Raw genomic sequence first — 70,280 nt, forward strand, 5'->3', positions numbered from 1 at the left:
TGGGAAACTCTTAGCAGCTATACAAGCTCCTCAGGGTGAAAGTCCTAAATGGTCTTTTCTCTCCTCCACAAGTGCTTGGAGACCTCTGACTGCTAGAAGCTGGGACTGGATGATGGGATTGCTCACTGAAAAAAAAAAAAAAATTGTCCTATTTGCTCACTCACTCAGAAGCATCTGGAACCAGCCATTGTCACAAGATGGGATACTGGGCTTGATAGACCATTGGTCTGACTCTGTAGAGCCATTCTTAGATAAGGGCCATACAAACACCAGAAGTTGGAACAGCCCATTATTCTAGTGGCTGCTGTGCTCTACAGCTCACTGTTTCACACATTTGAAAATAGTCTTGTCGTTCAAAAAAAGCTATTCTACTCTAGCAAGCTGGGGAAGCTACTCTTTATAAGCAACAAAAAGAAAATCCCAGTTGGGAACTCACAAAAGTAGCTATAACTCAGGTGTAGCACATTACAGGTCTAGCTGAAGTCAGCAAACAGCTGTCAAACATCTTCAGCAACCCACAGTATTTTATTTACATAATTTATCCATGTTTGCATGGAAACCACAGTCTCAGCTCATCCACAGCCTCATTCGCTTTAGACAGAACCACGGGAGAAGAGACTAGATCACTAAAACCTTGATCAATGGGGTCATTTCCTGGGAGGAGGGATGTAGCTACTGTGCAGCACTAGACCAACAGCCCAGCCACAAATGGGAATATCATGTCCAATCTCCTGATGACATGTAGGGATACTGAAGAGCATCCTTGAAGCATAGTTCATCTGTGTCCTGGACAGCAGTGATACTCCCATCCCATTGAGCAGGGAAAGAGAAATTTCCTAGTTCAGCTCCATAACTAGGGGTGGGGGAAGGGAGCCCCACAGATGTGGACTGACCTTCCAGCGAGTCAGAGCTGCCCTGCACAGGCGAAGAGCAGATAGATTCTAAGGACAAGTTTCCATGGAGGTTCTGGATATGCGAGGATGCTCACAAGGCCACCCTCAGCAAGCCTGAACATAGCAAATTGCTGAGTCAACTTGCAAAGGCATCTGGGCATTGTGTAGGACCTGGCAAGTGTGAATTCCTTCAAGATCGCAAATTAACTCTGCACTAAGGCCTAGGTCATTGCAAGGGAATCTGCCTTACTGCAAAAGTAGGAGCTCTGCTTTGACCAGTGGGCTTGCTACCATAATACAAACACATTAAAACAGACCCACTCTTCATGCTACTTAACCTGAGAGGGCTAACAGATGGTAATCTGCCCTATGCCTTTAAAACGTGTCCACTCCCTACAAACGGAGATGCTGTACCAAGTCATAAGATTGATGGGGCAAGGTTAATCTCAGTGCAGCAGGATGTGGCCAGCCTTCAGCCCGATCAGCACTGCCCAAATCCTCACAGAATCATGGCCTGGCAGCACATCCCATGGCTGGAACCCCAGTGCATCCCATGGCTGGAAACAATCCACATAGCAGGAAACAGGTCCAGTGAGTCAAGCTGTTGTGCACAGAAGGGCTCTAGGACTCCACCCTTTTTCTGATTTCCTCAACAAGATTTTCCCTAGGGATAACGACCTGCACAACAAACAGGAAGGAACTGGTCACAACAATAAAACTGGTTTCAGAGTAGCAGCCGTGTTAGTCTGTATTCGCAAAAAGAAAAGGAGTACTTGTGGCACCTTAGAGACTAACAAATTTATTTGAGCATAAGCTTTCGTGAGCTACAGCTCACTTCATCGGATGCATTTCCGATGAAGTGAGCTGTAGCTCACGAAAGCTTATGCTCTAATAAATTTGTTAGTCTCTAAGGTGCCACAAGTACTCCTTTTCTTTTAACAATAAAACTGTCTCATGGGAAGTGCCCTGAGCTCCCAACAATATCAGGATGCCTACTTACCTGTCTTCTGCCATCCCTCAAACCTTATTATCCATGAACTGCCACTGGAAGCACCACCCCATAAAAATTCATCCCCTGACCACCAAGGAGAGACTTGTGGAAGGAGTGAAGATTAGGAATTTCCTGTTCCATACCCCTGAGGGACAGGATTAGACTGCTCAGCAGAGAGATTTAGTGATCTGTAACTCTGAGGAAGGTTTGCCATGGACTTAGACCAGTTTGTAAAGAGGATTCAATCTGTACTGGAGCCTGGTTAACTCTAGCGATCTGCAAGCTTGCAAAGAGGCCCTACTAGCCAGGGAGAATGTTGTCTAGAACCTTTCAATGGGTTTTGGAGGCAGCCTTTGGACCCCTTAGCCCATCCCCAATATCAAAGGACATCCTCACCTCTTCCCTGCTAGCTACGACTCGTAGCTTGACGATTCCATTCTTCAGCTCCTGCTCTCCTATGATGGCTGCGAGAGGGATTCCCATGTCTTCACAATATTGCAGCTGGTTCAGCAGCTTGGGGTTCTTCTTATACAGCATCTCTGCCTAGAGGGGCAGGCAATGTGGTTGTGTTCAAGAGGTTACACAGAATATGAAGTGACAAACCCTACCCAGTTCTAACTCATTGCTAGGACGGGCTGGAAATTTGCTGATGGTTTTCTGGTGGAGAATGCAGATTAGTTGAAATCTAAACATTTTGCGGAGGTGGTTTGATTTCGACTAAGCTCCAGTGGAACCCAGGCAAGTTTTGAAACCCATCTGCTAGGCAGGTTTTCCTACCAGCTGGCCTGCCTTGTGGGCTACTAGCTCTTCTGCAGCCTACCTAGCAAGCTGATAGGGCCAAGGCCCTGAGAGCACCAGCTCCCAAGCTCTGAGGCTCCTGGCTCAGCTGGAGCTCCCAGTTTGCCTTCAACCTGCTGGGTGGAATTTCATCTGGAAATTATCAAAATTGTGATTTTTTTTTTGGCTTCTGTTTTTGTGGGTTTTGAAATTTGTGGGTTTTGTTCCAAATAGGAACTTAACCAAATTTTGAAATTCCAAATGCCTCCATGAAACAGAATTACCATTCTCCTCACAGCTCTGGCCATTAGCACAGAGTCCCCTGGGGCAGATGGTTCCAACAGGCTCAGTACCAGCAGCTGCCTTTCTCAGTCAGAGCGAAACAACTAAGAGGTTGGCAAGTTTGGTCTTGCTGTGCCACATCTCCCCAGAGACACTCACTCTCCCCCCATTCTAAGGCCTGGCTTTGAGAAGCACAACTAGGCCAGTCCAATTGCCAAGTCTTACCTTGATCCCAGAATCCCAGAGCTCAGAGATGAGTTTCAATCTTACATCAAGGAAGTTCTTCTGCGGGGTTGCCACCAGCACCTGCGTCTCAGTCGTCCGGATCTTCTCCTTAGAAGCCTGGGAGCAGAAATAGAGTTGTGAATGAAACGTAGAAAAACATCCTATTGCTCGTGAAGACATTCTGCAAGGCACATGTCAGTTGCTCCTCACCCACCCCTTGTGCCTATTACTGGAGAATGCCACCATTTTCCTAACACAAGCTATATAGGGGAGGATTACATAAACAACAAAAACCCACCAACTGTATTCAAAGAACGTTATTTTGCAATGTCAAACTTGTGCAACCTTAATTTATCTCCCTTGGGCACATGCATCATGACTCTGGATTTCATTATGTACTATTTTTTCCATAGGATCCCTGCCTCATTCTGAATACACACTGGACCTGTCCTGGGAACGAGGCAGCTGTTCAATAATTTTTTTGAGCCTCAGCAGACAATGAATTGCCTCTGTCTTATTTACAACACATCACCCCAACCCTAAACTAAATAGAGAATTACTGATTTCCTCATGGGTTTTTCCACCATCTATCATAGTAGTATGACGTTCACAATCATTAAGTTAATTATCTTCATAATGCCCTAGGAGACCAGTATTTTACAGATGGAAAACCAAAGCACAGGGAGATTAAGGCCAAAATGAGGATGCCAATTTACAGACAGGGAAATTGACAGAAAAGCAACTTGGTCCAAGCTTCAGCTAAGGAGTGGAAGAGCCCGGAATAGAACTCTAAGACCTCCTAAGTCCCAGCACTACCTTAGTGAAAAATTCTAATTCAAGTGATATGCTGAGGAAACATGTAGCAGAGGACTCAGATCTCCTGCATTTCATTCAACCACAAACCCATCCTTTCTTTTACTACAGTCCCATGCCTCATCTGCTACAGATCTTCCAATTTCTGCAACAAACGTGTCAGGTATCCTACAGAAAGTGGCCTCCTTACCTGCATCCCCTGGCTGGTCCCCACAGTGGTGGGCCATTCTGTGTACTTCTGAGTGGCACTCACCTCCACCTCTTGCTCTATGATGGAGAAGATCCGCTCGATTCCGATGCTGACTCCCACACAGGGCACCTTCCACCCCTTGGGGTCGAACATCCCCACCAGCCCATCGTAGCGGCCACCTCCAGCCACACTGCCCACGCTGACCGGCTCCTCCTTGTGGGCGTTCTGAGGCTGCAGCAGGATGGCCTCATAGATCACCCCAGTGTAATAATCCAGACCCCGCGCCAGGCTCAGGTCGAAGGAGATCTGCAGAACAGGAGGGGAATCCCATTACCAGGCACAACAAATGACCCAGTCAGGCCTGCTCAGTGTCCCTCCACCACTCACCTTATCTGCAATGCCAAACAGGGTCAGGTACTCAAACAGCAGCTTCATGTCTCCCAGCCCCTCCTGGGCCAGCTTGTTCTGGGACAGCTTAGTGTCCTGGAGAAGCTGCTCAATCAGACCCAGCCCACCTGCAATATACCAGGGAGGGAGACATGGTGTGGCCAAGCTCCTATGGACTCACTCCACCCAGCCTGGGTTACACCCACCTGCTCACTCCTTCAGCCTTGTGCATCTCTATCTCCCTCCCAGGGGATACTGACCATGCATCCCACCCGGGACACCCAGGTTGCAAGTCAGCTCGGCCTGGGCAAGAGCAGCTAAACGTCTGGGGAACCCTGACACGCCCCATGCAGAGATCAAGGAAGCTGGAATAGCTGTTGGGAAGGTGAAGTGACCCACATGGACTCTCAGCTGGCCTGGGTGAGGCTGGACAGGGAACCAGGTCTCACAGCTCCAGAGAACTCACCCTGCAGTTGAATGTATTCCCCAATGCGATCCACAGCCTCGGGTGAGAGACCTTTCTCTCCAACCATCTCGCTCTTCACATCCTCCCATGTTGCCTGGGGTGGAGGAGATGAGAACATTAATCACAGCTTTCCTGGTTGAATCTGCTGCTCCTGGGAATGCAAAACCCCTTCCCCAGCTTCCCCATCCACACTAATACTACCCCATGGGTTCAGAACACACCCTGCAGGAAAGGGGAGACCACTGTCTGGTGCTAATCCAATTAGAGATCTCCCATTTCTAACCTTCCCAGAAGAATGAACAATAGACTTCACTCTCATTTGGTGCCTTCAGTCTAAGCTCTCAAAGTTATTAATAAGTTAGGCCCAGATCCTCAAAAGGTTTTTGAGAGTTAGGGGCCTACTTATTTCACTGGAAGTTAGCAGACCATTGAGGATCTGAGCCCTAATCCCTCCAAATCCCTGGAGAGGCAGGAAGTCTTATCCCCATTTTACAGACGGGAAAGCACAGGCACAGAGAGCAGATGCGACTTGCTCAAGGACAGAATCCAAACTTCTTGGCACTTGGGAGAGCCACAGAGAATGTCAGCTCTGAAAGTCCTGCTTCAGATGCATGTTTCCATCCTACACATTTGGAGATGGATCACAGTCCTCCCACCAGAGCATGCACAGCTGAGAGCTAGGGCAGGCTAGACAGCAGTCAGTGTCTGCCAGCCAGGGCTGGGAAATCCGCAGAGCATTACCTTGTTCAGTTTGTCCACAGTAGAGCAAGTGCTACGGAACAGGCTGTCTGGAATGCCACATACTGCAAAAACGCCATTCAAAATGCGCCTGTCATTGACCTGGCGGTGGGAAGCAGAGTCACTCTGAATCGGAACCCAATGGAGCCTCCCAGTAAGATTGAATTACTTCCACTTGATTTCTATATGGCTCCAGAGGGCTGTGAAGCAACTGTAGTCAAAATCCCCCCATCCCTTCCTTCAGAGGCTCTCTCGTATGTAGGGCACACTAGAGTAGGGGACGGATGGGAGGGCAGGCTCATTCTGGCCTGGGAAGACATGTAACTTTATTAAACCAATGGGCTATGGTTTTACCTTAATGAGGAAGTCTCCAAGCTGCAACATGTTCAGGATCTCATGCACGATCTTCAGACACTCAGCATCAGGAATCATAGGGTCAAATTGGCCGGCGATGTCAAAATCCTGGGACAGAGGAGAATGAGAATCCAGGCAGTGTAACCCAGCTGAGATTCCCCAGAGGCAATCATAGAATATCAGGGTTGGAAGGGACCTCAGGAGGTCATCTAGTCCAACTCCCTGCTCAAAGCAGGGCCAATCCCCAACTAAATCATCCCAGCCAGGGCTTTGTCAAGCCTGACCTTAAAAACTTTTAAGGAAGAAGATTCCACCACCTCCCTAGGTAAATCAGGGTCCCCAGACACACAGCTCCCTGTGCTGCATCCCATTCCCTGTACCCAAAGGGGAGCCCAGGCCTGTTATGCAGAGGCCTGTACTCTAAGCTGTTCAAGGTAACAGAAATCCAACTCAGCCTGTTACCGAAAGCCATTGTTTATGAAAGTTAGCACAAGTTGGAGGCAACCAGATTAAGATAAACTGGACTGTTTAAGTTAAACCACTGTGCTAAGGGAACTGTAAAGCTCCTGGTAAAGAGAGGGATGGAATGGAACACGTCGACTGTAAATTGTGAGCTTTACCATCATGGTTGCCACCTCCACCATCTCCTGGGATCCACCAGGACACCACTGGGCCTTCGTAAACCTGATGCTGAGACAGGGCCTGATCAGACTGGGCCAGAGAGAGGGAACTGATGACATCGCTGTCTCCACCCGGCATGTGAGATTTGCATTCATGCTGTCACACTCCCTTCTCACCTTATTTCTTCTCTCTCCTTTCCCTTTCCTTTTTCTGTCTAAAGGGTCTGATTTAGCCTGCCAAGACAACACCATCTTTTGCAACACTGCTTTGAGCCTGTGACCAAAGAAGCAAGCTAAAAGCAATGCCTTCAACAGCCCAATGCGGGTACAAGTTTGCCAGGACTCTGAGCATGCTGGGTCTGATTTTCACCAGCAGTGAGGTTGCAAATGAGAGTCAGAAGCCAGGACAGAAGCAGCATTTTTGACCTCTGCACTTCTGTTTTCTCCCCTTGGGTGTTTGTCTTTTCTCTTAAACAGGAGTGGACTTCAACAACAGTTCCAACCCATCTTAACTAACTTTTTCTCTTTTTCCCCAAAAGGGTGGTTAGTAACATATTTCATTTAATCTAAAAGTCTGTCAAATAGGGGGTTTCCCCTGTTCAGACTCTACAGCTAAAGGGAATAAGGCAGTGGCTCTCAAACTTTATTACTGGTGACCGCTTTCATATAACAAGTTGCTGAGTGCGACCCCCCCTTCTAAATTAAAAACACTTTTTTATATATTTAACACCATTATAAATGTGGGAGGCAAAGCCGGGTTTGGGGTGGAGGTTGACAGCTCGTGACCCCCCCATGTAATAACCTCACGACCCACAGTTTGAGAACCCCTGGAATAAGGGATATTGTTAAGCCTGACTTAATACTTTGCATTTCAAATGCATTAACTGTTTTTCCTTCTTTTCCTGTATTTTTAAAAAAAGGTTAAAAAGACTATTAATGGTGGTTGTTAAAATGGGAGTCACAAAACCTTGGACCACACTTAACTGTTTGATATTGTAACAGTAAAAAGGGTTTCACTGCATCTTATCCATGAGAAACCCCCCTTTTTAGCACAACAGGCCTCAGACCCACGTGGAGCCCTCTTCCTCCCTGTCCCGTTCCCCATGCTTTGTGGGGAGCCAGAACCCAAGACCCCACACAAGGAACTCTGGGCCCAGAAACAGCTCCCTGCTGCATGGAGAACACTCAGGCTACTGGTACTCACACACTGGTAGAACTCCCTGTAGCGGCCCCTCATCATGGCTGGATTATCCCGTCTGTAAACTTTGGCAATGTGGTAGCGCTTAATGTTGGTGATTTTGTTCATTGCCAGATAACGAGCAAAGGGCACCTGAGCACAAAGGATTAAGGATGGAACCTAGAGATAATCTCCTGTGGCCTGGAGAGTTCAGGGCCAGGCATTCAGCCCCATTATCACTCTACAGACAGCTGCTGGGCCAGTACAACACAACCCCACAGCAAAGCCCATGCTAAAGGTTACCTGCAAACTGTGGCCACCTATCCTAATGGACAGTAAAATCTCAGTCCCTATGAGTGCATCTTCTTAGTAATCACACCATGTCAACAGCAAGAACAAACAGCCCCACTGGTGGGTCATTTGAACAGATGTTGCAGTCTTTTGTTGCTATGATACAAACTGAGATTGCATACATAATACAGTGACAGATTAAGGGCCAGAGATAAGGGAGCAAAAATGCTTGCAGGTGAAATTTTGACAGAGCTGCAGTCAGTAAAGCACGGTCCTGGATGGATGACCCATTTGCAACAGTAACAAAGGCTCTTTCACTGAGAATAGGGAGGTTGTGTGAAGAATCAGAAAGGAGGCTAGCCCAGATGAGCACATGGGGAAGGGAGTAGAGAGAGGAGATTCAATGTCCGGGGAGTACACTGGATCAAGCCCATGGGTGGTTTCTATGTACAGACCCTGAGGTCACCCGGGACCTAGTTTTGGGGATGGGGTGATTTAGTCACCATTCTGTGTGTCTAGTGGTGAGTAGTAATTCTTCGGGTGCTGGAGTTGGAAAGGCTGGGACTTGAGCTTATCCTAGAGACAGGAGCTAGGTGGGAGGGATGGAAGTTTGGATGAGGATGAGTCGAGACAGAGGTGTCCATTGGCAATGGCATGGAGGCAGTTACAGGTAGGCTTAGAAACAAGGGAAACACCGGGGAGGAATGGGATGAATGTATACAAAGTGGCATTAGCATGCACGTTCCTCCCTAGCTAGGAGGAGATGACAGAGATTTCAGCATGTCCTCACCTCCACCCCATGTACTCTTGCCTAAGAAACACCAGCAACCCCCTGAATGAGATGGTACTTCCCAAGACCCGGGACTCTAGCAGGATACAGTCAGGTCATAGCGAAGAGACAGCAGCTCTCCTCCCTGGTCTTTCAGGTCATAGATGAGCTTTGAGTCCTCCCCGTACTTCCCTGTCAGAGTTTCCTACAGAAAAGCAAGACAACTGTGTCAGGCAAGAGAGGATGAGTTCCAGAAGCAGAAAGTAGGAGCAAGAAGCTCCTAGAAAGAAAGCAGGGAGAATCCTTGAGCCTGATTTTAGAGGTGATCAGTTGGATCTAACCCCGGTCAGATGATCTAACCCCCCCTCCAGCTTTACCACAGAAGCTCACTTGCCACAGGAGCTGTTCACAGCTGAGTTCTTAGGGCATCTGCCCTTCAGGTCACAATTAAAGCAGCTACTGCCATTTAAAATGTACCCAATAATTTCAAGGGGCATAAAGCCACAAACCTATGGATCACATCTGACTTAGGGATCAGTGCCTCCAGCAGCACAACTTCCTCCTCCCAGATGTCACGTCACAGCCCCTACCCTCACCTTCAGCTCAAACACAGGGGTGTCGATGACCTCAGCCCCATGGCGCTTGAAGCAGCTGATGATGGTGTTCAAGACTTTCTCCCGGATGGCTGTTTGCTTGGGGCTGTAGTCCCTGGTGCCCTGAGAGCCCAAACCAAAGGGAAGTGGGTGAGAAATGTTAAAAGTGAAGAATTATAACCACCAACCTGCAACAGTAAAACCATCCAATTTCTAAACTGTTCCCAGCTCCTGCAGCTGCTCAAAGCTCTGAGCCCAAAAGTTTGGTGCTATAACAAGGGTCAGCTAGGCCTAGAATAATGAAGTTGATGATTCATTAGACCTACTGCTGTTTGAAACACTAGGGAACTTTTAGTGCACAGGGTCCACATGAACAATTGGCATGCTGGAGCACTGTAGATTTATGCCCCATTTGCTATGCACTAATTCCTCGTTTAGATTTGCCCTTAAGCATAAAAGAGTCAATTGGGAAGAGGGAATAGAATGGGAAATGAAGAAAGAGCCTTAGGCTTGAGAGGCAGGAGTTGAGGAAAAACTGTGCACCCTACCATAAAGTGCAGGATAACAAGCAGGAAAGGGGCAGTTTGTTTCAGTGGTGAAAGCACCTAAGCCATATGCCAGTAGAGATGGGGTGGGGTAACCAGGAGAGAAAGCAACCCATGAGAGACCCAACTCCCTGAAGGAGGTGGGGAGTTACCTTGGGGGTTTTCAGAATGAAGTTTTTTTTCCCCTCATCAGTTCCCAGCTGTGGCTTTGGCTGCTGGAGCTTTACCACACCCTCTGCCACCTGGGGATAGAGAAAAGGCGTTTGATTAACAGAATAAGACACTGACTCCTGAGTGTCTGTCTGATGTCAATTCAACTGGTGGACCTACAAGGCTTGTAGGAGGTTTACTTAGTTACTAACAGCTCCACTATAAGGCGGTGGCAGATACCTTTGGGGTTTTGAGAATGAAGTTCTTTTCCCCTTATCAGTTCCCAATCTGATTTCCTTCCCCAGACCCGAAGAAGAGCTCTCCGAAACTTGAATGCTTGTACCCTCCAATAACTGAGGTTGATCCAATAAAATATATTATCTCACCCACCTTGTCTCTCTCATATCCTGGGACCAACACAGCTACAACAATACTGCAAATAACAGCTCCACTGTAATTCAAGTCCTTGCTTGTCCTAATTTTTCTTGCATTTGACATTTTAAGTTAACAGGACAGCCAATGATTCTTAGCAGCCCACATTAGAGTGCACAGGAATCTGGGAACCATTGACACCCACTGACTACAGAGTAGAAAATATAGTTAGTTGTTTTGGCTAGGTAAACTAGAAGGCTCCCAAATCTGGATGATCACCACTTTCTATCCAGCCTGAATAATCCCTGCCAGAACTCCTGGGGGACTCCAAACTTTGCCCACCAGAGGGCTGCACTGGCAATTTGCCTGGGATCTGCTGCCTTCATCTAACCCAGTCCTTTAATTGGGATCAAGATAGAGCATCACACACTGGAACCTCTAGTCCGTGCACTCAGGGCATACCCTGGTAATAACACTTGGTGCTCACATAGCACTTAACAACCTGAAAGTCAGTTGGACACATTAATTCCCTCGGCATAGAGTCCTGTGGCACCTTATAGACTAAAAGACATATTGGAGCATGAGCTTTCGTAGGTGAATACCCACTTCGTTGGATGCATGTCATTAATTACCTCATTAACACTCACAACACTCCGGGAGATGCTTTCGCCATCAATAAAGATGGAAATAGGAGTGACACCGAGAGAGTGTCCAGCTACCCAGAACCAGACAGTGTCAGCATCAGAATCATAGAATATCAGGGTTGGAAGGGACCTCAGGAGTCATTTAGTCCAACCCCCTGCTCAAAGCAGGACCAATCCCCAACTAAATCATCCCAGCCAGGGCTTGTCAAGCCTGACCTTAAAATCTTCTAAGGAAGGAGATTCCACCACCTCCCTAGGTAACCCATTCCAGGGTTTCACCACCCTTCTAGTGAAAAAGTTTTTCCTAATATCCAACTTAGACCTCCCCCACTGCAACTTGAGACCATTACTCCTTGTTCTGTCATCTGCTACCACTGAGAACAGTCTAGATCCATCCTCCTTGGAACCCCCTTTCAGGTAGTTGAAAGCAGCTATCAAATAACTTGGGTTAGGATCCAAGTGCCAGCCCCTGCTTCTCTACAGCTTCGCGGGCTCTGCCTGGCTTAGGCTCCGACCTCCCACGTCTCCTCCCGGGAATCAGAGCCCCTCTGAAAGACAAAGCCTTGTCCGCTGGGAGCGGACGGACCCTCGGGGCTGGAGCAGGACCCGCCACCCGGAGCGAGACGCACCTGGTTTTGGGGGTGGGCAGCAAAGGCCCGCAGGGCGTAGGACGGTGCCAGGTGCTGGCCCCCGAAGGGCAGCCGGCAGCCCCCCGCGGCGAGGGGGCGCAGCCAGTTCATGACTCAGGAGGTAGGTAGATCCCGCCTAGAACTCGCCCCGGCCCTGCGCTGGGTGCGGAGAGACCCGAGGCTACGCAGCCGGGAGCAGGGAAGAGACACGCGTGAGGGGCTAGCGCGGGCACCTCAGCTCCCCGGACCCAGCGATCTCCGCAGGGCTACAGGCTGACCGGGAGCCCCCGGGGGAGGCAGAAGCAGCGCTAGAGCCCGGGACGCTTTTCTGCCCTGACACCCTGCCCCGGAGGACTCAGCCTCACTGCCGCCATAGAGTAGAGATCGGCTACGGATAGAAAGTTCACCCTCTCTAACCATAGAGCCTCAGGACCGCCAGTGCGTTTCCGCAGAACTAGAGCGTCCCGGAGCCAACCGGACAGAGCTGTTCCGGGTCAGCACCGGGGAAGACTATCTGGAACCATGGAGTCTCAGGAGACTTTCTAGAGAGGCACAAAAAATAAGTTCAAAAGTTACTCATACTCCAACCGCAAGCACCTGGCCTCCGCAACCCTGAATGTCCGCTTCCGGCAGTCACTTGCTGTCTCATCTCAGAGAACGATGTTACGCTCTAGCTACCGCAGCCGCCGCTCCATGGTACTCGGGAGGACTGGCTCACTTTACGACGCTTGCTGCCGGAGTACGGCACTTTCTGGTTCCTTATTCACTTCACATTCAACATGGCGTCGGGCAGCGGGGTAGGTGTTAAGAAGGGGGCGCGAGGGGAAGCCCAGGGTTGTTTCCCTCTCCCGGCCCGGGCCCCTAGCCCAGGTGGCGATCCCCGACTCCGAGCCCGGAGACGCTTGGCGGGATGCTCCGTGCCGCCGTCCGCCTGGGGCCGCTCCCGGGTCCTGGTTCGGGGACAGGCTCTGTCTCCGCTGGCTCTTGCTCGCTCCCCTCCCCGTGCGCTCGGGGCAGCCTGAACTCGTGGCCGGTCACTTGAGGCAGGTTCTCACCCTCCGTCGTGTTTCGGACCCGGGCGGGCGCTCCCTCCCTCTGGCTCAGTCTCTTCGCTGGCTGGAGGGTTGTTCCCCTCTCCGGTCGCGCTGGGCTCTGTGTCTCCCAGCGTCCGCCGCTAGCTTATGGACAGGCTTCCTGTTTGGTCGGAGCCTGCTTTAGCTCTTCCCATTCCGTGGCAGGGATGTTAGTCGCAGTGTAGCGTGGGGATTTTGACCTAGTTTTTCCAGATACGTAAATTCAACGGCTCTCAACCTGTTTGGACGACTGTACCCCTTTCAGGGGTCTGATTTGTCTTGTGAACCCCCAAGTTTCACTTTACTTAAACTACTAGCTTACAAAACTAGACATACAAATACAAAAGTGTCACAGTTCACTGTTACTGAAAAATAGCTGACTTTCTCATTTTTACCATAGTTGTAAAATGAATCAGTTGGATTATAAATTTGTACTTCTATTTCAGTGTATGGTATATAGAGCAGCATAAACAAGCCATTGTCTGTATGCAGTTTTAGTTTATACTGACTTTGCTAGTGCTTTTTATGTAGCCTATTGTAAAACTAGGCAAATATCTAAATGAGTTGATGTATCCCCTTGTTGAGAACCACGGCATTAATTAGTGTGCTGGGTTTTGATGTAGTGTCCTCATCACTGTTTGTTTCAATTATTCTGGGAGAAGTTTCCTCCATTGGTTGGAGGTTAATATTGGGAGATCTGTGACTGCTGTTATCCATTCATAAGTGCTTATTCAGATTTAGATTTTGCTCCTTCACTATTTTGCAGTAGGATTGTTGCTGTTTTAGCTGAGATGGAGCCAGAAATGCAGTGGTTGTTTTTGTTTGGATATGTTAATGAGAGTGGGGTTCATCTCACTTTTGGTCTGTGACTCCTATTCTGTTGTACATGTAGAATTTTGTTTGCAGGACTGTAGGTGGACGGTTTCTATTTAGGCTAGGTCACCACTACAGATGGTAGTCACTGTAAGGTCTCGCGTGTAGCTGCTCTATGCTGACAGGAGACAGCTCTCCCGTCCGCTTAATTAAGCCACCCCCAATGAGTGGTGGGAGAGAGCCTCTCCTGCCAACATAGCACTGTCTACACTAGTGTTTTTGTTGGTGAAACTTATGTCAGTTTTTCACACTCCTGATGGACAAAAGTTTTAGTGACTAAAGTGCTAGTCTAGACATAGCCTTGGGGCTTGTGCTATTATGTATACTTTTCTGACAAAGTTGGGCCACAGACTTGCTCCCTTAATCAGTAGTAGATACAGTCGCCTCTCATTCTATCTAGTGGTTTCTTTGTGGCATAGTAGATCCTGCAGGGGGTTTCTCTAATTCTTTTATAACTAGTTTGAAATCCCCTCAACCACTTATTATCTGGCTTAAGTATATGTAATTTAAGGTTTCAGAGTAGCAGCCATGTTAGTCTGTATTCGCAAAAAGAAAAGGAGTACTTGTGGCACCTTAGAGACTAACAAATTTATTAGAGCATAAGCTTTCCACCAAATGCATCCGATGAAGTGAGCTGTAGCTCACGAAAGCTTATGCTCAAATAAATTTGTTAGTCTCTAAGGTGCCACAAGTACTCCTTTTCTTTTTATGTAATTTAAGATATCTTAAATTGCCGTTCTATTAAAAAAAACTTTGTTTTGTGACTTTTCCTGAAAGATCATAACTCTTATTTTATCAGTGTTAACCTTTTATGTTAATATGTTGAGATCATAGAATCATGGAAGATTAGGGTTGGAAGAGACCTCAAGAGGTCATCTAGTCCAACCCCTTGCTCGAAGCAGGCCAATACCAAGTTTCTTTCCCTGACCAGGAAACAAATCCCTACCGTGGCTGTGAGAGTGCCAAATCCTAATCACTAGACTACCAGATATGTTTCTAGTAGGTGTAAATGCTTCTACAGATCTATGTGGATGACAGCATGCTTAGATCATTCATGTGCATGAGTGTAGGTTTTATCAGTTGTTTAGTGGGAGTCTGGGTTTTGAGAATTGCTGTAGTAGACACTTGACAGGTTATAGTCTATGCAGAAAATGGTAATGCTGAGGGACAGAGGGACAGATTTGAGGTAACTGCTTCCTTCTTCCAACTTGAACCTACAAAAAGATACCGAGGGAGAATTCGCCACTCTCTTCTTCCTCCTCCTCAAAAACAAAATGAAACAAAAACCTGACCTGAGCAGAAGAGAGACACTGTTCTCTGCCCCACTTGAAACCCTGCTCTTCTGAGCCACAAGTAGAAGGGGGTGGAGTTCCCCCACAAAAATGTACTTGGGCAAATATCTTTATTATCCCCTGTAGAAGAGACTTTATTTTCACTAAACTTCAAGCAAAGAAGCCCAGAGATAGACTTATGCCCTACGAAAATCCCTCGGTGCTGGGGAACCTTTCCCTGCAAATTCAGGGAGAGCGCTTAGATTCTGAGATACTTGAGGGGACATGAGTCTCTCTATCTCTGCACTTGGGGATAGGCTTTCCAAATTTCTCACGTTGCTGCTATCTTCCCTTGTTCCAGCCCTGTGTTTCTCTGGCCTCTTTTTCGTTTTAGCCCCTCTGTCCTCTGATCTGTGAAAAAAGTGACAGCTTCCAGATTGGCTTTTGTGTACTGTGTATACAGTAAAGATCTTTGTTGTTCATTGCTCATCTGCTACGTGGAGAAGCCTCACTCCCCTAGACCATATTCTTCCTGGTGCCTCAAATTGCTGCCAGTTCTATTATCCCAACACTCAGTTTAAGGGCTTGTCTACACCAGCAACTTACAGTGCTGCAACTTTCTCGCTCAGGGGTGTGAAAAAACAGTGCTGCAACTTTCTCGCTCATGGGTGTGAAAAAACAGTTTCAGCGCTGTAAAGCACCAGTGTAGACGGTGCACCAGTGCTGGGAGCTACACCCCTTGTGGAGGTAGTTTTTTTTTAAGAGCGCTGGGAGACCTCTCTTCCAGCTTTAGCTTTGCCAATGTAGACTAGCCATACGTTGCTGAATCCATGCTATGTGGTTGTGAGGAGGCCATTCTGACTGCATAAAAACCCCTCAGGGCTTCATGTTGAAAGTGAATGAAAGGAGCATGGGGGTCACATGGATAAGGCTGAGGGCATTCATTAAAACCACTTGCTAACTGGAGATCAAGACTGTTGTTTTAACAAACAAAGGTAATGCCAAAGAATCAGCTATTAGCACCACCAGGGCTTATATATATTTTTTCTGCTTCCTTGGCGAAGCTTTCCATTGCTTTGAGTCACATAGTGAAAAATGAGCAAAACAATTGGAATATTCAAGGGCCGGAATGGTCTAATGGTTGGTGCAGGAGACAGTCAGGCCCTGAATTCTAGGAGGATGTGGTGTTCATTCGTTAAAGCAGGACTATAATCAGGACTCTTGGGTTTCATTTCAGCTTTGTCTCTGTTTTGCTATGTCACATGCATAGCCATTCAACTTGTTTGTGCCCTACAATTTAACATGGGGCCTTGGGTACTTTTCAGTCCTTAGCAGATGTCATCTATGGGGGAAATATCATCTATAACCTATAAGCAGTTGTTAATATAAAGATTTAGGGGTTTGCGGCAACCTCTATCCCCTGTTTGATCAATCTGAAGAAGTTCCTTTAGAATCACTAGGTAAGCCCTTGTTACAGGTAGTTCAGAAGTTGGATCTAATTCATTTCACTGTGTCTGGCCTGGGGACACTGGTAAAATATCTTCAAAAGACTACATCCCTTTTATTATAAAAAGAGAGTGAAGCAGCAATGAGGTTGTCTTCTCTTAAAGCTTCAACTGACTTTGATTCGTGATAATACTGTTTTTATGTGGGAGAATCTAGATTCTGGAAAATACCCCAAAACATAATATTTTGCACTTTGTGAATTTCCCTTTTTTTCTTACATGGGGAGGCTGCTAATAATCTTAGTTCTGACATGTTTTACAATGCTTAAGAAGCTCTGGAATAAATGAGAAAAATTTTCTACCCCTTTCCAAGACATTTTTATTCCTATCACTGGATGTTCATTCCATTTTAAGGATTGCCAGGAGGGGGAAATTTTGAATGATTGTATTGTTGCTATAATTTCAAATGTTTGTTTTTTTTAAAATCATGATTGGAGTCTTCATTTGGTTAAGTAAGGAAAAGGTGTCATGTATTGAGAGTATATAGTGTGTTTCTTTTTGTTCCCCAGTTGCGAGTAGAGAAACCACTATTCACATAAATGTTTTTCTTTTTATCAATGTGAAATTAAAAGCATGCATGCAAAATAAAATTGGAGAACAACATATATTTGATCCTAATCATCTGTTGAAGTTGTGGGGGTACAGTTTTCTACAAAATGAAGTGTCTTAAGCATTTACGAACCTCTTCCTTCCTTCCAGTGTTCCTAACTTATAACCATCTGGGTGTTGGGTCTGGTAAAGAACCTCATCTTTTGGAGCAAATGGAATATATAACTGCATGCACAGAGAGTAGATACATGAGATGGAATACTTACTGATTAGAATATCCTATGTTGGCAAATACAATAGCATATTAAAATGAATTGGCTACTTAAAATGAAATTGTCTCACTCTTGGCTATAATCCTGCATGTGTTTCCCACCAAAAATACAGTGAACTTTGAGTTAAGATTGCATCGTCTACCAATACAAATTGTAAAAAGCAAGAAAATAAGCAGTTGTGATTTTTAAAGCTCCATCTACACTCTCCTCATCTGTTCACCATCTCAACTTGAATTGTCTCCACTCTTATCCTGAGCTGCAGCTCTTCTTCTTTTCCACTTTATCCCCCAACCTTATATCAATAACAGGCTGGGCTGTAGTGAAAGTGAGCGTGAAATGGTAGCATTCATGATTCTAAGGAATTGTAGGAGGGAAAACAGCAGAATAAAGATAATGGATTTCAAGAAGGCAGACTTTAGCAAACTCGGGAAGTTGGTAGGTAAGATCCCATGGGAAGCAAGTCTAAGGGGGAAAAACAGTTTGAGAGAGTTGGTAGTTTTTCAGAGATGACATTAAGGGCACAAGAGCAACTGTCCCACTGCACATGAAAGATAGGAAGTAGGGCAAGAGACCATGCTTGCTTGACCAGGAAGTCTTCAATGATCTGAAACTCTAAAAAAAAAAAAAAATAAAAAAAATAAAAAAAAAATAAAAAAAAAAAATAAAAAAATGTAAAAAAAAATCCTTTTTTTGACCCAAAAAAAGAAGGTCAAATTAAAAAGGATGAATCTAAACAAACTACACAAGCATGTAGGGTGATGTTCCCTGTAAACTCTGTGGTTGGGTGGCCGCCCAGAAGAGATTCAAGTGCTGCGCAGTTGATTAGCAGTGCCATGCACATCCAGCCAGCAATGTGTTCAGGTGTCCCTTCCCCCACTCTCTCTCTGTCTCTCTCACGTGCACCCCATCTCTGCTGAGCGGGGGAAGGGGGCCATGGTTCAGGAGGAGGAGAGCTTTCAGTGAGTGCCTTAAAGAGACAGCAGATGGGCGTCTCTCAAACTTCCCCAGCAGCTATATCTCTCTCTGTGTCACACATCTCCCAACTCTGTTGTTGTTACTTCTTGGTATTTCCTGTAATGCACATATATTCTGTCTCATCTGATGAAGTGAGCTGTAGCTCACGAAAGTTTATGCTCAAATAAATTTGTTAGTCTCTAAGGTGCCACAAGTACTCCTTTTCTTTTTGCATATATTCTCTGTAATTTTATTCTTTCAAAATGTGGTGTTTTAGTTTTTTGACTGGTCTATGCATTTCATAATTTTTATTTCTGACTGGAGTAATTATCCCTATTGGTAACTTTTTAAAAATATGTATTATATCTAGGTTTTTTGTTTCTACTGGTAGCACATATTCACACATTACCTTGGTGCATGTAACAAAATTTATTCCACACATGGGTGGAAAAATTAGAGGGATCATCGATGTAGGGACGAAATTAGAAAGGCCAAGGTACAGAATGAGTTTAAACTAGCTAAAGTCATAAAGGGTAACAAGAAAACATTCTACAACTACATTAGAAGCAAGAGGAAGATCACAAGGACTGTTTAGGCCTGTTACTCAATGAGGGGGGAAAAGATAATAACAGAAAATCTGGAAATAGCAGAAGTGCTAACTGATTTTTTAGTTTATTTTCACCAAGAAGGTTAGTTGTGATTGGACATCTAACATAGTGAAAGCCAGTGAAAATGAGGTAGGATCTGAGGCCAAAATAGGGAAAGAACAAGTTAAAAATTATTTAGATAAGTTAGATGTCTTCAAGTGGCAGGGCCTGATGAAATACATCCTAGAATAGTGTTTCTCAGATGTGGCCATCAGGGGCTTTTCTTGCTGCCACAGCCTCCTGGGCTGTGATGGGTGGGTGGGTTCCCCTTCCCTGTTGCTCTGGGATGCACTGCCTTGATGTTGGTTGCTGGAGCTACCAGCAGGGATTGGGTCCTGCCCCCCTCTGGAGTCACCTGGGGCACAATGCTGGAGGACCAGGCAGCCAGTGAGTTCCCCACATTCTCAGTGGTGGTGCGGCAGCTCAGGCTTTGGGCTTCAGCCCTCGGGTGGCAGGCTTGGACATGGGGCTTCAGGCTCCAGCCCCGGGCTCTGGCTGCGTGATGGCAGGCCCCAGGCTCTGGCCACATGGCTTTGGGCTCCATCCCTGGACCCTGTCCTTCAGCCGCAAGGCTTCAGGCTCTTGCAGCAGGGCTTCAAGTTCCAGCCCCCTCCTACCTCCCCCATCTCCCCTGGCTCCCACTGCCTCCCCAGGGCTTAATTTGTCCCCAAGCTTCCCAGGGCTGAGTAAGACTGCTGTGAAAAGTGATACTTGTATGTTTATTAATATCACTTTACTAGCTAGCAATAAATATATACACATCCAAATCATAATTTGTGCATATTTATTTGGTTTTCCTAAAGCTAATTAGTATTTTATGGAAAAAGTGTGAGTGCGGCCACCAGCAAGAGTTGGTGGCCGTATTCTGAGGTCACCAAAATATTTGTCCTGAGAACTCCTGTTAGAATACTCAAGGAGCTGACTGAGGAGATGTCTGAACCATTAGCGATTATCTTCAAAAACTCATGGAAGACAGGAGAGATTCCAGAGGACTGAAAGAGCGCAAATGTAGTGCCAATCTTAAAAAAAGGGGGAATAAGGACAATGCGGGGAATTATAAACCAGTCAGCTTAATTTTAGTACCCAGAAAGATAATGGAGCAAATAATTGAGCAATCAATTTGCAAACACCTAGAATATAATAAGGTGATAAGTAACAATCAACATGGATTTGTCAAGACTAAATAGTGTCAAACCAACCTAATAGCTTTCTTTGACAGGGTAACAAGCCTTATGGATAGGGAGAAGTGGTAGATGTGGTATATCTTGACGTTAGTAAGGCTTTTGATATGGTCTCATATGACCTTCTCATAAATAATCTAGGGATATACAGCCTAATGGAGCTACTCTAAGATGGGTGCATAACTGATTGGAAAACCATTCCCAGAGAGTAGTTATCAGTGGTTCACATAAGGAAGGAAGGACATAGCGAGTGGGGTCCCGCAGGGATCAGTTCTGGATCCGGTTCTGTTCAATATCTTCATCAGTGATTTAGATAATGGCATAGAGAGTACACTTATAACATTTGTGAATGATACCAAGCTGGGAGGGGTTGCAAGTGCTTTGGAGGATAGGATTACAATTCAAAATGATCTGGACAAACTAAAAAAAATGGTTTGAAGTAAATAGGCAGAGCCCTGTATGGACACAAATTTATGTCCGTGGAACCACAGGGCTCTCCCAGGTACCGTAGCAGCGAAAGGAGCAGAACATGGGGCCGCCGCTCCCAGGAGTTAGCGCCCCATGCTGGCAGCTCCTCCTGCACGGCTGTACCATCCTCAGCCCTGCCCCTGTTCCTTCCACGTAGCTGTCTGTATCTCCTGTCTGGGGATGTGCACGCTGCTTGAACACAGGAGCGTGACCAGGGACAGCTACCGGTGAGCCTGGTTCCAGCCCCAGTGGGTGGGGTTGGAGTCAGTACAGCCACGCCAGCGGAACTGCCAGAGCGGGGCGCTGGCTCTTGGGAGTGGCAGCCCCATGTTCTGCTCCTTTCGCTGCCATGTTTCGCTGGATAGCCCTGCGATTCCATGGATACCGATTTACATCCACGGGTATACATTTGTATCCCCGCAGCACTCTATAAATAGAATGAAATTCAATAGGACAAATGCAAAGTACTTCACTTAGGAAGGAACAATCATTTGCATGCATACAAAATGGAAAATGACTCCCTAAGAAAAGGTTCTGTGGAAAGCGATCTGGGAGTTAGAGTGAATCATAAGCTAAATATGATTCAACAGTATAACATTGTTGCAAATAAAGCAAACATTCTGGGATATATTAGCAGTAGTGTTGTAAGTAAGACATGAGAAGTATGACAGGTTTCAGAGTAGCAGCCGTGTTAGTTAATTCGCAAAAAGAAAAGGAGTACTTGTGGCACCTTAGAGACTAACAAATTTATTAGAGCATAAGCTTTCGTGAGCTACAGTTCACTTCATTGGATGCATTTGGTGGAAAACTTTTCCACCAAAATAATTCATCAAATTCATCAAAGTTTTCCACCAAATGGATCCGATGAAGTGAGCTGTAGCTCACGAAAGCTTATGCTCTAATAAATTTGTTAGTCTCTAAGGTGCCATAAGTACTCCTTTTCTTTTTACATGAGAAGTAATTCTTCCGCTCTACTCCGTGCAGATAAGGCCTTAGCTGGAGTATTGTGTCCAGAGCTGGATGCCACATTTCAGGAAAAATTTGGAGAGAGTCCAGAGGAGAACAACAAAAATTATTAAAGGTCTGGAAAACATGACCTGTGAGGGAAGATTGAAAAAATTGGGTTTGTTTAGTGTGGAGAGAGGGAAACACGAGAACAGTTTTCAGATACATAAAAGGTTGTTATAAGAAGGAGAGAGAAAAATTGTTCTTTAACCTCTGAGGACAGGGCAAGAAGCAATGGGCTTAAATTGCAGCAAGGGAGGTTTAGGTTGGACATTAGGAAAAGTCTTGCTAACTGTCATAATAGTTAAGCACTGGAACAAATTGCCTAAGGAAGTTGTGGAATCTCCATCATTTGAGGTTTTTAAGAGCAGGTTAGATAAAAAACTGTCAGGAATGGTCTAGTTATTACATAGTTGTGCCTTGAGTGCAGGGGACTGGACTAGATGACCTCAAGGTCCCTTCCATTCCTACACTTCTATGATTTTATGGTAGGAGAGGGAGACTAGCTACTTGAGATGCCTCAGGCATGGGGAAAGCACCACTCCAGTTGGCTGCTGCCTTTAATGAACCGTCTGTGGTTTGCTAGAGGGACATACCTGATCAAATCAGTCTGAATGGGGCTCTTCTTTGTGTTTTAACAATTGTGGATAGGGCATAGGTGGGGCAGAGGCTCAGAGACTGGCAGAAAGGCTGAGCAGAACAGTTATCTGAAAAATAATTGTGGCAACGTGGAGACTGAATTGAATCACAAGTGCATATCTTGTCACAACCTTAATTTTGGCATCACCACTGATGCCTAGATAAAGTTTGCATATCGTGTGCAGAGGTCATATCCATATGATGAATTATTTTCCATAATTAATCCTGTATCCTTGAACATTTGACAGTGTCACTGCCCATCTTCCCTGGCACTCCCTTGAGCGTTCTTAGTTTTTGATCAAAAGACATCTTAAAAAAAAATTCTGTTCCAGAAATGTGCGTTCTCTTCCTGTTCCCCTCCTCTCCCCTATTTGTCAGAGACGCAGAAATAGGAGAGTTGTGGTTTTGGACCTGAGACAGCTTTTCTGCAAATAAAAAAAGTAATGATTTTAAAGTCTGATATGTGACTAGGGCCCTACCAAATTCATGGTCCATTTGGGTCAATTTCACAGTCATGGAATTTTAAAAATTAGTAAATTTCATGATTTCAGCTATTTAAATCTGAAATGTCACCATGTTGTAATTGTAGGGGTCCTGACCCCAAGAGGAGTTGTGTGTGTGTGTGAGGGGGGTCACAGGTTATTGTAGTGGGGGTTGCAGTACTGCTACCCTTACTTCTGTGTTGCTGCTGATGGTAGTACTGTCTTCAGAGCTGGAGAGCAGTGACTGCTGGCTGGGAGCAGCAGCAGCACAGAAATAAAGATGGAAAATTATGGTATTGCCACTTTTACTTCTGCACTGCAGCCTGCAGAGCTGGGCCCTCAGTCTGCAGCCACCACTTTCTGGCTGCCTAGCAATGAAGGCAGCAGCGCAGAAGTAAAGGTGGCATGGAATGGTGTTGCCACCCTGACTTCTGTGCTGCTGCTGGTTGGGTGCTGCCTTCAGAGCTGGGTGCCTGGCCAACAGCTGCTGCTCTCTGGTCGCCCAGTTCTCAAGACAGAACAGAAGTAAGTGTGGCAATACTATGACCCCTGTAAAATAACCTTGCAACCCCTCTGCAACTCCCTTTTGGGTCAGGACCCCCAATTTGAGAAACACTGGTCTCCCCCGTGAAATTTGTGTAGCATAGGGTAAAAGCACACACAGACCAGATTTCACAGTCCATGACATGTTTTTCATGGCCATGAATTTGGTAGTGCCCTAGTGATGACCTTGCAGGGCTGGAATCAAGAGCCTTATCCCGTTGGAAAGGGGAGGTCCCTAATTTCCCATTGAAACCCAACACTCACTTCTAGTCCTGGAAGGACCAGGGATACAACTGTAAATGTGAAATGTTTATGCATAGAAGATCTATTCTAGGTTATTCTTAAGAGGCCATAGCTCATCAGAAATATGTGCAGTTGGTCTCCTGGTATTTTTGGAATCTGGCCTTTGCAGTTGCAGGGATACAAAAATTTCAGCGCCCAATTTTTTTTTAAGTGCTTAGTTTTTCTACAACTTGTATTCTGTGTATGCCACACTTAGTTGGAATATTCCATATAAGTCACTTTGGCTTTGTTTCTTGTGAATAAGGCCTCCATCTCATAATCATGTTGATTAAACCTCTATACCACACCATCATGTACTCTATGTGTAAAGGTATAGACATATGTGCACACACACCTTTGTATGCATTTATCTCTCAAGAGTATCTCAGTCTTAGGTTTATCTGCATGATCTTTTGTGGATTCAGATTTAATTGACTTTAGTGAGAGAGATGTCACTTTTTCTGTATTATTGGGCTTTGTCACTTGGTGTTTATAAATATTTGTTTCCATAATTTTTAAATCCCCCTTATTTGTCTCATAAATGGAAAATGGGGATTATTATTTCAAGAGCTCACTAAGCTTTCATTTGGGCAGAGACATGAAATCCTCTGCTAGAAGGTGCTGTACGACTGCAAAGTGTTATTTTCCTACACCAGCCCTCCTGCTCCTGGCTATGGGTACAGAGGAAGTCATTGGAGTGCACTTTTAGGGTGCTTACTTGTTGCCATGGCCCAACAAGCCACACACTTCCAGCTTTGTCCAGGATCAGTCTTTTCTTGCTGCCAGTGGAGTTGTGCAGTGTAGCCTCACATTTTGTTTCCCTTGCAGACTAAAAACCTGGACTTCCGTCGGAAGTGGGATAAAGATGAATATGAGAAACTTGCAGAAAAACGGCTCACGGAAGAGAGAGAGAAGAAAGATGGTGAGCAGTGCGCTGACTCCAGGCAGACTGTTTTTCTTACAGCAGGGGTGGGCAAACTTTTTGGCCCAAAGGCCACATCTGGGTATGGAAATTGTATGGCAGGCCATGAATGCTCACAAAATTGGGGGTTGGGGTGCAGGTGGAGTGAAGGTTCCTGCTGGGGGTGTGGGCTCTGTGATGGGTCCAGAAACGAGTTCAGTGTGTGGGAAGGGGCTCCGGGCTGGGGTGCGGGCTCTGGGGATGAAGGAATGAGGAGGTGCAGGAGGGTGGGACCAAGGGGTTCGGAGGGCAGGAGGAGGATCAGGCCTGGGGCAGGGGGTTGGGGCGCAGGAGGGGGTCGGCGTATGGGCTCTGGGTGGTGCTTATCTCAAGCAGCTCCCAGAAGCAGCGGCATGTCCCCTCTCCGGCTCCTACACAGAAGTGTGGCCAGGCAGCTCTGCATGCTGCTCCATCTGCAGGCACTGCACTGGCAGCTCCTATTGCTGTGGTTCCTGGACAATGGGAGCTGCGGGGGTGGAGCTTGGGGGGTGGCAGCGTGCGGAGCCCCTTGGCTGCCCCTACATGTTAGAACTGGAGGTGGGGACATGCTGCTGCTGCTGCTTCCAGGAGCTGTGCAGAGCCACGGTACGCATGGAACAGGGCAAGACCCCGCTCCCCGACTGGAAACCCAGAGTGGGGCAAGTGCTGGACCTTACTCACTGGCAGGTGCTCAAGGGCCAGATTAAAATGTCTGAAAGGCTGCAGTGTGCCCACATATGTCTAATAGTGACTATTAGTGTGAGAGGGAAATCAGCTGGAAGCAAATAACAGGAATTCAGGGCCAGTTTGTCCTCTGTTCCTTTTCCTTTGTTTGTCATAGAATATGTTATTGAAGGAAAGAAGAAAAAAAAAAAAAAAGGCCAGGAACCTTATTCCTTTCGTGTTCTGTTCCATATAGAGATGGAGGAATGATCAACATCTGGAAATGGGAAGAGCTCAAATTGTGGCCCAATTGGATGACTGGGGATTCTTTAGCAATTTTATGAATTATAAGCTATCACTTAATTTAATGTTCCCTACAATGTAGGGAAGAATTACTCTTTTAAAAATGGAATCCCAGCATGAACCAGATGGCCCAATGGTTCTCTATGGCCTTCTCCACTGTGAGCAACTTGTGATCCATTGTTTTAGGTTCCCAAACCTTTCTGAAGAAGTTCTGTTGTGTGTTTGTTTTTAGGCAAACCAGTTCAGCCTGTCAAGAGGGAACTTCTGCGGCACCGAGACTATAAAGTGGATCTGGAATCCAAGCTGGGGAAAACCATTGTCATCACCAAAACTACCCCTCAGTCAGAGATGGGAGGGTAAAGCACCTTTATTTTTTTCCAGGCTCTCATGCGTTCAGCTGTTAACAAAGAAAGAGTCTCGGGATAGTCTTACGTACAAGCAGAGTCAGGGCAAAGCGAGGAACCCTTATAGTGCCAGTGTTTGTACCTTCTCAACAGCACAGGAGGAACGCTGTTTAGTTACAGCAACTTCCACTGGCATCTGTATCGTGTTAAATCTGGAAATTAACTTTCTGGAATTATGGCCAGAAGTGCAGCAGTGCAAGCTTCTTCCTCCCTTACCCCACCCCACATCAGTGTTTCTCAGGCACACTCTGGGAACAATCTCTAGGCAAAAAGAAAAGGAGTACTTATGGCACCTTAGAGACTAACAAATTTATTTGAGCATAAGCTTTCATGAGCTACAGCTCACTTCTTTGGATGCAATCTCTCTAGCCTGGTCAGTCCTTGGCTTCTTGCCTAAGACTGGCAATGAGTTACATATTGAGATGCTTTTGTGATCTAGATACTTGTCCACTAGAAATGGGGCTGAGACCAATTTGCGTCATAGAAATCCCCAAAGTTCTCTGCTGTAGTAAGGACTCTTGGTTACTACTGACAGGCGTTACATTTAAGCTAATGAAAGGCTCCTTAACCTATCCCCAATATTCTAAGTCATCAAGTCTCTGGAACAAGGAGCTTTAAAGATCGCCCAGAGTAATAATAAGCATTTCAGTGGCCTGTTGTCAGAGGAAGGTAGCAAAAGGTACCAAGAGAAATGTATGGATGGGAGACAAGGGGTTTCCTCTTAGAAAGGGGCTGACTGAAAGCAAAAATAAGCCATCATACAACTGCAAAGATGGGCCAGTTTCTCTTCCAGCTCTTCTCTCTCCCCACCTCACCAAATGTGGGAAGTAGGACCTGGGAGCAATCCCTTCAGACTTTATAGGGTGGTGATTCTATTAGCTCACATTGTTTCTTGGACTCTCTATGATGTAGATAATTTCCCTTTCACCAGGGGGAGGAGCTACTGTCCCAGAATCAGGCTTATCAGAGTCCAGACAATACAGTTCAATGCTCCTGTGTAATGCTGGACTCCTACTTACCATATTTCTGAATGCTTAGCATACTATCTAGCATTCTAGATTTCTTTCGGTACAGTATTTTTGAGTCTAGGGCTGCTGTCTGGAATTGAACCAGGTTCAGGTGAACTTCTCTCTTTAATTGGCGTAAAAGGAAAATTCTTGCAGGTTGAATTTTGTATTGTGCTTTGGAGCTGATCCCTTCTCTCTTTCTCCCCAGATATTACTGTAATGTATGTGACTGTGTGGTGAAAGACTCCATCAACTTCTTGGATCATATCAATGGCAAAAAGCGTAAGGATAATGTATTTTCTCTATGCCATGTTGCGTGATCACTAAAATATTGTTACAAGCCTTTCCCCTACCAAATTTACTTTATTCTGTGTGGCCAGGGCCTACAGTGTCAAGTGTTGGCACATGTGGAAATAAATGTTTTTGATATTAGGATTTACTCAGCATTTGCTGATGAGGGCCGTGGAAATGCTGACTCGTTATCTCCTAACAACTTCTCCATGGTCCTGGAGGCCACTGGTGTGAAATGAGCTCAGGAGAAATTGCAAGCGTTATGCCCTTCATTGGATTGGGAGTGAGAAAATGCTTCAGAATTTCTGTTGTCAGAGAACCCCATTGTCAGCAAGCTGTGCAGTTCCTCAGGGAACTTTAAAGGTGAATGATAAATACCATTGGAGTGTCAATGTTGGAAGGAGATTCCTAAGGAAGGAATAGGGATATATCCCCTCATGTCTAGATCCCTCTCTTAGGCAGAAGTGGTGTGAGCATAATGAATTCCTGAGCTCTGATACCAACTCTGACCCAGTCTCCCTCCTTGGCTCTGAACAAGGTACTCAACCTCTGTGTCTGTTTCCTCATCTCTAAAACGTGGATCAAATACACAGGGATGTTGTGGGGGTTAACTAGTTTGTTTATAAAGAATTATTGAATTGCCTTGTAGAGCTATAATGTGCAAGTCATGTACTGGGCTCCTGTTGATAGCAACACAACCATTCAGGAGGTGCTTGTGCCTAGATGGGATCAAAAGGTTCCATGGCATGAAGTATAAAAAGCTACCTCTCATCCTCTGGTCCAACTCTCATTTCCTTTTTCTATTTGTGTGATCATTCATGGAAGTAGGAACTCCTATTCTCTCAAATTTATCTTCTAGTTAGTTTAAATTTCACATTGGCTTACGTTCCTATTTTATAATTAGGTATAGCTGTAATGTTGAATTTTTAAAATAAATTTGTAGTGACTGAGCAATTCTGTTGGTCTTGACTCTATTGGAATTACAGCTGACCCAGAATGAGAGGTTGGATTCACAAAGTATGCTTCTTGCTGAGTAAAATATCTACTGTAGATCAACCTATTAGTGAATAGAATGCTTAAGAGAGAAGTACTGTCCCAGCAGGTGTCCATCCTGTGTGGCTTTGTCCCCCGTAAAGCAAGATGGGAGTGGAGAAGGAGGTCTTCCTGATGGAGGAGGATTTGACTCCATGCCCTTGCTCTTCAAAGCTGATTAATTTGTCAGTGTCTAAGTCCTCAGGCAGGAGCCTGTGTTCTCTGCCTTCGAGGTCAGCATTGTCCAGACATTAATCAGAGGCCATCATCATCAAGGCAGGCACAGATATCGTTTTATTCAAGGAAGCAGGGGACAGAGTTGGGATCCATCTCCTTAGGTCGGAAGTGAAGAAGGAAGGCAAGACAAATTTTTCCATTTGTTGCTATGGGAAAAAAATTGGTGGAAAAGGAGATCTCAACATCCTAGTCCAAAGTGATCAGTCAAAGAGTTCTCAATCTAAGTAGTCCTCAGTCCTGAGTGTAGTAGGAAGAGAACCTAAGATATAAACCCTTGTATTAAAGGCCGGGTATGAGGCCTGAGCTAAAGTAGTGGGCAAGCTTTGCTGATATATAAAGCAAAGTTAGCAAAAGTCAGTCTGTGAGAAAACATCAGGCTCTGCCTGCTTGCAAGTTCACAAAATGTGGCAAGAACAGGGCTGATACTGCAGAAACACACATTCCTAAGAAGTGCTAGGCACGGAGCACTCATGCAAACACGTTCCAGAAGAATTGTACCAGAATATCTCGATATTAAGGATGGTACAAAAACATTGCCCACGGATAACAGGAACACACTATCCCCTCCTGAAAGATAAGGTCAGGATGACAGTGTGATGAATTGAGATATTTTGATCAAACCACCATGTACAAGGTGATGGGTGATAACTAGTACCTCATGGGGCAATAACTAACTATGTAGAGGGGCAGTACATAACTTTTTTGTATCAGGGTATAAAGCGAGTGTCTTGGTCCAGCTGAGGGGGGAATGGAAAAGTCCCTCCATTCACTGAGCTCCGTCTGTTGTCACGGACATACATGTCTTAGTATCCTGCCAGGTGCTATTACCTTTTTTTGTTGACAGTAAACCTGGCCTGGTGCTTTTGTACCTTAATGGATCTCGTGGACATTGGGCGGTTCACTCGAGGTTTGCTGTGCCAGCTGTCTGCGCAGAGCTGGGGCAGCACACAGGGAGAACACACACATGCAGCCGAACATCTAACAACACTGAGAACCCATCTGTTCTGAGGAAGTTACCAGGGGTGATTTCATCAGTTCTTAAAGGTTTTGACAACTCGTTCTTCTGTGGCGGATGACCACTGGGATTTAGTTTCCTAGTCTACACTAGTCAAGCCTTTACACCACCTAAAGGCAGAAATTTTAGAAGACATGGATGTGAACCCTTACTGTCCACTCCGTGGAGGATCTGTTCATCTGACTTTGCAGCTGGACTGTGGATCTATAGCTCGTAAGGGATTAGTATAATTTGACTCTGCTATGGAGCATAGGCGCACAGAAAGATCTGATCAGTCCAAGTTAACAGAAACGTACTTTGGTATTGTTCCAGGAACTGACTGTAAAAAGTGCCACTTTCACTAGTAGGTCCCTTCCTCATATGCTGCTTTTATGTCTGGTGCAGTGTCATACAAGAGTGACAAACACCACCATTTTAGGATGCTGTGGCAGTTGGAGGCAGCCACTGTTGCATTCATCATAAATATGGTCTGTGCTGTAACTGGCTTCAACATCCTCCGAGTATTCGAGAGAAGGTCCTTAGAGAGAGTTTCTGTTTCTAATTCCCATATTACTTTCATATCCCTGTCTCCTAGAAAGAGGGAACTGGTTAAAAACTGGGGAAGGAAATAGAGGATTGTCGTCTTCACTGTCTATGGCGACTATGGTCCTTTCTTCTGGGTCACCACCAGAAGATTCCAAAGCCTTTCTAGAGATCATAATCTCGATGCCCACGGCTCTGGACCTTCCCCTCTCTGTAGCCCAAAATGAAAAGTCTCCGAATTTTTGATACGTTCTTGGGTGTGAACAGAGCAAAAAAGGTTGCTGACCCAATAATAAAGGTTTTTTGGATATGGCTAGGAAGTTTTGGGCTCATCTGGCCACAGTACCAGCAATAGTAAAGGAAATGAATTGGTCAAATTCAATCATATTTGTGGAGTACTTCAATGATACAGTGGTGGGGGCCGTATAAAAATGTAGATACATCTTCAGTCTTCCTGTTCTAAAGACCCAAATATCAATCATCTATTTTTTTTCATTGTGGATCTCTCATGCATTTGAAAATGAAGTTAGTGGCAGTGTAAGTCCGTTATGTCCCACTTTCATAGAGACCACTTTCTACCTCAAAGCCATTGTTCCTCTATCAAAGAGCAGGTTTCATGGCACCTATAAAAGGCCCAAATAGTTTCTTTCCTTATCTGTTCCCCTTACAATACTTTTTGGGGATAGACTACTTCATGTTTCCTTTTCCATTTCAGTCAGACAAATGGGTGCTAGAAATGATGGGAAAATGTCAGTTGTTTTGTATTTTCTCTCTCTTTTTAGGGGTCTTTCTCACAAGAAGGTGCTGTGGGGAAAAAATTACTTCCCTTTTAAAGATTGGTACTATGGGAACAGTGTCTGTTGAGTTCAAAGGCAAAGGCTTCTATTCCCTGTATTAGTATTTTTCTTAAGTCCTTAAAAAAAAAAAAAGTGCCTTTGTCTTATCTCTATTCTAAAAAGCTAAACAAATACATTAAGAATTAAGTCTTACATAGTTTCTCTGTCAAATAGTCCTTCCATTATTTCACAGCACTGGTTTAATGTGCTCAGACGTTTATTTTTATATTTCTATAAGAAAAAGACCAAGGAAACTTCCAAAGTTCCAGTTTAGCAACAAGCATTTCCAACACAAGGTATTGGCATTTTGCATTTTCCAAAGCCCCAGGGTGGCTCCTCACTTAAAATAATTTTGGCTTAGCCGGCCAATTGACAGAGTGGCTCAAGATCTCTTGCAATCTGCCTGTTTCAGAGGCTGATGAAATGCAGAGAGAGTGCTGTTGGAGCCCAGTCAAAGTCTGACTTTCACAAACAACTCTGGATTTCTCAAAGCTACTGGCATTGCTGCTGCTTGATACATTTGAAGAGTTAGAGACTGTGCAGCTGGTCACAGAGCAACTAGTGCAGCTGGTCACCGAGCAACTAGTGCACCAGCCAGATTTTACCTCATGGTGCTGAGTGTCTTGGTGCCATGAATACTCTTAACTTCCTGAGCAATATTATGAATGACACCTCTCCAAAACGGGTTATGTTCTGGACACAGTCCAAACTTACACAGTTTGAACAGGATTCTCTGTTTAATTAAAGGCTCGTTCAACACCGCTCTTTCGCTCTGATTCTTCCTTCTAGTCTTCTGCAATGTGTGGTTTCAAAGATAGTCTTTGAAAGAAAAATTGAGATTATTCACGCACTAATTTACATTCATAGAATGTGTTACCTCAGCAGATCCTCACTAACCTTGCCTCCTCCTCTCTTCCTCAGAGACATTCCTTTTGGAAAATTCTAAGTCAAAGAGCAGCAGAGTACAGATTCTGAGTGCGGTCCTTGTATACAGTTGGGTTCTGGAACCTCTTTGTCCTAGATAGGCACAGGCATCCTGGTTGAATCACAGTTTGAGAACCTCTGAATTCACGAACCACTATGGGGTCATCAAAGTATTTGAATTGACTATGGATCTGCTTCCTTACTATTGGTGAAGGATGTGAGTTGAAATGAGGCAATCCCACTGTTCTAGAAAGTTTAAATTGTGCATGCATCAGCTGTGAACATTTTCACCCCATGAGTTTACAATAGCAATTATATATAGTTAAGATCTTCGTTGTATTGCATAATAACAAATCTGAGTTTTGTGATTCTTTTTCTGTTGTACACAAAAGGTAAACTAATGGAATGGGACTGTAGTCTGGGATAATCTTTGGACCAGTTGCCCAGTTCAGGGGAGTTAAAGGGACATGGGAGAAAATCATAGGAGAATACTGGGGGAAGAGACAAACATAGGAAATCAGAGGGAAGAGAGAACGTTGGAAGTTTGAGTATGGAAAAATGAACAGAATGCAAAAAAATTTCAAAATAAACCTACTGAAGTGAAAAGCAAGAAAAATCAGGGAAAAAATGGGATTTTTAAGAGTGTTAAGGGTAAACCACTGTAGTTTGTTGAAATGTATTTAAATGTGGCTCTGCTAGGAGGACAGGCCTATATTTGACACACATTGTGGGTCAGGTGGTGAGAGATGAATCTACATTTCAATAGAATTTGGAAGTAGAAATCCTGGGACACATTTATTTCTTCACTGCATGATCTTCACTTATTATTAACATCTATCCTTTTTGTAAGATCCTGGGGGAGTTGTTGATTGGGAAGGGAGGTGGTGTGCAAGGGTATCTCTCGCTATATATAAACTCGTTCACAGAATGAAGTTTGAGAATGCTTGTTCTAGTCCATAAAGCTGGATGCAAAGTGAAACTGCCTAGTATCTCTGGACCACTCTGAAGCTGGTTTCAGACATGTAGCACTCTACTGCCTGAGCTTTGTACTGCTCCTTAACTGCTGATGGCATTGGTGGTTCCAAAGCAATCTGCTGCCCTAAGGCATGTCCCAGACAGGCAGCAGACTATCTGGCAGTGTGGTGGCAGGAAGCCAAGAATGCATGGTGAATTGGCCAGGCATAAGTGCTTTGGAAACACTGTCACATGGACACTTGTTCATAATCAACTCCACTTGTTATAGAGAGCTTTGAATCTGCCCTATTCAGTCTCTATGGATCTGTTATTTATAATTATTTATCTTGGTGTTTCATTGGAGGCTGGGCAGCTCTTTAATCTCGTTGCCTGCATTTTACCAATGACTAGAAATTCCCTGCTTAACACTGAGCTTCTACAAAATGCCACTGATTTTTTTTTTCTTTTTGTTCTGTCATCACTGAAGAGGTCTGCTGCATGGCAGAGGTTGATTCTGATAAGTAGTGTCTCCCACATCAGCACTCTACATCTCTCCAGTCGCTTGCACCTTTTGTGGACAGTACAGAGTTGGATTTCCATTCAGAACTCCCGACACTTCAAAATATCTGGGATGGGATAGGGGCTACCTACCATCGTGGCACCTTTAAAGGAACAAGTCACCTTGTCACACTTTTGTGTGTAAATATTGTGTTTCCTATTATTGTGAGTACTGACTAAGATTATTGTCACTGAAAAAATGAGACATGTGCCTTTCTCTCCCCACCCTCCTTTTTTGTTTACATGTGAAATGGCTTCTTTACCAAGTGCTGTCAAAAGCACAGTTTCTCTTGTATAGTCATGCGGTTTCCCCCGTTTCATTCATAGATTCCAGGGCTGGAAGGGACCATTGTGATCATTATGTCTGACCACCTGTATAACACAGGCCAGAGAACTTCCCCAAAATAATTCCTAGAGCAGAGCTTTTAGGAAAAATATCCAATCTTGATTTTAAAATGGTGATGGAGAATCTACCACAACCCTTGGTAAATTGTTTCAATAGTTCATTACCATCGCTGTCAAAAAATTACACTTTATTTCCAGACTGAATTTGTCTAGCTTCAACTTCCAACCTTTGGATTGTGCTATATCTTTCTCTGCTTGTACTGAAGAGCCCATCAGTAAATATTTTTTCCCCTTGTAGTTACATGTAGACTGTAATCAAATCACCCCTTAATTTTCTCTTTGTTAAGCTAAATAGATTGAGCTCTTTGATTCATCACTATAGGGCAGATTTTTAATCCTTTATCATGACTCTTCTCTGAACCCTGTCCAATTTATCAACATCCTTCTTGAATTGTGGGCACCAGAACTGCACACAATATTCTAGCAGCGGTCACACCAGTGTCAGATACAGAAATAAAAGTTGGTACAGAAATACAGTTGGTAAGGCAACTCCCATCTTTTCATGTGCTGTATATTTATACCTGCTTACTGTATTTTTCACTCCATGCATCTGATGAAGTGTGTTATAGCCCATGAAAGCTTATGCCCAAATAAATTTTATACTTAAGGTACCACAAGGACTTCTCATTGGTTTTTAGAGATAAAATAACCTCTACTCCCACTTGAGAATTCCCTTTTTATACATCCCAGGATCACATTAGCTCTTTTGGCCATGGTGTCATTGGGAGCTCATGTTCAGCTGATTATCCACCAGTACCCCCAAATCTTTCATTCGTTGCTTCCCAGCATAAAGTCCTCTGTCCTGTAAGTATGGCCTATGTTCCTTGATGTATACAATTACATTTAGTTGTATTAAAATGCATATTGTTTGCTTGCACCCAGTTTACCATGCAATCCCGATTGCTCTGAGTCAGTGGCCTGTCCTTTTCATTTATTTACTACTCCTCCAGTTTTTGTGTCATCTGCAAACTTTATCAATGATGGTGTTTTCTTCCTGTTTGTGTGGCTCTTTCACACAGATGTGGAAGAGAGAGAAACAATAAAAAATAGATACAGGTGATTGTAAATCCACACACATTGGTTTGGGGGCTCAGGAGCAGGTGTGGATCTTAAATATACATTTTAATTTTGGCTAGGTTTTAGATCAGCGGTCCCCAAATTGTGGGGCTTGCCCCCCGTAGGGGGATGTGGAGAAACATTCAGGGTGCGGCGGAGCCTGGGTCAGCCCCCCCCTCCCCACAGGGTTGGGAAGGAAGTGCCACCCAGCCCCACTCCCAGCTGAGGTCCAGCTGCAGCACCAGCCCTGTTCCTGACTGCAGCCCCTGGCCCTGGTTCCCCAACTGTAGTTCCAGGTGAGGGCGAGGGGGGAGGCAGGACTTGGACAAAAAAATGTGGGGAACCACTCTTTTAGATTGTGGAAATATCCCTTTAAAACTCATCACCTGTCAGACACTGCAAACTGCACAGAATATGGAAACCAGGGACTAAAATGGAGACCGGAGCTCTAATTTTCTGTCTGGTAGCACAGAGCTCTACCAGCAAATCACTTTTGGGGCATTTTTCCATACTTGATCTTTCAGAGGTTGCACTTGTGAAGCATTCGCAGTGAGCGCGTTGTGGGCTGGATTTACTGTTGCCCTGTTAGTGAGAAGTGGGTATAAAGTGCTACTAATCAGAATGGCAGCATTTTACATCTGCTTTGCATTTGAGTAAATGACTACACATAGTATAGGGCAACAGTTAATTGGGCTCTACAGTGGCACTTGAAATGGGTTGGGGAACACTGGTGCAAGGGGATGTTTGGGGGTGGAATGGGAATTGGGGGAGGTTAAAATGACACTGAGTGTTGAAACTTCTAATTTTGGGTCCTGGAATAGGCTGTCTGCAGATGTTTAATGGGCACTGAAGTAGAAGTAATATGGCTGCTCTGTAATAGCTCTGTCCATTCCTGTCCCCTCCAGATCAGAGGAATCTGGGCATGTCCATGAGGGTGGAGCGCTCCACACTAGATCAAGTGAAGAAACGCTTTGAAGTGAACAAGAAGAAAATGGAGGAGAAGCAAAAGGATTATGACTTTGAGGAGAGGATGAAGGAGCTCAGAGAAGAGGTGAGGCAATGGCAGCATTTCAACAATTTAGCATGACCTGAAAGAAATGAAATCTTCATTGAAGGAAGCCACCATGTGTCTAACTATCAAATAAAAATGTGCAAAGAATGTTGGCAGCAGGTGCTCCCAGTACACCAGGATTTCTGTGGGGTTAAAAGAAGGTCTTCTCTTCTTCTCTCTCCCCCCAAAAAAGTCCTTTATCTGAATTGTCAGAGTAGTTGTTTTCATACAAAACTGTCATCTTCATGTTCTCAACCATAGTGACACTGATCATAATATATAACATTCAATATATAACTCCCATAACCTGCATGTGGTCCCAGGGCTCAGAAACTGGTAATTAAAGCTGACATTTCATATATTTCCTTGTATATTTCCATACTGCCATGGCTTCTGGTGCTGAGGAAGGAGAGGAACTTCTCCTATGTTTACTGCATCTGTGCCACCCCCATGGGTGCCAGAGCTTTAAGAAGCTTGAAATGTGCACACAGGAAGTCTGTTAAAATCAAATGCCCCATGTTACTTCCCTCCCTCTTGAACATGTTTTTAAATGGCAAAAGCAAAGCCCTATAATGAAGATTTGCCTCGGATTTCATTTCAAAATAACCAGGAAAGCTCTTCTGGGAGTTGAAAAGCATCTTGTACGTGCCTGAGCTCTTTGATGCTTTTATTTCCTATGAATGGTCATTACAAAAAAAATGCTCCTGGTACATAAGGCTCCCCTGCCACCTTGATTTCCAGATTCTCTGAGCTTTATTCTACAGTAGGGGTTATCCACAGGGCCACCAATGGAATCCTAAAATATGGCCTCCAACTGTACTGGCTTGGTTGGGACAAAGCTGGTCAACTGCAGGTTTCGTTGCTGATGAACCCAAGGAATTTTTATTAATCTATTTAGGGAAATACAAGTGCAGAGACACATTAGGGGTGCAGGAAACTCCTTGGGATGAAAAACTGATGGAAGTCTACATATTCTAAAAAATAAGCAGCTTATTGCTGTCACATACTACCGAGTATGGCTGTTTTAGACTAAATGCCCTGTGTTGGAGTTACAAAGCGATAGACGTGCAGGTGGTGATGGAAATACTGAGAGACCTTAATCTCCAGCACCAACAGGAACTGCTGCTGAGTTGGGAGCTGAAGTCACATTTCTGCATACCCCCAGCACAAAGTCTGGCGCTGTTCCAGGGCCTGCGATCTTCGTTGAATGCTCTAATCAGCATGTTTCAATGAAAAACCCTTTTAAGCCCCCCTTTCTCCCCCAAGCCACTCAGAACTCAGCTTATATTCCACTGAGCAGCTCTCACTCTGCTACACAAAAAGCCGTCAGACAGTGACATTGTCTGTAGCTGTCATTCGGCACCACAGTTGTTGGAACAGGGCATCAGTACAAGATAAATGTCTCCTGTTTTAAAAACAACTCTCCTTTTGCCTTGTTGAATTTCCGATTTAAGTCTTTGGCATTTGTTTAACAGGGGAAGCTGAGAATCACACAAAACTATTGCAGTATAATCCTCTTAGGTGTAATTTACCTGTTAGGATCACCGAACCATGGCCTTTCCCTGTGGGAAGCCACTCTCCTCCAAGTCCACCATTTTCCTTCCATCCATTGTCTGTTCTTCAGACTGAAAAGAATCCCATCTCCCTATGTTGGTGATAGAAATTAGACTGACTGATAAATGTCCAGACCTTCTATTTTAAAGGGTTTGCTGTATAAGAAAGTTAGAATCACACTGCATTTATTTCCTTGTACTGCAGGAGGAAAAGGCCAAAGCCTATAAGAAGGAAAAACAGAGAGAGAAGAAGAGGAGGGCAGAGGAAGACTTGACATTTGAAGAGGATGATGAAATGGCAGCTGTGATGGGTTTCTCTGGCTTTGGCTCTACCAAGAAGACTCACTGATCAGCTCTGGACTTCCCCTTTCTTTATAAAGATTGTTTATACCCCCAGGACTCTGGAAAACTCTTCAAAGACTTGACGGAGAATTTATATGTAATTCTCGCAGTAGACGTTGGCTGGAGGAGTTGGGAAGCAATTTCACGTTCAACCTGTGCTGCAGAACAAGCTCTGTCCCCTGTCTTTAGTGCCCCACTGCCTGCAGAGATACCATAACCTTAGCCTAGCTGGCAAACCTCTAAATTCCAAATACAGACCTTTCAATTAGTGTCTTCTCCACAAACTCCCCCTGTCCTATTCTGCAGTAAATTCTGTGGAGTTCTCCTGGTTTCTGTCTTTGATTCTTTTCATCTTTTGTGAGGAGTCTGCAAGCTGAATGTTTCTTTTGGAAACCCCATTGGCCTTTAGCCACCTCATTCTTTGTACTAGTCCTGGCTGCTTGTCACTTCGTGTTCTGTGGCCTTGTGTGTGTTCGGGGAAACATTCTGTTGGGTACCTTTTAGTGTTAAACTAATAAAATTCTGTACAGATGGTATGGTTCAGGAATTGCTCGTCCATCTGAGAAATGGGTATACTTTTTGTTTGCTTAAAATACAGATAATTCTTTAATTTTTTTAGAATGTGTAACTAAAGGAATTACACTGTAATGAGTGATTAAATATGGATTGTATACGTTGAATTTTTATTTCTTTTGTTGAGAAGAGCTTGAGGCTTTTTGGACACTGAGTTTGCTGAAACTTCTTTTTATATTTTATTTTCACTGTTTTCCTTGTGTTCAGTGGTGTAATCAGAATTTCTTTAGCTTAGGTAAGGATTACCTTTCTGGGACTTACCTAGGATAGAGCTAAAGGGAAAACAGCAGAGAAATATGTGGAATTTGCCTAAAATATTTTTTTTTTTGTTGGAAACTATCAGATTGTTTTGTAGGGAATCTTGTTTTTATTCTTTTTAAGTTAGGACTTGAAAACAGAACAGATAATGGCTTTCAAAGTGCGTGTGTGTTTGATATGTGGATTTTCTTTTCTGTGTGTGTGGGGAGGGCGGGGGGGGAATATTTGGGTCTCCTATGCATGTTGGTAGGAAATCCCAGATTGGAATTTCTTGCCTCGGCTATAATTAATGGACTCTAGTATTTAATGGCCGTTGTAGTATGTCCCTAAATATTTCTGATCTTCTTTGGAGCTTTTTCTTTCCCATCTTGCATCTGGTTGGGGACCTGCTTTCTGAGCAACTTCTGATCTCCTATTCCCCAAATCCTTTTCATTGCTCCTTTTATTTACTTCAGTCCAACCCTCTGTGACTCAGCTGCTTTTTCGGGTTAGGAGGATTTACATCTCGTGTCGCTGATTTTCATAGTGCCATCCTTTTTATATTGATGGGATCATTGTTCTTTCCACTCTCTCTGTACCTTTGTGAAATCTCAGACTCAAGGAAGGGCTGCAGTGTATTTAGCCTTCTCTTTCTAATACACACAGAATAAATCCTGTAATGCTTTTCTGCTGTTTTTAATTCCTTAATTTTAGACTGCTGACGGCTTCATTGCCTCAGATATTTCCACTTCAATTCAGATTATAATCCCCATTGAAGATGCTATTGAAATGATATACAGCCAATAGCATTGCTGGCTGAGATACAACTGTCCTTGGTGATTTGACCCTTGAAACCCAAAAATCCTTTTACTGTGGCTCAGGAACGTCCTCAGTGCACAAAGTGGAAAAATGAATTTCATTCCAGCCACATACCTGTCCCTGTTCAAACCAAAGCCCCAAACTACATTTAAATGAGCAAGAGAAAGGAAGCTTGTGATTGTACCCTCAGTGCCTGTTGGGTGGGGGAGAAGGGATTACTCTGCCATGTAGCTGTTTCATGCACATTAAAAGTTTAGGATGTTTTAGATGAGATTTTTTTACATCAGTCATTTTACCCTGGGTAATGGCTTTGCAGCAGGCTAAGGCCCTTCAGTCTTTTGCTCAGACACATTTGCTCATGACTGCAGACTGAACTAATTAAGTTTGGTTTGTGCTGATGAAAAGCAGCATGGTCCAGTGGACCATGGATAGAAGTTGGCACCAGGGCAGACCTCCTGGGTCCCTGGTGCTGGCTCTGTTCTTGATTTGCTGCATGACCTTGAGAAAAGTAACTTTACAGGTAGGTGCCTCCATTTCCCTTTATGTAAAATGAGCACATGCTGCTATGGGGATTAATTAATGTCTGCATAGTGATTATGTTGTAGATTCCCTGCCCCCAAGACACACAACCCTCGCTCATTGAAGCAGGCAAAGAGGGTGGCGTAATCTCTGAAGGAATACTTGGCAGTGCAATGGGGCAGGGTTGTGGCCATGCTCCCGTTAGTCCAATTAAAGACATTACGTCACCCAGCTTGTGTCAGGTTAGCACAAGACAACTGAGGTCTAGGTGAGTTCTTGACTCAGTTTGGTAGCACTTGCAGATGTGGCCAGTAAAGGATTACCAGGCCAGGGATGTTACTTTAGTGGGAGAGCTGACCCCCCAGTCTCACCGTACCTGGCTATCTTTGGGTGTGTGCATCGTATTTCACTAGCAAGGATGGATACAGCTCTGTCTCCCAGCTGCCCTGGAGAAGGGGGAAATCCCTTGGCAGAATAGTGGGGGGTGGGGGAGGAGCTGTTTTTCATTTGCATGATTTCTTCCCCCTTCTGCATTAAAAGCCTTTTACCTAAACCCAAGCCTGAGGCCATCTCCCTCTGCTGGGCCTAAGCTTCCGCCTACACATACCAGTATCTCTGCCTGCTTCCTCAGTCCCAGCGCTGGGGCTATGCTCTCAGGGGGAAGGCTCTTTGTCTTGGTTACTTGCTGGGAGCAATGGCGTGTGCAGTGGCAGAGATACAGGCTCGCGCTGGATTCCCAGCAGCAGGAGCTGCCTCCAGCCAAGGATGAAAAGCCAGTTTCATGGGAGGAAATAATATTTAGCAAAAAAAAAAAAAAAAAAAGATAATCCCCTATACTGAGCATTAACCCTCTGTTCCCCTGCCTGCCTGGCACTGAGCATTAACCCTTCATTTCCCTCCCTCCAATCCCCCAGCAGAGAGCATTAAGCTCCTCTCTCTCTCCACCCCTCTCCCCCCGATGCGTATTAAACCATGTCCCCGTTGGGGTGATATTCCTGGGGTGGGGGGAGGGAGAGAGGCACAGCCTTCCTATGAGGCAGGAAATGCTCTCTCCAGGGTTTAGATCTAGCACAGGACTGGACATGCTCCCTCCCCACATAGCCATGCACAATGCCTGTTTGCCTCTTGCAATGCCGGGGGTGGTGGCTGCTCCCCACTCTTCCCCAAGCCTTTATGCCACACCAACCATCCCCAAGGAAGCTGGAAGGTATGGAGCTGGGGGGGAGGCCCCCTGCCATCACTGCCCACCCACTCCCAGAGCTTGGGGTGCCTTTCTGTGGAACTCGCACATCAGCTTGGACTTGGACATGGTGGGGGGCAGGGTTCACAGCCGCATCTCCTGCCCTCTCCACTGCACCCCACCCCATATTTGCATTTATTTTACCTGGAGCAGGCTGGGTGCTTCTCTTCACCAGCTCCTATAGCTTCCCCAGGCACTTCTTGCTTCCCGGCTGGCTCTAGTTCAGCCATTACTTTGTAAATGCTCTGGCTGAGCAAACTCTGCTTAGATTTCAAGTCCTGTGGGTGCTGCCCTGGCTTTCACCGCCCGGGAGACCATTGGGAGCCCTGAGTCAGAGTAGACACCTCAGAGGAGCTGGTCAGGACCAGGGATTGACCCTGGGAGCATATGAGAGTGGAATTTGCATCTGTACAGTAACACTGTAGCTGGGTTAGTTCCAAGATATTAGAGAGACAAGGTGGGTAGGTGAGCCGGACCTGAAGAGCTCTGCATAAGCTCAAAAGCTTGTCTCACCAACAGAATCTGGGCCAATAAAGGATATTCCCTCACCCACCTTGTCTCAGCTCTATAGTAAAATACGCAATGGGTGCGGCTGGAGCCCTGGCCAAAGCGGAACTTCACTGAAGGGAGGGGTGCTGTGTTAGGCAGGGGCAATGACCAATTACCCCCCTTTCAAATACCCCCTCAATCTATTGTGATTTGTGCCAGCCCCCATCCTGTAGCCCTTGCTCAGGTAGAGCTGCCTCTAGCTTTGCCTGAGAAAGGACTCAGGGCTTCAGGATGTGACCAGCTATAGACGATTCTCTTACTGCTTAATGCAATGAAATATTTATAGGAGCACTTGGAAAAACGCATAGGCTTTTATGTCGGCCTATGAAAAAAAAAATCAGCTTTCACTATCGCTCCAGTTCATCTAAGCCATCTATTCCAGCACTTATTCTGGCCTCATAACCATGATAGCTGAGTGCCTTACAGAATTACATAGATCTACCCTGTGGCCTTATCACTGCTGATGTTCTCCACGTTCTCCTCCCCACGAGAGGGCAGAGTGGATATCATTATTAATATTGCTGCTGTGAGAAATCTCGGGCGACAAGAAGCCCTGCAAAACACTTGACAAGGGTGAGGCAGCTGCTGTGCTGCACTGGCTGCTTATTACACTAATCAAAATGGCCTTGCTGTTACCTTGTGCTTCCACATCTGTTTGTTGTAACCACCTTGTGTGTCTGTTTTATAGGCAGACTGTAATTTCTTTGGGGCAAGGACTTTCTTTGTGTTATATGTGTGCATGGCACCTAGTGCATATAGGGCCCTGATTAGGCCCCGTGGGAGCTACTACAATACAAATAATAATAATAATGTATGTGTTTTGCCCTGCAGGAGGTGCGAGTTGTGGTCGTGACTTCTTAGGCAAGGGAATTCCATAAGCTGGAACCATGGCCCAGCTTTGCAAAGGTATTTAGGTGCCAGAGATGGTGCTAGCCTATTGGAGTCCTAAGCAGGAATATTTTTGGCCCCCACTACACAAATGAAAAAAGAGAATAGGGGGCCCTCTTGAGCTGCTCAGGGCCCTAAACAAATACTGAGTCTGCTTTTACCTAGTGCCAGCTTGGTTAGACACCTAGCTCCCATGGGAGTTAGGTGCCTCAATCCCTTTGTGGATCTGGGCCCATGTTGCTCAACGACTCCTAACCTCTCTTGCCTTTGATCAAAGTCACCAAAACCCCACTGCCCTTGGCATGAGCCTGCATAATACCCAGACGAATACACCTCAAGCTTTACTTGGCAATTCTGATATTAAAAGACAAGATTTTAGTATTTCACACTCATTTAACACCTACTGACTCAGTGTTTAACTACTTGGCATTAGCTACATTCCTTCCCAATTAGACAGAACATATGCTAATCCTGTCCCAATTAAGTAACAGCTATTCACTATCAGTTTTCATGTGAGACATCCTAGTAAAACAGGTTTCAGAGTAGCAGCCGTGTTAGTCTGTATTCGCAAAAAGAAAAGGAGTACTTGTGGCACCTTAGAGACTAACAAATTTATTAGAGCATAAGCTTTCGTGAGCTACAGCTCACTTCATCGGATGCATCCGATGAAGTGAGCTGTAGCTCACGAAAGCTTATGCTCTAATAAATTTGTTAGTCTCTAAGGTGCCACAAGTACTCCTTTTCTTTTTCCTAGTAAAACAGCCATCCTGATTTACTTTGTCCCACTAATGTCGCATATAGAGTCTACCTGCCATACTAAAGCACTTTGGAAGTTACATATATTCAGCAATATGGAATTGTGGCAGCATCTGGGGGTGAGGGATGGAAAGGGTAGCAGATAACTATCTGGTAAGACACTGCACAACAGTAGGGCAGGGACCAATGGGGTATGTCTCTACTCCAGGACTCAGACTCAGGCTTGAGCCCAACCTCCCCTTCTGTCTACACGCAATTCTATCTGACTTGAGCCTGGCCCCCTGGAGCCAGCAGGAATGGAGGGTTTGAGCCCAGGTACTCAGGTCCAAACTCCATTGTTTTGCAGTGTGAACACAGCTTGAGCCTGGGCACCCCCAGACTTGGGTTGTGAGAGTCCACTAAAGCTATACCACAATCCCATGGGACAATGTCCTTCGTTCTTTCTAACCCAAGACTGGCCAATTGACTCTCGGAAATGGAAGCCTCACACCTGGTTCATGTAGAGCTGCTCAGTGTTTAATCCTTCAATTTTATCTAGCTGCTGAGCGGCAAGGAGAGTGAACTTTAGCTATGATCACTGACATTAAGATGTCCTTTGCCAAGTATGCTGCTAGCTGGTCAAAGGACTGTGACATTATCTGATTAAAATATGACCATGTAGATCATTGTTGCTACCACTGTTCTATAATTGCAACAAATCTTGTACAAAGGTTGTCAAGTAAGATGTCCCTGGAAAGGGTGTGACTTGCTGAATACGATTATGCTATTTGTATGCATGTATCATTTTTGTATTTGAAGTTATGACTGTTGGCTCTCTACCTGTATTCAAAATGTTTGCTCCTGGGTAGCGCCCATAAGGTAGTTAGCCAGCTCATCTTGGAGGGACTATTCAAATTGAGTGGCCCATCAAAAGAACATTTAACTCACAATGGAAAACTCCCATCTACCCTGAATGGACTTTCCTGTGAACATGCTGTTTGAGGTATAGGTAATGACTTCTTCTATGACTAAGGGCAAGGCTACACTTGCAGATGTAGAGCGCTGGCAGTTTAAATCAGCCCTCGGCGAGCGCGGTAGGGAAAGCGCTGCAGTGTGTCCACACTGTCAGATTCAAGCGCACTGGCGTGGCCACATTAGCAGCTCTTGCAATGGCCACAGAGAGCAGTGCATTATGGTAGCTATCCCAGCACGCAAGTGGCTGCGCCATTCTTTTCAAATGGGGGTAGGGTAGGGTGGAGTGTGACAGAGAGTGTGTTGTGTATGTGGGGGAAAGAGCATGTCAGCATGCTGTCTTGTAAGTTCAGACAGCAACATACCCCTCTCCCCCCGCCTCTTGAGCAACATTTCACATTAATGGTTGCTTTGTCCTGGAGCAGATAAGCATGTCGGCTTTCAGAAATGGAGCTTTGAAAGGGCATATCCACATTCCTGCAGCTGATTCCAAATGATGACAAGAGTGGCCACTTGACTTCAAGGGATTATGGGATGTTTCTGGAGGCCGATCACAGCGCAGTAATGTAACACCTCGTTCACACTGACGCTGGGACATTTCAGCCGAGGTGCACCAAGCGTTATGCTTCTCGTGGATTACCAGGAGTGCTTCAGCTGTAGAGTCCAGGCGCTCTAAGTGCCTTGCCAGTGTGGACGGGTCGTGAGTTAGGGCATCCGGGGCTACTTTAATGCACCCTAACTCTCAAGTGTAGCCATGCCCTAAGCGTAATCATGCATGGACATGTGACTTGCCCATGTGACTCCAAACACCATCTTGTCTTCTGTGATTTTCCACTAGCTGGGCTGAGGGCTTTGTTTGAAACAATGGCTTTCCCTCCACATAGCAAAAGCTATAAAAGGCCCTGGAAACACCTCCATTTTGCCTCTTTCCTGCTCCACCCTTTTTCCAGCTCAAACCTCTGGACTATGGACTTATACTAATGCGAGCATTCTAACCAATGGACGGAGGACCTTCCAATGATTTGGAAGCAACCAGAGACTTGACTTAAGCCAGCAGTTTATTCCATCCCTGCTACAACCCTGAATCAAGAACTTTGTGGTTACTGTATGCATTTGATTCCTTTAACCCACTTTAACTCTCACCTTTCTTTCTTTCTTTCTTTCTTTCTTTCTTTCTTTCTTTCTTTCTTTCTTTCTTTTCATAAATAAACCTTTAGATTTTGGAAACCAAAGGATTGGCAACCGTGTGATTATTGGGTAAGATCTGAGTTACATATTGACCTGGGTAAGTGGCTGGTTCTTTTGGGATCAAAAGTACCTTTTGTTTGATAAGACTAGTTTTAAAGAACCATTCATCTGTAAGTCTAGTGTTTTGGTGGTGATACAAGGACTGGACTACCTGAGGAAAGTGCTTTTCTGACTTCTTGTTAGCCAGCATGGTGAGACAGAACTTTACTTTTGTTGCTGGTTTGGTATATCTTATGGGGGAATAACCACCAATTTTGGGGTGTATCTGCCCTATTTCTCAGTAGTTTGTCCTGAATTTGGTATTCTCAGTTGTGACCCACTGAGGCAACCTGAGTTACAGGAGCAGTCAGATTTTGGTTAATCTTCAGTGTGAGGTGAGCAAACAGTTCAATTTTAGCCTGGGCAGCAGGTAATGGAGGCTGGGCATGGGTAAGCCTCCCCAAACCTCCGTTAATACTCCCCGCTGCAGCCCCAGAGCCAGGCCGCGGAAGGACTCCGAGCTCCTCTGGGCAGCTAGGCTCAGGGCTCATCCCTGGCTGGGGCTCCTTCGGACTGCTCTGGGGGCTGGCCCAGGCGCGGGGCTGCTCTGGGCACTGGTGGGCCAGCCAGGGTTCAGGGATGCTCCGGGCACCAACCAGGATTCCAGGCTGCACCAGTGGGCCAGCCAACAAGATCAGGGAGGGGGATGCCTTGGGCAGAAGAGGCAGGGCAGGGGGGCTAGCCTCCTTGAATGGGGGTGCATGTGCTGCCCATGAATTTTAGTGAGAGTTCCAGGAATGAAACAGCCAAGAAGCTGGAAGCGTTGGGGATTCATTGGGAGCAGTGACCAGTACGGGGAGCACTTTAATCAGCTTGGGAATGACTGCTGGAAAACCAGGCATGAGAACTGCACCTCTGGGAAGTTTCCGTCATCCTACCCCTTTTACAAGGCATTTGACCAGGTGCTGGGTACTGCACTGAGCCACTAGCAGTTCACAGTAGCCTCATCAGCCAGGATGGCAACCTTCACAGCCCTGAATACAGTGTAGGAAAGCCAGCAAATGCCACATGAAGCTGCCAAAGTGATTCTTGTGCTCAAACCCATCCCCAAGGACAGAAGCACTAACTTTCCACTTTCTCCAGGGGTGCTCGACCCCTGCTTCTCCCCAGACCCTACCACCATTTCACTCCTTCCCCCAAGGCCCCACCCCACCCTGCCTGTCCCCACTCCTCCCCCTCCCTCTAGTGCACCCCACTCTTGCTCCTCCCTCTACCCCCCAGCGCCTCCTGCATACTGCTGAACAGCTGATTGTGGCAGATGGGAGGTGCTGGGAGGGAGGGGGAGGCAGTGATCGGTGGGGCCTGCCAGCAGGCAGGAGGCACTCGTGGGAGGGGAAGGAGCTGATCAGTGGGGCTGCCAGTGGGTGCTGAGCACCTGCTAATTTTTCCTTGTGGGTGCGCCAGGCCCAGAGCACCCACAGAGTTGGCACCTATGCCCAAGGAGGCTTTGCCTCTGGAACGCGTTCTGGGTCCCTGCTCAGAGGAGCTTTTTGAATCCCCTTGAAGTAACAGCCTGCCACAGAACTGGCAGTAGAAACCCAAAAGGCAGAAATAGCCCTTCAGCCTGGTAAGTTTCTGGCTTCATGTTTGTTGTTACTGATGTAGGGATGAGAGGCTTTCTGGTTTATGACCCAATGCAAAATGTATAACAAGCTGTAGGCAGCAACATGTATCTGCTAGTGGCGGATCACACATCAGTGCCTTGGTGTTACTCCCATTCCCCTATTTGAAGTGCATCTGGGCCCCTGGAGTACGAGCTTAACAAGGAAATCTAGCAAAGTGGACCATGCCGGTAAAGGTGAATGGGATAGAAGTGCTGGGGCTCATGGACTCAGGGTATGCCCAGACCCTCATGTGGAGCTCTGTGATTCTCAACTGGGGTCAGCATCTTGTTACAGCATGTGCATGGAGACATAAGTTGCATCCCCACATTTAAGTGATTTTAATAGTGGTGGAGCATACAAACCCCCTGATGGTTGGCCTAGCCCCACCATTCACCTATCACATTATTATCAACCTAGACTAGAACTATTTTGGGGTGTTGTTTAACCCTCTCCAGAGATCAGGCCTCCTAGCCTCCACCCACAAGCCTGCCTGAGCCAGTGAACTTGCAGGGGTTGGGGAGATTGCTGATCCTAGGGAGGGAACATTCAGCTAATCAAAGCTGACCCCGCAAGACAAGGCCCCATCCCAACCTTATGGGAAGGCTATTCCATTACTTGAGTCTGAGATTCTGACCCAGTTGTCCAACTTCGTAGAAGAACAACAGGCAGACAATACTCTGAGCCAAGCATACACCCAGGTGGCAGTAGTAAATGGGGAAACCGTCAAACTCCATTAAGAGGCACTGTCCCCACACTTAGAAATTCAGGGTGACTGCCTATATTACATTGAGAAGGACTGGCAAACCAAAGAAGTTCGGAGTCAGATTCTGGTGCCCTGACCCTGTCAGAGGGAGGTTATGTGGGTGATTTATGCCATACCCTTTTTGGGACATTTCAGGAGGGAGAAGATGTTAGTCCAAATTCTAACCTAGTTTTTTTGGCCCAGACTCTACAAAGATGTTCCGTATTTTTGTGCCTCATGCCCAGAGTGACAGCTCACAGCCCCTCAGACAATAGAGAAAGCTCCCTTGATTACCCTCCTGCTAGTAAGCCCCAAACTGAGCCAGACTGTGCCCACATGAATGCTGACTTCCTTTCACAAGATGGAGGAGAGCAGATGGGGGGCTGAGGGGTCAAACTCCAAATGGATTCATAAAAGGTGGGGGATGTGTGATGAAGCAGAGAAACTGCCCACAAGCATGCCAGGGGTAAGGAGAGCCTTTGGGCCCAGCTAGCCCCACCCTGTTATGCCTGCTTTCAATGCCAGGCCTGAAGAGGGGAGAAAAGGAGACAGTCTGGCTCAGTTTGGGGCTTACTGGCAAAGAGGCAGGAGCTAGCTGCCTCCCTGCCAGAGGTGAAGGGTCACTAGCCTGCCAGCTAAGGCAGCCACCAGGGAGACTGCGGAGGAGATCTAGAGCCTTTGGCAACTGAGGTAACTGCGTGACTGAAGCACAGAGACATTGCAGGTTTGGCCTCACCAAACATACAGCTACTCCACCCATAGGAGCCTGGGACTGGGGCAGGGTGCCGCCCAAGATCCACGAGGGGATACTATGGGAGGCAAGCCATCCTAGCAAATTGGACAGTGGTAGGAAGTAGCCTAGGCCAGTGGATTTAGACTCCCTGCTGGGAGGGCCCCCTGTTCAGGGATTGACTCACTTATGGCCCTGGGCCGGGATCCAGTGGAGAGAGAGGGCCCAGGTCACCCTACCCCACTGCCTGAAAGGCTGAGGTACCTTGACCAGGAAAATGCAGGGCCTGAGGTTGGGTGCTCCAACCACTAGGACACCTGGCCCTCCAAACACTCTGCTATACACCTCTTGGGGCAAACTAATATTTTACAGTTGTTAATGCTTCTCTCCTATCTGACAATTTACAGTTGCAGAGGATTAGTAAGTATTAATTTTTAAAATCCTTGTGGGACCCCACTTCCTACACGAAGTGACAGAGTGGGGATTCAGCCTTGACAGTGGGAAAACTTAACTGTCTACCCAGCTCATTACTGGAAGTTGTCGCAGCTTGGCAAGTTCCCAACGCATCCTACCAAGCTGTCTTTTGGATCTGTATGCTCCTAGCAACCAGAGCCAGCAACATGGAGGAGTCATCATTTTAAGAGTTTCTCTTGCTTGTGCTATCACTCCTCTTTCAGCAAATGGGCAGAGCATCCATAAGACACTGGTGGACATTCCCACAGCGTTTTCTGACCTACTGAAGGCTCCTGTTGAAGGAGAAGGACAATACAGATATCACAGACTCAAACTGGCTGATGCTGCTCGCTACTCTTGGTAGAGCTGCTGCTACCATCTGTAGCAGGGCCACAAGCACAGACTGATGGGATCATATTGTCATGCAGACCTGGGATGACCAGCAGTGGGTCCAGAACTTTTGCATGAAGAAAGCTATGTTTCTAGAGCTTTGTGAGCAGCTTGACCCCGCTCCCCTTCAGCCTCAGGATACATGCATGACAGAGCCATACCAGTTGAGAAGCAAGTTGTTCCAACTATCTGGAAGCTGGCTAGTCCAGACTGCTGCAGGTCCATTGCTAACCAGTTCAGCATTGGAAAGTCAATTGTGGGTAAAGTGGTCACAGAGGTTTCCGAGGGAATCATGTGTGTGATTTACCCAAAGGTGGTGGCCATAAACAATATCCTTGAAGTAATATCTGGCTTTGAGAATGAGGTTTCCAAACTGGGCCAGGGCCATTGATAGGACTCATGTGCCCAGAGTCTGCCTTCCTGAATTTGCACATGAATATGTAAACCGCAAAGGGTAATACTCCATTTTATGCAAGCTCTTGTGGCCCACAGAGGCCAATTTATGGACACCAACATAGGCTGCACTGGAAAAGTTCATGATGCCAGGGTTACTGTGGAAAAATTACAGTAACAAAATGGTGTTTGGAGTCACTTGGACAAGTCACATGTCCATGCATGATTTTGCTCAATCATAGCAGGAAAGTCCATTAAGTGTCGACAGGCAGCTTCCACTGTGAGTTAAGTGTTCTTTAATGGGCCATTCAAGTTGAATAGTCCTTTCAAGATGTGGAGAATAAATACCTTGTGGGCATTACCACAGGAGCAAACATATTTGAAATACAGCTATAAAGCCAATACTCAAACTTCAAATACAAAAATCATACATGCATACAGATAGCATAATCATATTCAGCATATCATAACCTTTCCAAAAATACCTTACTTGACATAATTTATACAAGATTGTTGCAATTATATAACAGTGGTATTAATAATGATCTACATGGTCATATTTTATCAAATGTAGCACATGCATAGTGCTTGTGAATGACATGACTGCTTATGCAATGGGGAGGGAGGCGTGTGGCAAGAACTGTGGATCCACAGTAAGGATTGATGCAGATAAATGTAGTGAGATATAGCATTTATATACTGTGACAGGGTCGGGCCAGATGGCTACAGGAGAGTAATAGAAGGCAGATATATTAGCCCCAGGTTAAGTAGGTCCCTTTTCCCTGGGTAAGGTAACAGGGAAGGTTCTAGAACAATCAGGAACCTTCTGGAGACAATTAAGACAGACAGGCTGATTAGAACACCTGCAGCCAATAAAGAAGCTGCTAGAATCAATTAAGGCAGGCTAATTAGGGCACCTGGGTTTAAAAAGGAGCTCACTTCAGTTTATGGTGTGCGTGTGAGGAGCAGGGAGCAAGAGGTGCTAGGAGCTGAGAATGCGGACTGTTGGAGGACTGAGGTGTACAAGCATTATCAGACACCAAGATCAAGGTCCTATGATGAGGATAAAGAAGGTATTGGGAGGAAGCTATGGGAAAGTAGCCCAGGGAGTTGTAGCTGTTGCACAGCTGTTCCAGGAGGCACTCTAGACAGCTGCATTCCACAGGGCCCTGGGCTAGAACCCGGAGTAGAGGGTGGGCCTGGGTTCCCCACAAACCTCGCAACTCCTGGTCAGACACAGGAGGAGCTGACCTGGACTGTGGGTTCATGAAAACAGCCAAACTGAGGGCTGCCGTGGAGCTCCAAGGTGAGCAAATCCACCAATAAGCACGAGACCCAACAAGATAGAGGAGGAACTTTGTCACAATACCACTTACTGGTTTCCATCACGTTTACCTCTACTATTTGCTATACACATTGTATGATGTGAGGCAGTGATGGCTTTTATTTTACTAAGAAATTTTATTACCTTTATTTTTGAACATGAATTAGAAAAAAAAAATTAAACTATTGGCAGGCAGGCCAGCTGCCATTAGCAAACTAAACCACCAGTAATAAACCAACAGCAAACCAGGAATAAAACAAAGTGTATAAATTAAACAATGAACACTGAAACCAGTGCCAACAACTAAACCCCCTACTGCTGTGTGTCCCCTGGCACCCCATTCTCCTTTCTCTTCCTTCCACGTTTAGCAGTTACTTGGCACCTCTGTAGTTGGGTGGAGGCATTCACAGAGATGGAAGTTTACATGGGAGTGGAAAACTGCAGGGGAAAGGGAGTCAACATGGGGGTGGACAAATGCAAGGAGGAAGGGGCCTGCATGGGGGAGTACTGCATGGGGTAGATTTGCCCTGTCCCACTGCTGTTAAATCCCAATTGTATAGGCCCAACCATGGAATTGTCTCAAGTGTTTCCGGTCTGCAGCACATGGTACTGTGGAGTGGACTCCAGATGTGGCACAGGTACAGCAGGAATCTGTACTCTGGCAGCCATAAGTATAAGCAGCTCTCAAACAGGTCTCTCTCTGCTTGAGTCTATATTGCTCCCTCAGCCAACGTTCCTGCTCCAGGAACTGAGCTGGAAACCTTTCCTTGCATGCTGAAATTCTCTCCTTTCTCTCTGCTGCCTGGCTGTGCCTTTCCACTAGCTGTGAATCCTTCTCCCTCTGGAACTGAACTGACTGAGTGGCCCTTGCCAGAATGTTCACCATAAGTTCACCACAGAAACACTTCCTCTTGGAGCGGTCTGCAGTGACAGTTCTGCATCGCCGGAACCTGCTGGAATGGGCCCATGCGGCTGAGGTGGAAGGATCAGCAGAGGATTGAAGGGCCTAAAAGCAGACATCAAACAGTGTATTATTGTATTAGTGCTTCTGTGATGCTGGCAGACCAGATGCTAGCTCATGCTAAGGCCCCTAGGTCCCAAATGAACACTGACATACATAGCTGGAACCAGTCACACTCACCTGCATGTTAGTATTGTTAAAATAGGTATTAGTTCTAAAAATGTGTTTAGACTTTATGGAACACTTTTGAGTTGCTGCATGCATTAATCTCACTTATAACATCTGTATCCCATCTTTCAGGTAATATTTAATTTAATTTAGTACTTACCACTCCAGGCTTATATTACACTCCCAAGGTTACAGCTTCATAGAATCATAGCATATCAGGGTTGGAAGGGACCTCAGGAGGTCATCTAGTCTAACTCTCTGCTCAAAGCAGGACCAATCTCCAACTAAATCAACCCAGCCAGGGCTTTGTCAAGCCTGACCTTAAAAACCTCTAAGGAAGGAGATTCCACCACCTCCCTAGGTAACCCTGACCTTGCCTTGGTAAACGCTGCCACCATCCAAATGCAAAAAAACCCCTTTGAACCTAGGAAGGAGCACTTGGGAATTCTTCCCTGTGGGGTACCCTCAAGCCCTTTCACCCCTGCCTGGGGAAGAGCTGAGAAAAAAAACAAAGAAAATTAGCTGTGCTACCAGCTAATCAAACAACATGCACAAACCTTTTAGGCCACCAAAAATCCAATCCTGTTCTTTAAAAAGGTAAATTTAATTAAAAACAAAAAGGAAAAAAAAAAACACATTTGGAACTTAGGCTTCCCTAGATTTTAAAAGAGCAATTCCAAAAATTAAGCACCCAAAATATCTTTCTTGGGGCTTCATCTTAAAGGTTACAAGCAAACAAAAGCATCTGGGGTTAGCACAGAAGAGATCCACAAGCCTTAAAAAATAAACAGAAATAAACCTGATCATGTCTAGCTAAAACATTCTGATAGTAGCTTTAACAACTACTTTCGGTTGTTAAAAGTAGTTCTAGATATGATCTGATGATTTTCATGCCTGGTTCAAACTTTACACAGCATTCCTGATACCCCACCTTCAGCTGAGAGAACAACAGACAAAGGGACCCTTTCTTTCCCCATTTTGAAAAGTTCTATCCTTTCCATTGGCTCTTTTGGTCAGGTGCCCACTTTATCTGGGAGACTTTTTAACCCTTTACAGGTAAAGCATGTAAAGAACAGCTACCAAGAGGGATTTTACAGCTAACTGGGTGTCCATCAAAGGGAGCTATCTCCCCACTTTATTTATCACACCTACACTGCACCATGAACCAGGGACTAGCACGGCCACAGCCAGGGAGTGGGAATGCATGCTAGGAAGCCTGGGATATGTTGATTTCACTCTGATCTGCATACTCTGGTGTAGATGCTGGACTCCTGGATTTGGTGCCCAGGTCCAGAAATTGTAAACCTAGGGTCACCAATGAATATGGATGCTCTAGCACTGGGCTTGCAAACCCAGGATCCATGGACTTGAGACCCTCCAACCCTGGCCTTACATTGCAGTGTAGACATTACAGACTGAAAGTCTGGTTAAGTCTTGTCTGAAAAATCCATCCACCACAATGTGCAGGACTCCTTGAGGATGAAGAAGTGAGTGAATCCTGCCTAGATTTGAACATGTGGCTTCATAGAAATGGGGTAATTATTAACATCAAAATTGAACTATGTATTTGTGATTTGCATTACCATAGCCCCTAGGAGCCCTAATGATGTGTTGGTGTTGCTCTCTCTACCTTCTCTTTCATTTTCTTTTCAAAATCAGCTTCTCTCTATGCAGAAAACGCTTCGGTCAAGCATTTCTCTCCCCTCCGCCACTGCTATTTACATACAGTACTTGCATACCGTGAGACTCTCCTGTCCCCCTCCCTGTGGAAGACCTTAGCTGTAGAGATATGGAGAGATTTTGTTATCCTTATAAAAAGAAAAGGAGTACTTGTGGCACCTTAGAGACTAACAAATTTATTTGAGCATAAGCTTTCGTGAGCTACAGCTCACTTCATCGGATGCATTCAGTGGAAAATACAGTGGGGAGATTTATATACATAGAGAACATGATACAATGGGTGTTACCATCCATACTGTAACAAGAGAGTGATCACTTAAGGCGAGCTATTACCAGCAGGAGAGTGGGGGGGGGTTGTTTGTTTACAGCTCACCTTAAGTGATCACTCTCTTGTTACAGTGTGGATGGTAACACCCATTGTTTCATGTTCTCTATGTATATAAATCTCCCCACTGTATTTTCCACTGAATGCATCCGATGAAGTGAGCTGTAGCTCACGAATGCTTATGGTCAAATAAATTTGTTAGTCTCTAAAGTGCCACAAGTACTCCTTTTCTTTTTGCGAATACAGACTAATATGGTTGCTACTCTGAAACCTGTTCTCCTTATGTGGTGCTGCTCTCTGCTGCTCCCAGCTGCAGGGGGGCTCTAATCACCATATTCATACAAAGCTCTGTACTAGAGTGCTGTACAAATATTAACTAATTAATCCTCACAGTCCCCCTGTGCGGTTGGTAAATTGGCTTTGCAGACATTGTAATTGCTGCCTACTGCTCTAGGCTACAGAGCCTCCTGGGCAGAGTACTTCAGCCCTGTGGGCCTGATTCACCAGTGTATCACTAGTTTAACATTAGTGTTATTCCACTGATTTCAGTGCAGCTAAGCCAGTGTACAGTTGGAGTAACACCCTGGTGAATTAGACCCTGACTCTGTAAAGAATGACTGTAGTGGGAGACACTGGTTGCCCTTATGTAGTATGTTGTCACCTCGCACTCTCAAAGTGCCTTAACCATTAGCCCGATTTCACAGCTAGGGAAATGAAGGCACTTAATTTAACAATGACAGGTTTCAGAGTAGTAGCCGTGTTAGTCTGTATTCGCAAAAAGAAAAGGAGTACTTGTGGCACCTTAGAGACTAACAAATTTATTTGAGCATAAGCTTTCGTGAGCTACAGCTCACTTCATCGGATGCATTCAGTGGAAAATACAGTGGGGAAATGATTTATATACACAGAGAACATGAAACAATGGGTGTTACCATACACACTGTAACAAGAGTGATCACTTAAGATGAGCTATTACCGGCAGGAGGTGGGGGGGGGGGAGAAAACATTTTGTAGTGATAATCAAGGTGGGCCATTTCCAGCAGTTGACAAGAACATCTGAGGAACAGTCAGGGGTGTGTGTGTGTGTGGGGGGAATAACATGGGGAAATAGTTTTACTTTGTGTAATGACCATCCACTCCCAGTCTCTATTCAAGCCTAAGTTAATTGTATCCAGTTTGCAAATTAATTCCAATTCAGCAGTCTCTCATTGGAGTCTGTTTTTGAAGTTTTTTTTGTTGAAGAATAGCCACTTTTAGGTTTGTAATCCAGACCAGAGAGATTGAAGTGTTCTCTGACTGGTTTTTGACTGTTATAATTCTTGATGTCTGATTTGTGTCCATTTATTCTTTTACGTAGAGACTATCCAGTTTGACCAATGTACATGGCAGAGGGGCATTGTTGGCACATGATGGCATATATCACATTGGTAGATGCGCAGGTGAACGAGCCTCTGATATTGTGGCTGATGTGATTAGGCCCTATGATGGTGTCCCCTGAATAGATATGTGGACAGAGTTGGCAACAGGCTTTGTTGCAAGGATAGGTTTCTGGGTTAGTGGTTCTGTTGTGTGGTTGCTGGTGAGTATTTGCTTCAGGTTGGGGGGCTGTCCGTAAGCAAAGACTGGCCTGTCTCCCAAGATCTGTGAGAGTGATGGGTCGTCCTTCAGGATAGGTTGTAGATCCTTGATGATGCGTTGGAGAGGTTTTAGTTGGGGGCTGAAGGTGATGCCTAATGGCGTTGTGTTATTTTCTTTGTTGGGCCTGTCCTGTAGTAGGTGACTTCTGGCTCTGTCAATCTGTTTCTTCACTTCAGCAGGTGGGTATTGTAGTTATAAGAATGCTCGTTAGAGATCTTGTAGGTGTTTGTCTCTCTCTGAGGGGTTGGAGCAAATGCCTTTGTATCGTAGAGCTTGGCTATAGACAATGGATCGTGTAGTGTGATCTGGGTGAAAGCTGGAGGCATGTAGGTAGGAATAGCGGTCAGTAGGTTTCCGGTATAGGGTGGTGTTTATGTGACCATCGCTTATTAGCACCGTAGTGTCCAGGAAGTGGATCTCTTGTGTGGACTGGTCCAGGCTGAGGTTGATGGTGGGATGGAAATTGTTGAAATCATGGTGGAATTCCTCAGGGGCTTCTTTTCCATGGGTCCAGATGATGAAGATTTCATCAGTGTAGTGCAAGTTGAGTAGGGGCATTAGGGGAAAAGAGCTGAGGAAGCGTTGTTCTAAATCAGCCATGAAAATGTTGGCATACTGTGGGGCCATGCGGGTACCCATCGGGATCCACTGAATGCATCCGATGAAGTGAGCTGTAGCTCACAAAAGCTTATGATCAAATAAATTTGTTAGTCTCTAAGGTGCCACAAGTACTCCTTTTCTTAATTTAACAATGTATTTGGGGCTTATCACAAGTAACTAAGATGTGTGTCTAGCTGAAAGGAGACCTGGGTTCCAAGACCAGCCCTGCTTCTCTCTGTTACCGTAATCTTTAAGGGGGGTGGGATAGCTCAGTGGTTTGAGCTTTGGCCTGCTAAACCCAGGGTTGTGAGTTCAATCCTTGAGGGGGCCATTTAGGGGTCTGGGGCAAAAATTGGGGATTGGTCCTGCTTTGAGCAGGGGGTTGGACTAGATGATCTCCTGAGGTCCCTTCCAACCCTGATATTCCTTAAGACTCCATAACCCTGGCCCAGTTCTGCAAAGACACTTAGGTGTTGCAATGCCTAACTTTTAGGTGCCTAGCCACCAGGTGGAATCTACAAACCCTGGGTAAGTTGCCTAGGCTTCCTACACCATGCATAGGGAGAGATAAGCACCTGAGAATAGGATCCACAAAACCCCTCTGAAACCTGTACACTAGGTGGGGAGCTGCCTAAACTAGCCAATAGCAGATGCTGATGAGAGGAGCGTCCCCTAAGCCCCACTCCTCTCAGGGAGTTAGGTGCCTAAATCCAGGCTAACGGAGGCACTTATATCTGCTTGGGATTGACAGCGAGAAGGAATCCCCTCTGAGAATCAAGTGCTGAAGTTTTTTTGGTAAGAACAACAGTGATGTATGCTCTGGTACTTACAAAATGGCCTGGGGGAAGGGTAACAACTTTCTTATGGTTATGGAATTTACCCAGGATGTGGGAGACATCCCCCCCCTTGTCTGATGAGGAGAAGGGAGTTGGACATGGGTCTTCCCATACTCAAGTGAGGGCCCTAACCACTGGGCCATGGAGTCACTCTCTCACTCTTTCTGGCCCAGTACATATTTAATTATTTATACAAAGTGGAATGGCTTCAAGAGGAAAGATTGAGAGAGCCCCATATCAGAATATCGCATAGTCCTGTGGTTAGGGCACTCAGCTGAGAGGTGGGAAACCCATGTCCTCATCAGGCAGAGGGGGAAAATTGAGCCAAGGCCTGCCACATCCTGCATGAGTTCCCTAAGCACTCGGCTAAAGGGAGGGCCTCCTTTGCTTGTCCTCCCTGGCTGTCTGATATGGAGTTAGGCATGCTCTGATCAGGCCACCCAGAGAAGATAGGCAGGGCAAAGCCTCCCTTCACCTGGTTTGAGGACCTCACTGGGGCTTAAGTGCGAGGTAGGCATCTGAGGCAGCAGTTTGCATGCCCAGAGGCAGAAATTTACTGTCACAAGTTTTTGCTGGAGAAAGTCCCCTAAGTGCCTATAGGGTTAGGTGGCAGCTGAGCTGGGGCTTTGTGGATCACAATGCTGCCTAAATCTAGGCTTTGGGCTCCTAATCCTTTTGTGGATCTGGGCCCCTATCTTTAAAGAAGGGATAATTATATTTTCCTACCTCATAGAGATGGTGTGAGGCCTGTGAATATTTACAAACATGTTTGTAAAGTGGAAAATATTATAACGCCAGTCACTGGTAGAAGTGTTGCTGGCACAAAATGCCAAAGGCAGGCAACAGCTGGATTCGTTGCCCGGTGTGCATTGCCCAATAATCACAACGGGGTGGAGAAGTAGAAAAGTTTATTTGAAGCTTCAAGCGGTACAGGGAGACAACAATCTCAAATCCTGCACACCAGTGCAAGCAGTTACACATATTTTATACATTCATTCTTTAGCATGCTTATCCAATAGCAAGCTGTCCTAAGTATCCATATAGCCAATCCGGTATACCGGCCAGTTCCCCTTTTTCCTCTTATCATCTATTCCCCCATATATGGAGTTGTTTGTTCAGCACTATCTAACATTCCTGTCCTGCTTGACCTAATCTTGCTCCAGCTAGTCTGTGCCTGCAATACACTGTTGCAAGTTTCTCAGCCTGAAGGCTGTGAGTATCTCCAGGCAGAAAAGGGAAGGAGGGGGGGCCATCTGGGCCTAGAGGGAGGGGGCTTCATCGACACTCATGGTCTTCCATCCCCTTGAGTTACATAGTGGCCATGCCCAGTGTCCCCAACAGAAGTGGGAATAAATATCAGTTGCTTCTGACTCCCAGTCTTAAGCTTACCCAGGGTCAGGGGCCATTTGGGAGGCTGAAGGAGAAGGATATATGCTAGAGATGAGCTCCTGGTATTGGAAGTGCTGGCAGGTTCAGAGCAGGCCAGTATATTAGGCTTTTTTTTACTCATACTCAGCACACCTGTGTTTAACACTGACTCAAAGTAGAATGGACTTTTCTACTGGGTATGTGCTGGGGCACCTGGTAAAATGGAATCAATATTCATTGCTCAAAGTAAACTAAAAATCATCTTTATTTCACACTTTTAATTCACAGGCCAAGTGTGAACATTTTCAGTCTGAAAGGTGATTTCTAAAAGTTTTGAGCATCTGAAAACAGGGAGGGGGGGTTCAAGAGAACTGATTTGTTGCTTTAACTAGTTTTTGCTGCCAGATGTACACTAAAATAATTTTTAACACATAGTGTGTATGTTCCCCATGTGTTTGTTTATTTATTATTAAAATTGTACCTAGAGTCCTGTGTCAAGGATCTGGGTTCCATTGTGCTAGGTACTTTACACACATTACGAATGTGATCCCTGCTACAAAGGTCTTACAATCTAACTGTAAGATAAGAGACAACATGAGGGAATATAGCAAACTAGATAGGACGCTGAGGTGTGGGGAGGAGCTTTGGTCCTTCTTTTTTTCTGTCTTCACTTCTCTCACTCTTTCTTTCCTGCTCTTTGTCCATCACTTTATCCCTCTCTCTCTTTCTTGGTACTCTTTGCCTCAATCTACGTGCCTACATTGATCTAAAAAATCAGTTTCCCCTCGCCCAGCTTCATCCCTCTTCCATCCCTTCTTCAAACGCTGCATCCCTTCAGCTTCTTCCCTTCTCTCACTCTTTCTCCAAACACATTCTTGTTTCATTTTTCTATTGACTTTCCCATTACTTTCCTCCCCTCCCCTCTCGCTTTCACCATCCCCTCGTTTTCTCCCACTTCATTCTCTCACTTTGTCTCTCTCTCCCCTTCTGTGACAGTTTGGGGATCTGTCTGTGTAAACTTATGAATTTCATTTTATTTATTGGCTGAGTGAAGCGAGATCTTACACATCTGTAATTGTCTGTAGATCAAAGAGCCGGGTGATGGCAGCCATTAACACTTTCCAGCATAACACCACCCTATCCCAGCTCTACTCATCCACCCAATGGAATTTAAAATGTTGACAGCCTGAATGATTTATTTCCCAGACAGAAAGTAGAGAAATAACGACGGGGGAGAAAGCAGGAATGGGGGATAAGAGAGGGGGTTTGTGTGCCCCTGGCATGAGGGGGTGGGGAGAATGGGGGAACTTGGTATAGGGAGAGGTGGTGTCAAGTTGCTTGCAGTGACTCAAGAGCATGAGTACCAACCTCAGGGCAGACTGTTAAGAACTAGGGCACAACCCTCAAAGTGGTTGTGAATTCTATACTTAGATTTCACCAACCAATTATCAAGTGGAAACTCCTCAGGCACTGTAACAGCCTTACCATGAAGTCACAGACAGTCTCCTTGGGTACTCTAATCTAGTTAGCAAACCCAGAGGAGCATACATTTGTGATAGATGGTCTCTTACACCTAGCATCCCAACAATATGCAGGTACACAAAGGACCGTGCACTTACCCCAGGTCAATTGCTTCTAAGAGCTCACTCCAAAGACAATGCTTGTAGCTAATTCTATAATAAAACTATATACAAATGTATTAATTAGTAAAAGGAAACGAGAGTTTTTACAAGGCTAAAGCAGGTAAACATATCTACACACAAATGTGTTCCAATCTTAAATTTCAAAAGGCAATAGAAGCTTCTATACTGAGCAAGCTCTGTAGGTCCTTTAGGGCTAACCCAGGCTCAGCACTGGGGATCTCTTGCTTATGCATGATAAACCTGGCACTCCAGAGTCCAAGCAGCATAGAGATACAGTTTCTTCTTGTTAGAGGTTTTTATCCCCCTCCTCCCATGTGCTCTGAGCTGCAAACTCAACTGATGGGAGGAATCCACTTGTTTGACTCATCTCTATGAGGTGAGAGAGTTGGCAAAACAACAAATATCTTTTGTTCTTCTAATCATCTCACAATAGTCCATCTGGTGTCGATGGACCTTTCCTGTTGGGCAAGACATATCACCTTTTGTTGGAGATCAGCACTTCACACTAGTTAATGTGCCCCTCCTGTCTGGTGATTTACACAGTCACAGAGGCTTACAATACAACTGTTCAAATATTACTTTACAGTATGGGATACAGATGTAATAAATGAGATTATTGAATGCATCTGAGCTGCTGCATGCATTAAAGTCTAAATAGTAAATACATTCTTATAATTCTAACACCCAGGTGAGCCAGATGGATTCCAGTCATGTATTTGAGGCATGGGGATCTTGGCATAAGCTGGCACCTGTTCTGCTGCATCATAGGGTGTAGGGGGCAGAGAGCCCCTGGCATTGCAGGGGAAATGGGGGACCTTGGTATGAAGAGAGGGGGAAATGGGAGAACACCATTTCTTTCCTGGGTATCTGGCTGGTGAATCTTGCCCATATGCTCAGGGTTTAGCTGATTGCCATATTTGGGGTCGGGAAGGAATTTTCCTCCAGGGCAGATTGGAGAGGCCCTGGAGGTTTTTCGCCTTCCTCTGTAGCATGGGGCATGGTTGACTTGAGGGAGGCTTCTCTGCTCCTTGAAGTCTTTGAACGATGATTTAAGGACTTCAATAGCTCAGACATGGGTGAGGTTTTTCATAGGAGTGGGTGGGTGAGATTCTGTGGCCTGCGCTGAGCAGGAGGTCGGACTAGATGATCAGAATGGTCCCTTCTGACCTTAGTATCTATGAATCTATGAAACACGGAGTAGGGACAGTATGAGAGAGAATGGAAGACCCTGTTATTGGGTGAGAGGAGAATTGTGGGACACAAGAGCCCCTGGCATATGGCAGAGGAGGGAATGGGATGGCACAGGGCTGCTGACATGAGGGGAGAATGGTTAACCCCAGAGGTGGGGGGGATCAGGAATGGGGGACACACAGAGTCCCTGACATGAGGGAGGGCTGGGAGGATAGTACACAGGGTGGTTCTAGGCCAGATGAAGGAATACAAGGAGCCCCTGGTGTATGCAATGAACTTGGCCTAGAGAAACAGAGTTTCCGACCCTCTAGTGAGTATAATCTTCAGTGTGGATTAAAACTTCCATTTTATGGCAGACCATATTGGTGAATCAGAAACAGGGCCAGCAAGCACCACCAGCAACTGAACAACTCTACCCTGGTTGGACAATGGGGATTACCAAAATCCTCTGCCAGCACTCCTTCTCATGGGTTGTAGAATGGAAAAATCCTCAAGAAGAAAGGAGGAAAAGGTGTCAGAAACCTGCTGGGAGAGAGTGTGTGTGCACATGTGTGGTAATCCCCTCACCCCACTCCTCCCGCCCCAGCCTGAGCGTGTGGTTGGAAGAGCTGCCATTTTTCTCCTTCTGAGCACATGACATGGCCTTGCAGACTGTTTTGTACTAAAAAGACACGACTTCCGATTGATAGGGCCAGTCCACCACCAGCAGCAAAGGATACAGCAGCAGACATAGGGGAAGGAGGGACCTGCCCCCCCCCGCAACGGGCACTGACCAAAATCCAAAATACTCTCAAGAGTAGTGAGGGCACTGGAAGGAGGGGTTTGGATCACGTGTTTGTTGTGTTTCCATAATCTGTACCTCTCCTATGCCTTCTAAGAGTAAAGTGTGTGTGTGTGTGTGTTTTTAAGAAATTCCTTTGTAAAGTTTGTGCATTACTTTCTTTAACTGTCACATGATCCACAAAGAGTTAAGCTATACACCAGCATGCCCACAAGGGAAGAGATCTGGGGAAGAGTGTGCATAATCTACTGGGGGGGGCTCAGGAGGGCTGAATCACTGGTTCAAGAGACAGCTGGAGTGCGGGGTCCCATTGCCAAGAGAGATGTCAGATCTAGTATTTGCATCTGAGTGATCCAGAGCTAGGAGCAGTGATCAATCACTCACCAGGCCAGGGAGCTTGAAAGAATGTGGGTCTAAAGGCAGGGTCTGGTTATAACAGTCTGGCAATTGCCCACAAGGGGGCAGGCAGGTCTATGATACCTTCCCATTTCCATATCTTTTATCACTGGATATCTTGACTCATTCTCTCTCTTTCCCTCCTTATTTTCATCCTCTCTTTATCTTCTTCCTCTTCTTCTCCTGTCTTCCCAGTCCCTCTCCTGAACTCATTTTCTTTGCAGTCCATTCTTCTGCCCTTGGAAGGTGACAAGGGGCTTTCTTCTGCTCCCAGCCTTCCGTACACAGAAGGGAGCTGGCTGGGTTTCCATGGGGAAGTTGTTATCAAGAACTGTTGCGATCACCTCTCCCAGAGTACAAATGGGGAAACTTCATAGATTCATAAAGTTTAAGGCCAGACGGGACCTTACATCATCTTGTCTGACCTCCTGTATTATTGAATTACACTGTTACTCCTGTACTGAGACAAATAACTTGTGTTTGGCTAAAGCATCTTCCAGAAAGGCAGACAGCTGGATTTGAAGACATCAAGAGATGAATACATTACTTCCCTTGGTCATTTGTTCCAATGGCTAGTCACCCTCACTGTTAAAAAATTGTGCCTACTTTCTAATTTGAATTTCTCTGGCTTCAGCTTTCAGCCATTGGTTCTTGTTCTGCTTTTCTCCTCTAAAGGAAAGACCCCTTTAGTACCCAGAATTTTCTCCTTGTAAAGGAAATCATACACTCATCAAATTACCTCTCAATCTTATTTTAGAAGAGCTAAACTGACTGAATTCTTGTCTTTCACTGCGCTTGTCTCCACTTGGAATGCTACCATGGCACAGCTGTGCTGCTGTTGCGTTTCAGCATAGATGCCACCTAAGCTGACGGGAAGGAGTCTTCCATTGGTGCCGAGGCAGATTATGGTTTTGTCAGGCCCCTGGGCCACAGCAAGTGGGGCTCCCCACACCTTCCACCTGCAGTCCCCCAAACCCTATTTTCCCAGCAGGAGTGCTGGGGAAATGGGGTCAAGGCACATAAAGGAGAAAGACCTATCTCCATCCGGGAGGTCTTCCGCGAGACCTGTCTGGGCTGCCAGTCTTCTACCAGGACCTCCTCCGGACCTGGAAACTCTTTACAACGACCAGGTCCGTGGCGGCCACCGAGGGGGCAGATCTCCTCGCGGAGCCCCTGCTACACAACCCCCAGTTCCGTGTGCAGGTGGCGGAGTCCCGCTCGGTGCGCCAGAGGTTGATCCTGGCAGAGGTCACAAGAGTCGGAGACCTCCTGGACTATGACCGGGGAGACTGGCTGGATCCCCTGACGCTCGCTCAGCGCATGGGGCTTTCCAGACCTTGTACTCCCTGGTGCATACTTCAGGAGGTGAAGGCCGCTTTGCCTCCCACTGCTTGGGTTCATCTCGACCGGGTCCTGCACGAGGGCACGCCCCGCCCACCCCTTACCCCAGGCCCGCCGGACCTTTTAATTGGACCCCTGCCCCATGGACCCAACCGACCCCTTCACTAGAAGCCGGCTGCACGAGATGCAGCCAGTCTGCTTTCAAACCGCGCCAAGAAAACATCTCTACACGCTCGTGCTCCACACCCTTCACGCCCGCACCCTCGTGTCCCGCCCTGATACAAAATGGCGGGACCTCTTGCCACCTTTGGAGGGTGAGGAGCCCCGGTGGGCCAGCCTATATTCTACCTTAGTCCCAAGGCCTGCCGGGGATGTCAGTTGGCGGCTCCTTCATGGAGCCGTGAGCACGGGCATGTACTTGGCGTGGTTCACTTCAATCCCAGACACCTGCCCCTTTTGCGGCGTGAGGGATACCCTGGCACATGTATACCTGGAGTGTGCCAGGCTGCAGCCCCTATTCCGGCTCCTCACCAATATTTTATTACGTTTTTGGTTGCACTTCTCCCCTCACCTTCTCATTTATGCACTACCTATCCGTGGCCCCACAAAGTCACGGGATCGCCTGGCCAACCTCTTCCTGGCCCTAGCTAAAATGGCCATCTACAAAACCAGAGTGAGGAGGTTGGCCAATGGAGTCTTCTGTGACTGTGGGGCCTATTTCCGATCCTCGGTCCGTTCATGTATCCGGGCAGAGTTCCTCTGGGCGGTGTCTTCTGACTCCCTTGACACCTTTAAGGAGCAGTGGGCGCTGTCTGGGGTTCTCTGCTCGGTGTCCCCATCCGGTTCCCTTCGTTTGACCCTTTGACTGCACTCCTGTCCCTGTTATTTCATTAGTTTTCCCCCGGAATTTTTTGGGTATCTAGGTCCTGTGGATCCCCCTTTTAGGCTGGGGGGGATCCTTTAGCGGTGGATGGGCTTTGCCCGCCCACTTCCCGGATCCCAATAAGACCACTGCTCCCTGGCCCTCCTGTATCACAACAGCCAAAGACCATATTAGTCCTTTTTGCCACAGCATCACACAGGAAGCTCCTGTTGAGTTACTTGTCCATTATGATCCCTAAATCATTTTCATATTCGCTGCCTTCTGCCTGGGGATGTACAATACTCACCACTTCTCCCCCCGCCCCAGACAGAAAGCTGTTGTGTGGGCACACTGAAGAGGGGGAACACTAAGATAGCATCAGGATAAGGGAGAACAGGGAGTTGTCTCTCTCTGCTTTTAGCAGAAGGGGCCTATGCTCCTTTAGCAGGCACCAGCAGTGGAACCTGCTCTTCTCTGGATCTTTGTACTATGAATCAAATCCAATCACCTCTCCCCATGGAAACTGCTGCTTCTCTGGCAGGGACTAGCACCTGCATCTTATGGGGGAGCAAAAGAAAACTGCTGTTCAGGTGGAAGCGGAGGAAGAATTGCCCTCATGTAACCTGGAGGGAGTGGATGGCTGAAGGGGCAGAAGACATCTCCTGAAGATTTGCCTTGTCTGTTGCTGAGAGAGGTCAGTGCCTCAGAGACCTGTTGGATCCATCGCTGCTCTTGAATTCCAAGACAGTAGGGATCTTTTAATGCCACTTCCCACCTATGGCTGGCCAAGAGGATGTAACTTGTCCTCTCTAATAAAAGGAGTACTTTTCTTTTTGTGGATACAAGCTAACACGGTTGCTACTCTGAGTCCTCTCTAATGTGGACCTTATATCAGTCATCCACCTCTCTGGCCCTGCAGTCTGAACTACTGCATTTTGCTTCCCATGCGATTTCTCTCTAAGACCTCCTGGAAGCTTCAGAGAGGAAGCAGACAATTATGGACATTCCTGCAAGGTGCTGAGCAACTCTTGGTGGCTCTGAGTGCTTAGTAACGGGAGTTAAGGATGCTGAGCACTTCTCACAATTGTTCAGCACCTTGCAGGGTCAAGTCTGTGAGGTCAGGTTTTCTGGGACTCAGTACCCTGCAGCTCCCCCAGTGATAGTTATGGCCAGGCTTTCAAAAGAACTCACCTGAAAATCCAGCCACTTACACTGGTACAGCAGCTGAGCTCTTTTGGAAATGTCTCCCTTAATACCATTGCTCAGACCTTTGTATCTCTTCCCTGCTTGCTTCTGAGCACAATTCAGGATGTTAATAACAACTATCAGGGCTCTGATGTATCTAGGACCCGGCTCCCTGAGAGAGGCCTCACAGATTCTGCCCCATTGTGGCAGCTGAGATCAGCGGATCCTTTTTGCTGTAGGTAACTGGAAATGAACTCTCCTGGAGGGCACTATCCCACCTTTCAAGCCAGAGCCTGTGCTTGGGACCCTTCAGGACACAATAGAAGACATATTTATTTGCTTTTTCACTTGATTGCATTTCATTTCTGCCTTTCATCCCTGACTAGCATGGGTTATTAGAGACTGTGGCTCTGAGCACTGGTGCTGCTAGCATTGTCTGATGAGCGTGCCTTTCAGATTTTGCATCCCAGCACATGGAGGCAAGCAATCTGCCCTATAAGAGTTAATAAATACAAATTCCTCATTGACACAGTCACCTCACTCCCCTAAAGGCGCTGCTGTTTATTTTACCAATTTAATCCAGGGAGTCAAAGCTCCTGGAGGGAAGAATGGATGATGATTAACTCACAGAGGCACCTACTTCACATAACATATCCACTTAGCAAAAGCAGCCCTCACCAAAGGGGAAATGGCCTGCTTGTCATTTGGCTCCACAAATGCAACCTGCAAATGAGTCACCAAATTAATAACAATATTGTGGGTCTCACAAACAAGCAGTGGCCTTTATAATCTCCATATATGTGCTCCCTGTGGCAGCATCTATCTTTCAGGCAAGTCTCAACCTTTACACTGCTGACATTTCAATGGGAAAATAGAGTAACACACACACATTTGTGTGGATGGTGGATTTTATACCCATGTTAGAATGTTCAATAGAGGCATAAACAGTCAGCTTTTGTTTAAATTCCTCAGTGATTCTTCTAGTGGTTTGTTGAACAAATAATGTTATAACTGTGGTGTGCATGGAAGTGGAATAACAACATAGGCCAGGCAAGGCTGAGTGCCAGCAGGCAGCTGGAGAAGTTTCCCCCATGCAGCTTTGCCAAGGCAGCTCAATCCTAACCTGCAGCACCCCTGCTATTTCCAGCCTGGTCCCTCGCACAACTCTGCCAATGCACATCAATCCTGACCTGGAGCATGCCTGCTCTTCTAGCCTGGGCCACCCACACAGATCTGCCTGGGCACATCAATTCTGACCTGTAGTAACTGCTATCTCAGTCCTGGGATCACCACACAGGTCTTCAGTCCTGATCCGCAACCCTCCTGCTGTTCTACTTCTGGGCCTCTTCCAAAAATAGGCTTTCAGTAGTGCAGTGGTTCTGTGGCACAGACAAACCAACCATGGAACAGGATGAAGCCAGATCTATTTCCATGTGTGACTTAGTCAAAATTGGAAGTTTAACTTTACAGGTGACATATAAATGCATTGAACTAGCACAGGGCCTAGCTCCAGGACCTAACCACCACTGTGTCACGCTTCTTCTCCCCACCTCTGTGATGGACTCCCCCACCCCCACAATCCACACACGAGAGGCAGTGGAGCAGAGAAACTTGCTCTACACTTCAATCCACCAACAATCTTCCTCAGTCACTACCATGGAGCCTCCCATGATACACAGCAGTTCCAGAGCCCCCGTCCCATTGTGCTTTGGAGTCCCTGGTCCCCCTCCAATACCCTTACCTCCCACACTGTGCCCCTTCTGCTGAATCAGGACCCTTGTGTTCCACACTCCACGCTATGGAGATCTCCGGTTCTGCACTTCCTTCACTGCGCTGTGCAGCTCCTATCCCCAGCCTTCATTCAGCCAGCACCACCACTTTTCCTTGCTCTAGTGAGCCCTCTACTACTCCCTTGCCCTTGGTTTCTCCATTGCGCTAATCCCCTTAGATCCCAGATACATGGGGAAAATAGAGATGGGGTGACAACAGGAAAGGGGGTAATGGCACACCAAGTAGGGAGCAGTAGAGAGCCATCATAAGAACATAAGAATGGCCATACTGGGTCAGACCAAAGGTCCATCCAGCCCAGTATCCTGTCTGCCAACAGTGGCCAATGCCAGGTGCCCCAGAGGGAGTGAACCTAACAGGTAATGATCTAGTGATCTCTCTCCTGCCATCCATCTCCATACTCGGACAAACAGAGGCTAGGGACACCATTCCTTACCCATCCTGGCTAATAGCCATTAATGGACTTAACCTCCTTGAATTTATCCAGTTCTCTTTTAAACCCTGTTATAGTCCTAGCTTTCACAACCTCTCAGGCAAGGAGTTCCACAGGTTGACTGTGCGCTGTGTGAAGAAGAACTTCCTTGTATTTGTTTTAAACCTGTTGCCCATTAATTTCATTTGGTGACCCCTAGTTCTTGTATTATGGGAAAAAGTAAATAACTTTTCCTTATTCACTTTCTCCACACCACTCATGATTTTATATACCTTTATCATCTCTCCCCTCTTTTCCAAGCTGAAAAGTCCTAGCCTCTTTAATCTCTTCTCATATGGGACCCATTCCAAACCCCTAATCATTTTAGTTGCCCTTCTCTGAACCTTTTCTAATGCCAGTATCTCTCTTTTGAGATGAGACCACTGCTGTACATAGTATTCAAGATGTGGGTATACCATGGATTTATATAAGGGCAATAAGATATTCTTTGTCTTATTCTCTATCCCTTTTTAAATGATTCCTAACATCCCATTTGCTTTTTTGGCTTTTTTTCCCCAACAACAAGGGAAGGATGGGGAGGAGAGATACCAGGCAAGGGAGAGAAAGGGGAAGCCACCGGCAGAGGGAGGGAAATAGGGTAGGTGAACCATCCGGGAGCAGGTGAGGGCCCTGTAGAATGAACAGGGGGGAGCTTACTGGTGAACAGGGATGCAGAACCACCGGGGGCAGGAGGGGAAGTAACGGGCCCCCACAAAAAACAGAGAGGTGGCAGCCCCAGGAAATGCCAGGAGGAGGAGAGCAAGCAACGTGGAAGGAGAAATAGCAGGGAGGCCACAAGGGGATGCCATAGGTTGCGGGGAAGGAAGGTCCCTGGGGAGATGGAGAGCTCCCTCTGAGAGCGCTACCAGTCAGCGGAGGAGAAGCCTAAAGGAATAGAAATAGTGCAAAAATTAAATGACGAGAGAAGAGCAGGAAAGGAGGAGGAAGAGAAAGAACAAAGGGAAGCCAGGCGAGAGGGGGAGACAGTGAAGGAAAACGCCTGGGAAAGCAGAGAGCTTGCAACTCTCTGGAGTATGGAGAGAGAGAAGACATCGTGTTTCCATGGGGGGAGGGGTGCATGCACACTAGCAAGGAGGATGAAGCTGGGAAGCAGATTGAAAGGGCCAGGAGGCGTGGCGGGGGAAGGGAGACCCAGACAAAAGGATACATTTTTTTTATTTGAAAAAGACAAAAGGAAGAGATTACGGAGGGGTTTTGTGTTGATTTTGTTTTTTGTCCGTTTGCAAAAAGTCTGGTGTTGGGGAAACCAAACGCATCTGTGCTCCGTGCCGATAACCCCAAAGAACAAGCGGCAACAGAGACCCAAGAAGGAGGCTGCAGGTTGGAGACGTGTGTAGACGTGACCATTCCCGGTGCCGTGTTTGTAGGGTAGAATTCAACCCCAATAACATCACCGGCGCAAGCACGAAATACTTGAATAAGGACCCGATAATGCCACTGTTCTCCCTTTGCTTGCAGGAGTACGGTACTCTGGAGGGTGGCAGCCCCAGGCTCTAGGTGGGTCTATGGGAAAGGCTAGGATGGCGAATGGAGAAGGCCGGGGTTGTGGTCATGGCGAGCTGGAGTGAGCGATGCACTGAGTGGGAAATAGAAAAGGAGTACTTGTGGCACCTTAGAGACTAACAAATTTATTAGAGCATAAGCTTTCGTGAGCTACAGCTCACTTCATCGGATGCATTTGGTGGAAAGCTTATGCTCTAATAAATTTGTTAGTCTCTAAGGTGCCACAAGTACTCCTTTTCTTTTTGCGAATACAGACTAACACGGCTGCTACTCTGAAACCTGTCATTATGAGTGGGAAATAGTGAGTGTTGCCGATTAAACGC

General features: G+C 46.0%; 2 protein-coding genes across 5 annotated transcripts; one reads left to right on the top strand and one right to left on the bottom strand.

Annotated features, from left to right (window-relative positions):
• Positions 1-506: 506 nt before the first annotated feature.
• Positions 507-12,388, bottom strand: LOC119859732 (histidine--tRNA ligase, cytoplasmic-like). Of its 4 annotated transcripts, none has more exons than XM_038412224.2 (13): positions 11,907-12,388; positions 10,264-10,353; positions 9,570-9,689; positions 9,083-9,178; positions 7,941-8,066; positions 6,117-6,224; positions 5,766-5,864; positions 5,025-5,118; positions 4,559-4,686; positions 4,235-4,477; positions 3,169-3,285; positions 2,281-2,427; positions 507-1,571 (listed from the first exon to the last, which is right to left on the bottom strand). In XM_038412224.2, the coding sequence occupies exons 1-13, from the start codon at positions 12,015-12,017 to the stop codon at positions 1,515-1,517; spliced, it is 1,536 nt and encodes a 511-aa protein (XP_038268152.1). In that variant the 5' UTR covers positions 12,018-12,388; the 3' UTR covers positions 507-1,514. The 4 variants fall into 4 exon arrangements, with proteins under 4 accessions (XP_038268152.1, XP_043376131.1, XP_038268155.1 ...); XM_043520196.1 differs by having other exon boundaries at positions 4,559-4,691; positions 5,027-5,118; positions 11,907-12,303; XM_038412227.2 differs by lacking the exons at positions 7,941-8,066; positions 9,083-9,178 and having other exon boundaries at positions 11,907-12,303.
• A 176-nt stretch (positions 12,389-12,564) lies between these two features.
• Positions 12,565-39,239, top strand: ZMAT2 (zinc finger matrin-type 2). Its single transcript, XM_038412230.2, has 6 exons — positions 12,565-12,703; positions 24,479-24,572; positions 25,789-25,912; positions 27,176-27,249; positions 35,703-35,848; positions 37,607-39,239. Exons 1-6 carry the CDS (start codon positions 12,686-12,688, stop codon positions 37,748-37,750), a joined length of 600 nt encoding a protein of 199 aa, XP_038268158.1. The 5' UTR covers positions 12,565-12,685; the 3' UTR covers positions 37,751-39,239.
• Positions 39,240-70,280: the final 31,041 nt, after the last annotated feature.

Source organism: Dermochelys coriacea, chromosome 8 (assembly GCF_009764565.3).
Source record: "Dermochelys coriacea isolate rDerCor1 chromosome 8, rDerCor1.pri.v4, whole genome shotgun sequence".
Classification (NCBI taxonomy): Eukaryota; Metazoa; Chordata; order Testudines; family Dermochelyidae; genus Dermochelys; species Dermochelys coriacea.

Excerpts from the sequence above, each read along its gene's own strand:
- ZMAT2 (XM_038412230.2), top strand. Across the intron at positions 25,913-27,175 it reads CCTCAGTCAGAGATGGGAGG|ATATTACTGTAATGTATGTG; the intron begins GTAAAGCACCTT and ends CTTTCTCCCCAG. Across the intron at positions 27,250-35,702 it reads TCATATCAATGGCAAAAAGC|ATCAGAGGAATCTGGGCATG; the intron begins GTAAGGATAATG and ends TGTCCCCTCCAG.
- LOC119859732 (XM_043520196.1), bottom strand. The coding sequence starts at position 12,017 with ATGAACTGGCTGCGCCCCCTCGCCGCGGGGGGCTGCCGGCTGCCCTTC. Across the intron at positions 5,119-5,765 it reads CTGTGGACAAACTGAACAAG|GCAACATGGGAGGATGTGAA; the intron begins GTAATGCTCTGC and ends CCTCCACCCCAG. Across the intron at positions 3,286-4,234 it reads TCATAGAGCAAGAGGTGGAG|GCTTCTAAGGAGAAGATCCG; the intron begins GTGAGTGCCACT and ends TTCTGCTCCCAG.